This window comes from Nicotiana attenuata, unplaced genomic scaffold (genome assembly GCF_001879085.1).
Source record: "Nicotiana attenuata strain UT unplaced genomic scaffold, NIATTr2, whole genome shotgun sequence".
NCBI lineage: Eukaryota > Viridiplantae > Streptophyta > Magnoliopsida > Solanales > Solanaceae > Nicotiana > Nicotiana attenuata.
In genome coordinates, this window is record NW_017670365.1 from 512,082 (window position 1) to 564,608 (window position 52,527).

General features: G+C 37.8%; 2 protein-coding genes across 2 annotated transcripts; both read left to right on the plus strand.

Moving 5' to 3' along the window:
- The first annotated feature begins 25,969 nt into the window (after positions 1-25,969).
- LOC109238425 (receptor-like cytosolic serine/threonine-protein kinase RBK1) lies at positions 25,970-33,518 on the plus strand. Its single transcript, XM_019404891.1, has 8 exons — positions 25,970-26,229; positions 26,535-27,122; positions 30,989-31,246; positions 31,758-31,912; positions 32,000-32,079; positions 32,171-32,306; positions 32,541-32,690; positions 33,002-33,518. Exons 1-8 carry the CDS (start codon positions 26,223-26,225, stop codon positions 33,158-33,160), a joined length of 1,533 nt encoding a protein of 510 aa, XP_019260436.1. The 5' UTR covers positions 25,970-26,222; the 3' UTR covers positions 33,161-33,518.
- An 841-nt stretch (positions 33,519-34,359) lies between these two features.
- On the plus strand, positions 34,360-35,199 carry LOC109238426. Its single transcript, XM_019404892.1, has one exon. The coding sequence runs from the start codon at positions 34,452-34,454 to the stop codon at positions 35,049-35,051; it is 600 nt and encodes a 199-aa protein (XP_019260437.1). The 5' UTR covers positions 34,360-34,451; the 3' UTR covers positions 35,052-35,199.
- Positions 35,200-52,527: the final 17,328 nt, after the last annotated feature.

Genomic DNA, 52,527 nt, shown 5'->3' on the forward strand with positions numbered 1-52,527 from the left:
AAAAAAAAAAATCAAACCATAATTATTTTTTCGTTTTTGTTTTGAGCTACTACACTAAAAAAAACCTGCAACGTCACATTGGTTTTGTTCAGTTAACCATCATCACCATAATATAGAGTTACAAGCTTGTCTCTGCTTGTAAGCCACAGTCGAATCACTCTATAACAGTATCGTTTGTCTTGATATTTTGTTATGTTGCTATAACGCGAAATACTGTTATAGAAAATATATAATATAAGATAACATGAAAAATCGGTTCCAAAAAAAACTTGATTATTATAATAAAATATTGGTATAAATGATGGATGTTAGAACGATTTAACTGTATATAGTCATTCCACTCAAACTAATTGTCATGTTTCGCTTTTTGAGAGTTAATTTAAGTAATAATCAAATCTAAATTAGAATAGATCAATTCAATATTTTAAAATTGTGATATGCCTTGTACAGCTTTGTTTACATGACAAAAAATTTAAAAAATTTCAAACCATAATAATTTCTTAGATTTTGTTTTGAGCTACTACACTAAAAAAACTTGCAACGTCACATTGGTTTTGTTCAGTTAACCATCATCACCATAACATAGATTTACAATTTTCATCTAAAGCACCATATAAATCTCTTGTAAAGAAAGACTGCATCACATTTTCAACTAATCTTCAAATAAGTACTAATACTATTTTTTTTTTTTACTAATACCCAATTTGTTTATTACCCCTGAGCTCAAATGGGAGGTCATCAAACAGGGGCGGAGCCAGAGTGTTGATTGCGGGTTTGGCCGAATCCAGTAACTTTTGTTCAAATCTTGTATTTGTATGAAGAAATCCAATAAATATGTACAAAATTATTAATTTAGACTTCAGTAACTTAAAATAATTTTAATCTCGAATCCATAAAGTTCAAATCCTAGCTGAACCGCCTCAGTCATCTATTGAAATATAGTTTTTGTCATCAGCTTATATCATTTAATTGTAGCTTTCATATATATAGATATATACTATAGTGATAGCAGCAGCTCCAAGTTTGGTGTCCCACCTTGAATATTGGACTACCAAATTCAACTAGGAACTTGAATTAGCTGAGGATGTCATGCCACTAAAAGTGTGTAATAGTTGAAATTAAAGGGACCCTTTAAAAAGAGGCAAATGTTGCCCTAAGCAGTTGATCAGTCAAAGGTATATCAAACCCATCTACTTTCACTTAGAAAAAAAATTTCTTTAAGAATTGACACATGAAGCATTAAGAAATGTAGTACAATAACAACTACACATTAGTTCCAAACTCAAGTTGAGATCGGCTATATGAATTAATATTATTTACCATATGGTTTTAAATACACTATTCAATTTTTTTTATATTAAAAAAAAATTAGTTCGTTCAATCACAAAAATTCTTATTTCAAAAAGCATAAGGAAAATCATGCAAGTCTTTTCTGGGTTCATACTTCAAACTAGCATTGGACAACAACAATAATATACCCAGTATATTCTCATATGTTGGGCTTGGATAAGGTAGTGTGTACGCAGACTTTAACCCAACCTTATGCACAGTGGCGTAGCGAGAAACCCCGCCAAGGGTGTTAAAACTTTAAACAAGACAATAAATTCTTTTGTCGATGAATGGTATAAATATTTGAAAAAGAGTCAAATAGACCACACACAGTGGTCTGCGCTTAGTTTTGGTTAACAAAATAGGCAGATAACTTTGAACCCGGGAACAACACATTACTTTGAACACCCTAGACCGTTGAACTGAACACCCTAGACCTGTTGAACTGCCTCACTCAATTATATTAAGGGTGTTCATAACCATAAAAAATAGAAATTTTTACCTCCTATAGCAAAGGTTAACACCTTATTTATTTTAAATAAATACCATTTATATTCATTAGATACCTTTTAATGTTTATAGCAAAATATCTAATTTTGGTTACCTTCTATTCCTAAGCCACTAAATGCGCTATTCAGTTACAATATTTTCTTTCTCTCTCTACTTTGATACAACTTTTACCTCAGATTTCTCATAAAGAGCTCTCCAATTCCTTCACCCACCATCGCCATTCTTCTTCCTCCATATGGAATATTAAATCCTAAACCCTTCAGTTGCAAAGCTGAAAGCCGATGGTTCTCCAGAAAGCCTTTCCCTCGAGAGATAGAAAGCTGAAACGGGGAGCTAATGTCTTGGTATTCCTGCAAAGACAGTCTTTGATTTCCTGTGTGTAATCATAAGAATCTTGGATGTCATACATCCAAACTCAAACTCACAAACAAAATCTCAATCTTTTATGTGCCAAAGGAAGCTAAAGAACGGATTAAGCTATGCCTCCGATCGACGGCGGCGTGTGAACAGTGAGATTCAGAGTTTTTGCTCGATGGCGGATTCACCGGAAATTAGGGTTTGTTCTTGAACAAAGACGACGGAGTTTGGGGCTGAGCAACTTGATTTTCTGTTAATATATTTTAATGTTTTTTCAACGTATCACGCTGTATTTTCATGTATTTCATTGTCTTTTTTTTCATTGTAATTCAATGTATCTCGTTGTATTCCATGTATTTCATTGTATTCAATGTCTTTTTTTCTCATTGTATTTCAATGTATCCCGCTGTATTCTATGTATTTCATTGTATTCACATTCTCGCTATACGTCTTGAATGTATTCATATATTTTTTTTAATTAATATAATTTATGTATTCAGATGTATTATATAATTTCTCTGAAGATTGCTATGTTTTTGGGGTATTTTTCGGTTGAGAATCTTTTTTATTACTGAAAATACAAAATTTGTGTGTATAATTGAGTTTGTTGAGTTATATTAGGAGTCTATTATGTTAATTGATTCACTTTACGTTTTAAAAACAGTGTAATCCCCTATTTCACGCCGTGAATACAGTCGAATACAGTCGAATACAATAATCTGTCCAGTTGTAATTCCCTGTTTCACTCCATGAATACAGTCGAATACACTCGAATACAACAACTGATTAGCTGGACTTCCCTAATTCACGCCTATTTTTGCTACTGTATTCATGAATACAATAGCTTAAATACATCAAATACATCTTATAACCACAGAAAAGGTATCTATAATCCGTAATATAGCAAATAGTATCTATAAATGGCTAATTACTACTAAAAGATAGTGCTCTATGAAAATTTCTCTAAAAAATAATATTTGACTTATATACACAATATCATTTTCTAGTTAACGGTGTTCGCTTGACCACTCTTGGCATAGTGCGGCCAGGGGCTGAGCCACATGCATCCAAGGGGTGTTGACACCCCTTTGTCGGAAAATTATACTGTTTAGCTCGATAATTTTTTTAAAAGTATAGATATATACTATGTATATAATGACCCCCCTTGACTTTTGGTGAGTTTATTTTTCTATATATTGACTCCTCTTAATAAAAATTCTAGCTCCGCCGAGTGTGGCTACGCTACTGTTTATGCATGTAGAGAAATTGTTTTCAAGAATCCCCCGTCAAGCAGAGTGACATCAGTAAAGCAAATTGAAAATCAAACTAGCATTGGAATGTCAATAAAATAAATCTTCTTTTTCCTGATTTTTTTCAAAGCTTTTGACTTTAAAAGGACTTATAGTTCGTGGGGAAGAATTCAGTTAAACGCACTTCCCTAACTGAAGTGACATTGGTGAGGTTGGTGGAGTTGGGGTATTTAATAAAATAATAGATTAGCAAGTTTAGTTTACCAACTAAACGATAAAATCTATTTTCAGCCATTAGGTCTTTCTTTGCGCCTTGAAATTAGATTAGATTTTGTGATCGATAATGCTTATGGTACATAACTAATTCATTAACAACGATAACCGATTATTACTCTATTCAGAAAGTATGATACTCTCTCCAGACCTATGTGGAATTACACTAAGTTTGTTTTATTGTTGCTGTTAGAAAGTAGAATATATAATGTTTGACATGAAAATTATCCGTTGTTATAAATCAATTTAACTGAGAGAAAATTCTACCCTCTCAATACATATAATATAATAGATATGTTGTTGGGCAAAACATGGCCTAAACTCTTTTTATTTTTGTTTTTCGATTTTCTAGGAGGGGATTCATAAACTATGGCCTCCATCCATTTCCTTATGCAGAAAGTAAGATGGCGAAAAAAAAAAGATTGAAAAGTTTGAGCTCACTTAGTCCTGTGGTTGACCAAGTCAAACTTTAACAATAACCTAGAATACTGAACCATTTGAGTTAAGAATTTTCTACAATATTCATCAAATAGTTTAATATAAAGATAATTACTGCAAGTACCTATTACTCCCTCCGGTCCAAAATAAGTGATTTTTGGATATTTTCACACAGATTAAGAAATCCATCTTTTAGCATTAATTAGCAATGTAATTAACCATATTAACCTTTACTATCTCACATAAACACTCCTAACACATATTCCAACACTATTTACTCCAAGGACAATGTAGGAAAAAAATAATTAATTCATTCTTGAAATCTGGAAAAATCACTTATTTTGGACCACAAGAAAAAGGCCAAAAAATCACTTATTTTGGACCGGAGAGAGTAATAAATATGCTGTCCATGCCAAGAGAAATAACAATACTTAGATTATTGAATTTTCCTGTATCCAACACTAATACGATTAAGAAAGTTGAATGTAGTCATTTACTAATCATGGATTAGGAAGGTCGAAGCATTCGTTAATCAGCATTCAACATGTGAAAGAACAAGACTGAACTTATCAAGTTAAAACATACATATTAACATATACTCATACAAGATATATGCAGAATTTTATCACAAATAAGTGTGAAAATGATGGTTTACTTATATATAGTTGAACATTAATTATTAAATGAGCTATATCAAACAAGCAGTAATTGGGGTTGCTGAGGTGGGGAACAGAGACGGACCTAGAATTTGAAAGTAAGTGGGGGCACTACTATCGAATAAAAATTTGAGCAAATGCTAGAACGGAGTCGAACCCAGACAGCACAGTAAAATTCAAGTTCTGCCCCTCCCCTTCCCTCCCCCCAAAATCGACCAATGCAGCTGCCTAAGCTTTGTATCTTAGGGTGCCACTCAAAATATATATGTCATTTATAAAATATAAACATATATACATATTTTTTTCCTGAAATTACCGGGAACCGCTGACCTTCCCCACTACCCTGAGGGTAGGTCCGGCTCTTTCGGGGAGGGGCAGTGTGAATTTAGTATTACATTAATAGTGTAAAAATATTTTACAATATTAATACAATTTTATCGATTATACCATATCATTGATTTATTTATCAGGTATTTATTATGTCCGGTTTATATACATAACCGTCTATTGTTATAAGTCAAATTTTATAATCTTATAATATAAGAAGATTTTTACTACTAGTGCACAGAATATAAAGAGCCCGTTTGGATTGGCTTAAAAAAAGTAGCTTTTAAAAAGCACTTTTTATGTGCTGGAGCTGGTTTTATAAATAAGCAGTTACGCATTTGGATAAAAGTGCTGGAGCTGAAAAAAAGTCGTTGAAATGTTTGGTAAACAAGTGCTGGTAAGCACTTTTTCTATTAAAATGACTGAAATATCCTTAAAGCTGTTAACACTATAAAGAACCTTATTACTATAATATTTTATTTCAAACTTATTAATATAAATACGAAATAATTAATATTTGAACTGTTCACCTAAGATAATTTTTATAATATAATTGTTGAACTCTTATTTTTCACTTCTTTCAACCATGTAAATTTTTTATTTATTTCTTGAAATTCCAAGCTTACTGGGAAAACATATGAAATGACTATCACATTTTATTATTCTATTCCTTATTTGAACTATGTAAAAATTGCTAATATTTAGGAAATCAAAATAAAATAAACTTGTACTTTTTAAAGTTATTTGAAAATTGTACGTATAGTTAATAAGAAATTACAATGATGTCGTATTCACCTTTCAAAGCAAAGCTAAACTTCAAATGAAGTTCACGTTCTAACAAATTTTAAAAGTTTGAGTTGGATATTATAATTATTTCAAAAGTTTGTGAAGGACATTTTTGGAATAATAAATATTATTAGGGACAAGAGGGTAAAATACTTGGTCAAAGATAGTTGGCTTTTAAGCTGGAAAAAAAAGTTGGGATCAGCCAACTTGTGGCTTTTGGCTTTTTTTAAGCCAGTTTTAACTTTTTTTAAGCTGTTTTCTTTTTTGCCAAACACTCCCAACATCTAAAAATGGCTTAAAAGCCGGTCAAACCAGCTTTTAAGCCAATCCAAACGAGCTCAAATTCATGAAAATTTGAAAGACAAGTCAAAGCATTAGGGTCTCAATTGATGACTCAATATAAGGAGTCAAAACATAAACCGATCAAGAGAGAGTGTTCATAATTAGCGGGCACAATTGAACATCAATTTCACAATTTCCAAACGTTTGTGCTGATTCATCATAAATATTAAGAGCAATTAAAGGTCTTTTGGCAAACATCCTTTTCTTCTACCAAACTAAGAAAACAAAAATTCTTTGGAACTGCTATAGATATAACTAATTTTCAGTTTGAAACAACTTTTCTCAAATGAAAATCCAAGATCTCAAAAAATCTTCAAGAAATATTTATTCTTAGATTGGAAGTCGAATAACAAGAGAATAGTCAACATACATCATATAGTCGAATAAAGAGAAAATATATATAATTGAACTTGTTCGTTCGTACATCAGCAAAGTTAACATAGGCCTCGTTTAAATTATTATTGTATATATTTTTCAAAAATTCAAAAAACTTTACATATTGGGAATTTCTAAATATGACCTCTTTTAAGAAAGGGCCTTACACACGGGGACACTCAGTTGGATACTAGTTCATCCGGTGGATAGGAAAAATAAAGGGCATTTTTTGTATATGTGAATTTAATATGAAGAAAAGACTCGTTTAAAAAGGTCGGATTGATAACTTTTACCTTATTTCAGGTGGATTAGTGCATATCTATTTGAAACGTAAATGAGCAAATGATGCAAAATTAATTTAATGTAATGTCTCTTCATTGGCTAACTTTTTAAAGATATTTTAATTTCCTCTCAGGTGATACTAACATCTTAAATTTTGTGTTGGGTTGAATTTAGGCTATTTAAATGACGCGGAGGGAATACATTTCACTTAGAGTTACTTTCAGTACTTATATGGTAATTATCTAATTTGTTGGATACACAAAACAGTTCACTCAAATTTCTTTCACAATTCACACATAAATTCAAAGTATTATTATTATTATATTGTTTTTTTTTTTTTTTTTTTGTAGATTTTCGAAGTAAAGGGTTGACTCTGGTTTCTAAAGGAAGCAAATAAAGAACCAGCTAAGCATACGGGCATCATGCGCCATTATCATCGGTTAATGCACATGTTTTAAAGTTGATTTATCAAAGTGAAACAAAATCATGAATTTGAATTCTAAAACACTCAATTTGTTTTTCACTTTAATTAATGCATTGCAGTTTTCTAATAAATGCCTTGTTTACATACGTTATGCTAATAAAATAATCATGTGCTTCCGCTCGATGCCTAAATTCCATTTTCAAGAGTTAAATCTATCGGGAATACTCTAAATTCCTCCGGTCCTATTTCATTGTCATGTTCGACAAAAAAAGAAAAAATTGTCCAGAATATCTGTCGTTTTAGAAAATCAAGAAAAAGATAATGATATTTATCAAATAGAAGCTTATGACTGATTGCAAGATTATACTGAGCGAGTGGCTTTCGACCTAATATAGGCTCTTGGTAATGGAGTCGGAGATTAAGAGAGAAAGGCAGAAGAAAGCAGTGTATGGTCAACCTAAGATCAAGTGGGAAACTTTGACTAAGGACACAACTCAAATATTAGGGGAGAAGTTGTTGGTCATGGGAGCCTGGAGGAGCAGTGGGGCGAGATATATGTGGACAACGACTGCGGACTGCATTAGGGAAGCTGCTAGAGAGGTGTTAGGGGTCACGAAGGGCTACCCTGGGGGTTACAAAGGGGACTGGTGGTGGAATGAAAAGGTCCAAGGAAAAGTGGAAGCCAAAAAGCGACGTATGTGAAACTAATGGAGAGCGTTGATGAGGAGGAGATGAGGACGAATAGGAGTTTTATAAGAAGGCCAAGAAAAAGGCAAAGTTAGCGGCCACGACTGCCAAGACTGCAGCATTTCAACGCTTGTATGAGGAGCTGAGGGCAGAGGCAGTGACAAAAAAACTGTTCCGGTTAGCCAATGCTTGAGAGAGAAAAGCTCGGGACCTGGACCAAGTGAGGTGCATCAAAGACAAGGAAGGTAAGGTCTTGGTAGAGGAGGCATGTATTAGGCGCATGTGGCAGACTTACTTTCATAAACTCTTGAACGAGGATAAAGATAGCATCATTGAGCTTGGGGAGTTGAAAACTCAGAAAGCTGGCAAGATTTCGGGTTTTGTAGATGTATTAAGGTTGAGGAGGTAATGCGGATGATGAGTAGGGGTAGGGCGACCGGACCAGATGAGATTCCAGTGGAATTTTAGAAGAACGCGGGCCGGACATGCTTGGAGTGGCTTTCTAGTTTGTTTAATATTATTTTTAGGACGAAGAAGATGCCCGAAAAGTGGAGGCGAGGCTTGATGGTCCCGTACAAGAACAAGGGTGATATCAAGAATTGCAATAACTATAGGGGTACCAAGCTGCTGAGTCACACCATGAAAGTTCGGGAAAGGATGGTGGAAAGGAGGGTGAGGATGAGTGTATCTGTTTTGGAGCCAGTTCGGTTTCATGCCAGGACGGTCGACTACAGAAGTCATTCACCTGGTAAGGAGGTTGATGGAGCAGTATAAGGAGAGGAAGAATGATTTGCATATTTGACTTAGAAAAAGCCTACGATAAAGTCCCTAGGGAGGTTCTTTGGAGATATTTGAAGATTAACGGTGCTCCGATATCGTACATTAGAATGATTAAGGACATTTACGATGGAGCTTACACTTGGGTAAGGACTGTGGAAATAGACTCGGATTATTTTCTAGTGGTGAGGGGGTTGCATCAAGGATCAACTCTTAGCCCATTTTTGTTTGCCCTGGCAATGGATGTGTTGATGCGTCACAATTCAAGAAAACGTGTCATGGTGTTTGTTATTTGCAGATGACATAATGCTGATTGACGAGGCGCGTTGTGGGGTTAACTCTAGGCTAGAGGTGTGGAGACAGACCATGGAGTCTAAAGGTTTCAAGTTGAGCAGGACGAAGACAGAATACTTGGAGTTCAAGTTTAGTGTTGGGGCACATGAAGCAGAAGTGGACGTGAAGTTGGATATACTAGTCATCCCCAGGAGAGATTGTTTCAAATATCTTGGGTCTGTGATACAGGGTAATGGGGAGATCGACGAGGATGCCGAACATCTTATTGGAGGGGGATGAATGAAATGGAGTCTCGCTTCTGGTGTTTTGTGTGACAAGAATGTGCCACCTAAACTTAAGGGCAAGTTCTATAAAGCGGTAGTTAGGCCGGCCATGTTGTATGGAGCCGAGTGTTTGCCAATCAAAAAATCTCATGTCCAGAAGTTGAAAGTAGCGGAAATGAGGATGGTGAGATGGATGTGCGGTCATACCAAGAAAGATAAGATTAGGAACGAGTATATTAGGGACAAGGTGGGCGTGGTTCCTGTAGAAGATAAGTTGTGAGAGTCAAGGCTGAGATGGTTCAGATATGTAAAAAGGAGAGACCCTGATGCCTCGGTTAGGAGGTGTGAGAGGGTGACCATGGCGGGTCAGAGGAGGGGTAGAGGGAGGCCTAAGAAATACTGAGGTGAGGTGATTAGGAAGGACATGGAGCTACTTCAGCTCACCGAGTACATGACTCTCGATAGGAGGGTGTGGAGGTCGAGAATTAGGGTTGTAGGTTGACAGGCGGTCTAGAGTTTCGTCTAGTCTTCCTAGTAGTATTAGTAATAGTCTTGTATTTTCCTATTCCTAGCCCCTTTCTATTTCACATTATGTCATTATTTCTAGCGAGATTGACTCTGTTGTTATAGTGCCGTATTCTTAAATCACTGTTATTGCACGTATCTCCATTTGCGCCCATGTCTAATTACCTTGTTGTTGGTACTGTCTGTTTATTGCTTCATTTACACTTCTCTTGGGCCGAGGGTTTTCCGAAAACAACCTCTCTACCGTCATAAGGTAGGGGTAAGGTTTGCATACACTTTACCCTCCCCAGACCCACCTGTGAAATTTTACTGAGTTTGTTGTTGTTGTTGTTGTTGTTGTTATTGTTGTTGTTGTTTACCTTTAGCATTAATAGAGTGAAATTTATTGGAGAAAGATTAATATGGCGAACAACCAAGTAGTTAATAACGTTTTCTTTAAAGGTGAGTAAAAGACTAATATGACAAATAAATAGGACCAGAGGGAGTATATGTCCAAATATACAAGTAAATTTCTGTTCGACTTGAGAATTGTCACGACCCTAGTTCTCCCTATGAACCTATCGTGACGGCACCTAGTCTCTACGACTAGGTAAGCCTAACATTTACGCATAAAGTAAATAAAACATGAAAACTAACAACTAAAAGTAAATTTTAGACAAGAAAATATGATGTCGCTCGGCATATAGAATAATCACTCTCGAACTGCACAATGAACGCTCCTAAAACCCGGAATATCATGAGTCACTAAGGCTCCTAAACTCCAGAAACTATCAACGAAAAAAATACAAGATAAGTCTTTAACTTCAGGAAGAGTAGATAGGAACTCCTATGTCTGCGGACGCGGCAGATATACCTCGAAGTCTCTACAGTCGTCCCGCCTCACTGGAAATGTGGCTGGGAAGAGATACCTGGATCTGCACACGAAAAACATGTGCAGGAAAGGGCATGAGTACACCATAGCGGTACCCAGTAAGTGCCAAGCCTAACCTCGGCCCAGTAGTGGCGAGATCAAGTTAGGACCTTACTGGTATATATGTATAATACGATAATACAGTATGAAATATCGCAGTAAAGATAAATATTAACAGTCAATGAGAATGAAATCACAGAAAAGCAACAACTCAGTACACAGAGATATCAACAGGGGATCTTCCGGGATACCGTCCCGTAGTCCCAAACGTAAATGTACAGAGGATCTCCCGGGATACGGTCCCGTAGTCCCAACCGTAAATGTGCAGGGCGATCTTCCGGAATACCCTTCCGTAGTCCCAAAGTAAATATCCAGTACAGGGGGATCTCCTGGGATACCATCCCGTAGTCCCAAACATAACGTGTAGGGGGATCTCCCGGAAAACCATTTCGTAGTATCAAAGTAAATATACTGTGAGCACGTGATTTTTGCCACGCTTAAATTACTCCTATAAATTCATTAGACTTAGAATTTTTCTTTTATTGTTTGAATTTTTAGGAATTAATTGCATGATTTTGTGTCTTGTTTGCATTTTTGTGTGCATCTTTAGTTGCTATAATTCATAAAAAGGTACAAAAAATATTGCATTTGCATTTAGAATTCGATTTTATATTTTTACTAGTTAATTAATATTGCTAAAATAAGAAAAAAATAATAATAATAACATTTTTACATTTTTGGTTTAAGAATTAGTTAACGATGGAAATTGTTAATATAATCTTAATATTGGGTCTTTAGTTTTTGATTTTAATAAAATCAGAAAATTCAGAAAATATAAATAAATAAAGTACAAAAAGAAAATAAGGAAACAAATGAAAGAAAATGAAACAAGAAGCAAGGGTTGGCAAAATGTTTGGGCCAATTTCGTGCAGCCCAAACCAAAATCACCAAAAATCAATCCATAACCCAGTCCCCACCCGTCCAGTCCAAAACCCCAACCCAGTCCAGAGACGCCCAAAAAACGACGTCGTTTTGGCGTCAATTAATCTTGACCGTCCATTTCTCATCATCCAACGGTCCTCACTCGTTCAAGACTTTTAAATAAAAATGTCCGAAAATTCCTCATTAAACCTAAACATTTCCCATCCTCCTCGTACCCCTATCTCCCACCGCCAGCTACCACCGCCCTCTGCCCTAGCTCCACCGCCCCTCCGCCGTCCGCCGCTGCCGGCGGCAATGTTCCGATGACCACCAAATTTACACCCCAAATTCCCCTTTTCTTCCTCTACTCAAATCCACTACCCGTTGCCTCCAAATCTTACCAGAACCCGTCGAATCTCCATTCGAAATTTTCCGGCCAAGTCGCAAGTTATGCCAAACGGTCCCAAATTAACACCATGGGACCGCCTTGATCTTCTCTATCCAACCCCCATAGCCACATATCTCAAATATGGCCAGAATTGCCCAAATATCCGATCAAAATCCGGCAGAACCCTAAATTAGAAAATCTTGGGGATTTTCGACCATAACTTCCCTAATCATGTGTGTTCTTTTGGAAAACACACGATTAGGGATGTTACGCGTCAAGAATCCCGGAGGATTCAAACAAATGACCAGTCGGAGCTCACCCCATAGTCAGTCAAGTGCTCAAGCTAAGTAAGTTTTCCGCGTCCTCCTTCGTTAATCTTTTCCTTCTGACTGATACTTCCTCTTGAGCAATCAATTTAGGGATTGAGTTTATTTTTCCTCATCTTCGCTTGGGCCAGTGGTCAAATAGATTAGCATTTGTTGTCTTTTAATTAATAATTGGGTCGTTTGTCAATTTACTTGTGACTGAGTTCTCTAGGATTAGGATTAATCATGCTTAGGGTTAGTTTAGGTTTTTAGTTGTTTAAATCTTCTCCATGCTTCATGAATAATTTGTTCTATTAACTGTGTGTGTGTCGAATTTGCTTGCTACAGTTTTAATCAATACTCTGTGGGCACTATTTTACTCTGATGCGTTATTAGTAGTTGTTAATCCAAAAGCAGTAGTCATTTGAATTTAGGATTCACAATTGGATTGGTGGTTGGTTAATTTGCAGAAATAGTTATTTGAACCAGGGTCAATTAGAAAGTTTAGTGTAGTTAATGGAGGCTAGTAATTTCAGAATAAATAAAAGGGTAATTTAGGCATAGAAAAGGGTAGTTCTATTAGGAATAGTAATTTTAAAAGTAGGAAAGGGATAGTATAGGAATTGTAATGGGTATAGGACTTTCTAGAATAGACTTTAGTATAGTTTTCAATAAAATAGGTGTTGTTACTTGGGTAGCAAGTTTAAAAATAAGGGACTAAAAGCTGAAAAGGGGTAAGGACTAAAAAGAAAACTAAAATTTGAAGGTAGCCTTAGGCTTTGCCTATAAAAGGCATACCCATTGCCTTGTTTAGGAAGTTTTTGGAAGATCTGAAAATTTTCCCAAAAAATATGTTCTGCAAGTTTGTGCAAATTTGAAAGTTGAATTCCAAAATTCCAAAACCAAATCTGAAATCTAGAATTAGAAAGCTCCTTTCAGATCAACAAAAGAAATACAGCAGAAAAACTCAAAAAAAATACTGCTACATTGAAGCTCCTATTTAGGTTGATTTAAGGTTCAGCTGTTATTTTGAGTTCCTAGTTGTTCCTAGTTTCATTTCACCAGCTCTTTTGGTTTTATTCCAGTGATTTTGATCAGTTCATTGACTGATTTGGTGTCAAAATATTCCCTGGGTTAATTTCAAGCTCAAATGGGACTTCAGTCAAGTTATTTTAACCATCCGGTGGTTTGTTATCATTTGTAATTTGGTCCTGGGTGTCTTGACATTATCTTGGGTTGAAATTGATTTGTTGCTGCTGGCTTACGTCTGCTGCTTTGCTATTTACTACTGATTCTCCTTCTTCTGTCATATTTGTCATAATTCCAGGTATTAACTCCTATCCTATTGTATTGGTGCTGATTCGAAGTGCATATGCAATAAGAATGCTCCTTCATTTGCCTCTGAAGACCGTGCCTGTTTGGACTGTGATGATAGACTTACTCATTAGTGTAGGCTTAAATTCTGATGATATGTACATAAATTTGAATTGTGTGATTAGGACTGTTGAGATTATTAAATTGAAGTATTCATTCAGTGGTGTTGTAGGTTAGTTCAGTATCATGTTCAATTAGATTTCATTTTTGCTACTGAGATTGGAATTGTTCTGGACGGCTTTAGCCTGTTCTAGACTGCTTTGAATTTTAAAACGTATCTAGTGATGATAGGCTCAATTTGTTTAAGAATGATTGTTAAGTTCCATTTGTTCAATAAGGTCAGTAGGTTCAATGGTAAATTATTCAATAAACTGTTAATTCAGGTCAAAGAACTAAAATCAGAAATTTCCGGTAATACTTGTTTTGCGTTAAAATCAGAATTCAGTCCATTGGCCCATTATTTGTTGAATTGGTATCCTTTAATTATAATTTGAGTTCTTGTGGGTGAGACGCACGCTGAGGCCCAAAATTGTTATAAGCCCAAAAATCCCTTAAACTATATTAGGAATATGGGGATTAATTTGCAAATATAAATTTAGGTTTTCGAGTTAAGTAGCGGGTTCAAATTAAGAGGGTCCTCCCTTTTGTTTGAATTCGGACTTGAACTTGAGGCCCGAATTTATAAATGCGAATTAATTAAGGCCCTTTTAGAGACAACTGTGTAATAGAAAATCATAGTTTCTTTTAGGATGGCCTTTAAATAAAACATGAGACGAGCCTCGCCGCATAAAACATATAAATTGCGGGGCCCTCATTAAATACTATGTTAAAATATTTTAGAAATCGGGTAAGCCATTTAGCAAATTTCCATGGCTTCCCGCAAAGATATCAACACGCTAGTTGCTTTAGGCGTGTTATTTAATAATTTCACTTTCCTAAACTCGGGTGTGCATCTCATGTAACCCAAATCCAAATCCCAAAACGTTGAATAAGAGGTGTTGAGGATCCGGGTGCATTTCATGTGACGTGATCCAAAAGCACGCTCTTAAACGGCGTTCACTTTCATAAAAAAAAAAATAATTAAAGCGGTAAATAATCTCAAAAATTGCATTATAGGTAGGAATGTGTATAAAACCAGACGTTTAGCCATTTATAATAATTTAAGCGACCGTGCTAGAACCACGGGATCCGAGGGTGCCTAACACCTTCCCTCGGGTCAACAGAATTCCTTACACAGAATTTCTGGTTCGCAGACTCCAATTGGGAAGTCGAAATTTTCCTCGATTTGGGATTCAAGTTAAACCGGTGACTTGGGACACCAAAAGCTAATCCTATCCCAAGTGGCGACTCTAAAAAATAAATAAATAATTCCATTTCGAATAATGTCACTTTAAATGGAAAAACTCCCTTATACATCTATCCTTCGGGGTAGATGTGTAAAAAAGGAGGTGTGACATATACAAATCAATCAACATAAACAACAGTTTCAACAAGGAATTCTACAGTTTAGATTAAGTTCATATCAAAGAAGACAGGTAATTTTGCACTAAACATGTTGCACGGAGTTCAGTTAGGCAGTTAAGGCAATTAAGACAGTTAAGGCACGCAGGCATGCTTTCCTAAGCTAAACAGGATAGTTACATATACTAGTATTGCTCAATTAAAGGAAAAACAGATATTTGCTTAATAAAAATGGGGTTTTTCAATAAATAGCCCGTGTACGCACTGGTCACCTCACGTACACGACATTCATATATCAAACAATACCAAATCCTAAGGGGAGTTTCCCCCACACAAGGTTAGGCAAGCCACTTACCTCGAACCAAGCTCAAATCAATCCGAAATCACGCTCTTGCCACGAGTATCCAACTCTGAGTGGCCCAAATCTAATCAAATCAATTACATAACGTAAATATAGCTACAAGCAACTAATTTAGCTAATGAATTCAAAGCTAAGGCAGGAAATAGGAAAATGCCCAAAAATTCTCCCCAGGACCACGTCTCGGAATCGGGTAGAAGTCATAAATTATGAAAACCCATTAACTCACGAGTTCACTCATACAAAAATCATCCAAAACCGACGCCTAATTCCCACTCAAACCTCAGATTTTTGATTGGGGAACTTTCCCCCCATTTTCCAAACTTCCACCCTCAAATTCCTTAATTAGATGAAGAATACAACCATAGATTAATGTAATATGATCAAAATCGAGTTAGGAATAGTTACCCAATAGCTCTCCTTCAATCCCTCAAAAAATCACCTTCCACCGAGCTCCAAATTGAATTTTGTGATACGAATTCAAACCCTCGAAATCCCCTTTTTTGCCCAGCGATTCCCGCTTCTGCGCTCCCAGGACCGCACCTCCGATCCCACACCTACGGAAGAACCATCGCAAGTGCGAAATCCACTTAACTGGGCTAGGGCCACATCTGCGAGCCCGCTCCTTCGGTCCCAAACTGCACCTGCGATCCCAGCTGACAAGTCCCAAAATCCGCATCTGCGACTCCGCACCTGCAGTCCAAAATGCTCAGGTGCGAAAATACCAGGTGTAGCAACTTCAGCCATTTGCACAAGTCTCAAACCAATCCGTTAAGCACCAGAAACTCACCCGAGCCCCCTCTGGACCTTAACCAAACATACCAACCAATCCTAAAACGCCATACGAACTTAGTCGAGCCCTCAAATCACATCAAACAACACTAAAATCACGAATCGCCCTCCAATCCAAACTTTAAAAACTTGAAACTTCAAATTCTACAACCGATGCCGAAACCAACCAAACCATATTCGATTGACCCCAAATTTTCCACACAAGTCATATTCAACATTACAGACCTACTCCAACTGTCGGAATCGGATTTCGACCCGAATATCAAAAGTTCCACAATTGGCCCGAAACTCCGAAAATTCAACTTTCGCCATTTCAAGCCTAAATGAGCTACGGACCTCAAAAAACACAATTCGGACACGCCTTTAAGCCCAAAATCAGCCAACAGAGTTAACAGAATCGAGGAATTCTATTCCGGAGCCGTCTTCACATTATTCCGACTACGGTCCAAATTCTAAGACTTAAGCTCTCATTTAGGGATTAAGTGTCCCAAAACACTCCGAAACTCAAAATGAATCATCCCGGCAAATCACAATAGCAGAAAATAGATACGGGGAAGCAGTTAATAGGGGATCGGGGCATAAATTCTCAAAACGACTGGCTGGATCGTTACATCCTCCCCCTCTTAAAATATTCGTTCATCCTCGAACGAGCATAGAGACTTACCTGAAGTGGTGAAAAGATGAGGATAACGGTTGTGCATATCCTACTCGGTCTCCCAAGTTGCCTCCTTGACCGGCTGACCCCGCCACAGAACCTTTACTGATGTAATGCTCTTTGACCTCAGCTTTCGAACCTACCTGTCCAATATAGCCATTGGCTTCTCAACATAAGATAGATCCTTATCCAACTGGACTGAGCTGAAATCCGACACGTGAGACGGATTACCGTGATACCTCCGGAGCATCGAAACATGAAATACCGGATGAACTCCTGCCAAGCTGGGAGGTAAGGCAAGCTCATAAGCAACCTCCCCAATACGTCGCAACACCTCAAAAGGACCAATAAACCTTGGGCTCAATTTTCCCCTCTTTCCGAATCTCATAAAGCCCTTCATAGGCGAAACCCGAAGCAAGACCCGCTCTCTAACCGTAAATGAAACATCGCGAACCTTCCAGTTCGCATAACTCTTTTATCTGGACTGGGCTGTGCAAAGTATATCCTGAATCACCTTAACCTTCTCCAATGCATCCTAAACCAAGTTTTTGCCTAATAATCTAGCGTCGCCCGGTTCGAACCAACCCACTGGGGACCTACACCACCTACCATACAGGGCCTCATACGGTGCCATCTGAATGTTGGACTGATAATTGTTGTTGTAGGCAAACTCCGCAAGTGGCAAGAACTGATCCCAAGAACCTCCAAACTCCATCACACACGCACGGAGCATATCCTCAAGAATCTGAACAGTGCGCTCGGACTGTCCGTCCGTCTGGGGGTGAAATGCTGTGCTAAACTCCACCCGAGTACCCAACTCATGCTGTACGGCTCTCCAGAACCGTGATGTAAACTGCGTGCCCCGGTCAGAGATGATGGATACCGGCATGCCATAAAGTCTGACAATCTCACGGATATAAACTCGAGCTAGCTGCTCGGAAGAATAGGTGGTCATCACAGGAAGGAAATGAGCCGACTTGGTCAGTCTATCTACAATCACCCAAACTGCATCAAACTTCCGTTGAGCCCGTATGAGCCCAACAACGAAGTCCATAGTGATCCGCTCCCATTTCCACTCCGGAATCTCTAACTTCTGAAGCAATCCACCCGGTCGCTAATGCTCATAGTTCACCTGCTGGCAATTTAAACACCGAGCAACATACTGCACTATGTCCTTCTTCATTCTACGCCACCAATAATGCTGTCTCAATTCTTGATACATCTTCGCAGCACCCGGATGAATAGAGTACCGCGAGCTGTGAGCCTCCTGAAGAATCAACTCACGCAAACCATCTACATTAGGCACACATAGTGTGCCTTGCATCCTCAAAGCACCATAATCCCCAATAGTAACCTCCTTAGCATCACCGTGCTGAACCATGTCCTTAAGGACAAGCAGATGGGGGTCATCATACTGACGCTCCCTGATACGATCGTAAAGAGAAGACCGAGAGACCATACAAGCCAATACTCGACTAGGCTCAGAAATATCCAATCTCACAAACTGGCTGGCTAAGGCCTGAACATCCAACGCCATGGGCCTTTCTGCTGCAGGTAGATACCAAGCTCTCTGCCCGGCGACTCAAAGCATCGGCCACCACATTGGCCTTCCTCGGGTGGTACAAAATAGTGATATCGTAATCCTTAAGCAACTCTAACCACCTCTTATGGAGGCAAATTAAGATCCTTTTGCTTGAACAAATTCTGCAAACTCCGGTAGTTAGTATAGATCTCACAAGGGACACCGTACAAATAGTGCCTCCAAATCTTCATGGCATGAATAATAGCAGCTAACTCAAGGTCGTGGACAGGATAATTCTTTTCATGCACCTTCAGCTGTCTGGACGCGTAGGCAATCGCCATACGGTCCTGCATCAATACCGCACCGAGGCCAACTCATCACAATAGACTGTATAAGACCCCAAACCTGTAGGCAATATCAATATTGGGGTTGTAGCCAAAGTTGTCTTGAGCCCTAGAAAGCTCTCCTCACACTCTTCCGTCCACCTGAACGGAGCACCTTTCTGGGTCAGCCTGGTCAAAGGTGCTGCAATAGATGAGAACCCCTCAACAAATCGACGGTAATAACCCGCCAAACCAAGAAAACTATGGATCTCTGTAGCTAAGGATGGTCTGGGCCAACTCTCCACTACTTCCACCTTCTTCGGATCCACCCTGATCCCTTCACTCGATACTATGTGACCCAAGAATTCCACGAAATCCAACCAGAACTCACATTTTGAGAACCTTGCATATAATTTATTTTCTCTCTAGGTCTGAAGCACTGTCCTCAGGTGTTGCTCATGATCTTCCCGACTCCGGGAGTACACCAGAATGTCAGACAAAAACGAGCGAGTCAAGATATGGCCGGAACACACTGTGCAACAAATGCATAAATGTTGCTGGGGCATTGGTTAGCCCAAATGACATAACAAGGAACTCGTAATGACCATACCAAGTCCTGAAAGCAGTCTTCGGGATATCTGGCTCCCGAATCTTCAACTGATGATAAACTGAACGCAAATCAATCTTGGAAAACACTCGAGCACCCTGTAACTAATCAAATAGGTCATCAATACGAGGCAAAGGATACCAGTTCTTCACTGTAACTGTTCCTTCAACTACTTCAACTCAGGAGGAGCCATACAATAAGGAGGAATAGAGATGGGCTGAGTGTCCGGCAACAAATCAATGCCAAAATCGATATCTCTATTGGGCGGCATGCCCGGAAGATCAGCTAGAAACACATCAAGGAAATCCCGCACTATTGGGACTGAATCAACTGTAGGGGTATCAATAATGACATCTCTCACATAAGTTAGATACGCATCACCTTTTCTCAACCATTCGCTGAGCTTTAAGAAATGAAATAACTCTACTAGGAGTGTAATCTAAAGTACCCTTAATCGCGGTAAACCTAGCATAGCTAGCGTCACGGTCTTGGCGTGACAATCAAGAATAGCATAAGTCACAAGCTACAGAAGTAAATAAGGCTCCTAAACTCCAGAAACTATCAACGAAGAAAATACAAGATAAGTCTTTAACTTCAGGAAGAGTAGATAGGGACTCCTAGGTCTGCGAACGCGACAGATATACCTCGAAGTCTCTACAGTCGTCCCGCCTCACTGGAAATGTTGCTGGAAAGAGGTACCTGGATCTGCACATGAAAAACATGTGCAGGAAAGAGCATGAGTACACCACGGCGGTACCCAGTAAGTGTCAAGCCTAACCTCGGTCGAGTAGTAGCGAGATCAGGTCGGGGCCCTACTGGTATATAAGTATAATAAGATAATACAATATGAAATATCGCAGTAAAAATAAATACTAACAGTCAATGAGAATGAAATCACAGAAAAATAACAACTCAGTACACAGAGATAACAACAGGGCATCTCCCGGGATACCGTCCCGTAGTCCCAAACGTAAATGTACAGAGGATCTCCCGGAATACCGTCTCGTAGTCCCAAACGTAAATGTGCAGGGGGATCTCCCGAAATACCGTTCCGTAATCCCAAAGTAAATATCTAGTACAACGGGATCTCCCGGGAAACCGCCCATAGTCCCAAACATAACGTGTAGGGGGATCTCCCGAAATACCGTTCCATAGTCCCAAAGTGAATATACAAATCAATCAACATAAACAACAGTTTTAACAAGGAATTCTACAGTATAGATTAAGTTCATATCAAAGAAGACAGGTAATTTTGCACTAAACATGCTGCACAGAGTTCAGTTAGGCAATTAAGACAGTTAAGGCATGTAGGCATGCTTTTCTAAGCTAAATAGAAAAGTCACATATACTAGTATTGCTTAATTAAAGGAAAAACAGATATTTGCTTAATGAAAATGGAGTTTTTCAACAAATAGCCCGTGTACGCATTCATCACCTCACTACACGGCATTCATATATCAAACATTACCAAATCCTAAGGGGAGTTTCCCCCACACAAGGTTAAGCAAGCCACTTACCTCGAACCAAGCTCAAATCAATCCGAAATCACGCTCTTGCCACGAGTATCCAACTCCGAGTAGCCCAAATCTAATCAAATCAATTACATAACGTAAATTTAGCTATAAGCAACTAATTTAGCTAATGAATTCAAAGCTAAGGCAGAAAAATAGGAAAACACCCAAAAATCCTCCCCGGGCCCACGCCTCGGAATCGGGTAAAAGTCATAAATTATGAACAACCATTCACTCACGAGTTCACTCATACAAAAATCATCCAAAACCAACGCCTAATTCCCACTCAAACCTTAGAGTTTTGATTGGGGAACTTTTTCCCCATTTTCCAAACTTCCACCCTCAAATTCCTTAATTAGATGAAGAATACAACGAGAGATTAATGTAATATGATCAAAAGCGAGTTACGATTAGTTACCCAATAGCTCTCCTTCAAAATCCCTCGAAAAATCGCCTTCCACCGAGCTCCAAATTGAATTTTGTGATATGAAATTTCAAACCCTCGAAATCCCCTTTTCTGCCCAGCGATTCACGCTTCTGCGGTCCCGCACCTGCGGAAGAACCATCGCAGGTGCGAAATTCACTTAACTGGGCTAGAGCCGAATCTGCGAACACTGGGCCGCATCTTCGAGCCCGCTCCTGCGGTCCCCAACCGCACCTGCGATCCCAGCTGACAAGGCCTAAATCTGCATCTGCGGCTCCGCACCTGCGGTCCAAGCAGGTGCAAAAATACCAGGTGCAACAACTTCAGCCATTTGCATAAGTCTCAAACCAATTCGTTAAGCACCCGAAACTCACCCGAGGCCTCCGAGACCTCAACCAAAGATACCAACCAATCCTAAAATGCCATACGAACTTAGTCGAGCCCTCATATCGCATCAAACAACGCTAAAATCACGAATCCCCCTCCAAACCAAACTTTAAAATTCTACAACCAATGCCGAAACTAACCAAACCATGTCCGATTGACCCCAAATTTTGCACACAAGTCATATTCAACACTATGGACCTACTCCAATTTTCGGAATCGGATTCCGACCCCGATATCAAAAATTCCACTATCAGCCCGAAACTCAAAAAATTTAACTTTCGCCATTTCAAACCTAAATGAGCTACGGACCTCAAAAACACAATCCGGACACACCCCTGAGCCCAAAATCACCCAACGGAGCTAACGGAATCGATAGAATTCTATTCCGGAGTCGTCTTCACATAGTTCCGACTACGATCCAAAATCTAAGACTTAAGCTCTCATTTAGGGATTAAGTGTCCCAAAATACTCCGAAACTCAAAACGAATCATCCCGGCAAATCACAATAGCAGAAAATAGATACGGAAAAGCAGTTAATAGGGGATCGGGGTGTAAATTCTCAAAACGACCGGCCGGGTTGTTACAGAAATACATTAGTAAAATAAGAAAATTTTAATTTCTTTTAAATGGTGTTACCTCTTAAAGACTAATGGGCATCGTAGTGGCACATTTTTATTTCTACTTGCACGAGGAATTGGGCTGCTGCATTTCCACATCAAAAAGGATTTTTTTTCCCCATAAAATCATAGATGACACTTACTAAAATGTACAATCTACTTTTGTTTTCTTTTGACTTAATCCAAACAGAATGTAGAAATAGGAATAGTTGAACGGAAAGGCACTTAAACTAGAAGGAAAAAAAATCAACAAAAAAGTTAAAAACGTCAGTGTTCGAAACAAAATTATACACAATAAGGTTGACTTGGTTACGTTTTGTTTTCAAGAATCCAAACAAGAGTATGTTCAAGATTAGGGTCTTAATTACCAAATAAGTACGCAGTCAAGAACATCCAATTATATTGATTATGACTGTATCTGTGTATCATTGAGTCAATTCCGTTAATGATTAATATTTAGATAAACTCTAGATAGATTAAGTCATATACACTGACTATAAAAATATTCTTTTACACTATCAAAATATTTAAATTAGGTAATTAACTACTAACTTAATTAACACTCCTCATCCCTTCACTTTGAGATTGTCTATGTGAAAAATTATTATTTATGCATAGTTGCTTTAAACGAGATCTTAGCTTGGAAGAGATTGTTAAATTAATGCTAGTTCACAGTATGAGTGGTTTTATCATTAATGTGGTACAACTACCAGAATGAACATATAAAATTTGTTTATAACATGAATTATTCTTCTTCTTTTTCCCTTTTTACAGATAGCTTCTATTTTACTTTAAATTGCTTCTATTTACAAATTTTGCATCTTTAAAAGTAAGCACATGAAATAGCCAATGGAATTCAACATCATTATATACATATAAAAAGTAATGTTGTGTCTTAGACCACTAGCGGTTGATATTGGGTCCACATTATTTTTCCGTTTTTTATAGTACCAGCCTTATTTACTTGTTATTGTTATTATTTTTCATCTATTTTCTGGTCCTTATGATGTTGTTATTATTTTTATGGTTTCTGTTGATAATACTGATATATTATCTCTTTTCGTCTTCTAGAGCCGAGGGTCTATCAGAATCAACTTCTCTATCCTCGGGGTAGAGGTAAAGTCTGTGTATACTCTACCATTTTCAGACTCCACTTGTAGAATTTTACTGGATTGTTGTTGTTATTGTATATACATTTAAAAATTAATTTTAATCTTGTATATATATATATATATATATCGAGGAAAGAGGTTCTACACCTAGGGGTGTACAAATGAAATCGAGAAATCGCACCAACCCGATAATCCGAGTCAAACCGAGAAAAAAAAAAATCCTGACTATGGTTTGGTGTTGGAAAAAAAAATCCGACCATATTTGGTTTGGTTTGGTTTGGTTTTAACTAAAAAAAGTCAAACCGAAACCAACCCAACCCAACATTATATGTATAGAAGTTTTAAATATATTTAATACATAAAAACATTTATTGTAGTGTAGTTTATAAGTATTTCTTAAACTTTTTCATAGTTTTATCTTTTCACGTATTATTTCAAGCTTGGACTTATAATTTTTGGATGCTCCAATAAATTTTATAGTTCATAAATGTTAGTAACTCAAATAATTCCTAAACCAATATCAAATCAATACTAATGTTAATAAAAGACATTCAATTCAATTGTTCTATGAATGAAAATAGTATTGAATATCCATTTTTTAGTTTTTCCGTGGTTTAGATAAAATGTATAACTTATTTTTCTTTTAGTATTTAATCATGTAAATAATGGTACTTATTAGTCGTACTTATTTTAGCAACTTATTAGTAATTTAAATTATGTTTGTTTTCATTATGGCTTATTAATAATACTTATTTTATGCGATTTTATCATCTTTATTGTTGAATATTTTAGTACAGTGCCACGACTCATCCCATATTTATGTTATTTTATTGAAAAATACCTTATACAGTTCTATCTTACTAGGATTAAAGAAATATTTGGAGCACAAATTCTATACTTTGTGCTATGAAGACTTTATGGAAAAAAAAACCCGAAAAATAAGAAAACCCGAGAAAAATCGAGATTGAAAAACCCAACTTTTATTGATTTGATTTGGTCTTTAGATTTTAATAACCCATAGAATTGATTTGATTTGATAATTAGAAAATCCGAACCAATCCGACCTATGTACACCACAATTACTATACCCTTCGGCTCCGCCCATGTATCTATATTATGTATAAACACATTTGTTTCATGTTCTAAACTGCTGAATTGTTATGTAGTTAAGTTAGAAGCGTATCACATTTAGTTTCATATGAATGTGCATGGTCTTAATTAATCCTACGAGCTAAATGCAATGTACACGAGATTCATAGTTTTAGAAATCCCATTAAGAAACGAAAACTTTTTATCTTAATTAATCTCGTTCATGTACCAATACTTTGCTCAATTTTATTACTAGAAAATTAGCAATTCATTGGAAATATTCACAAGGAGACAATATCTCTTTGATATCCCTATGATGTTGTCCCAACATACCTATGGAGATACAAAAGTAAGATTACTACTACCGAAGATGTTGACTTATTTTGACATTTCTCGAGATTTGTTTTCAAAGTTGTAAGACCTAATTTTAAATTTGGTTTAAATTTACACATTTAAACAATATAAAATTTGTTACACTATCAATATAGTTTAATCTGTTATATTAAATAATTTATCTATCTTAAGTAATGAGATCAAGTTTGTTATAAATAATTTAGTATGAGTGACCTATTCAGAATTTGAACTTCACGTGTGCGAATTTGAGATTCTACCACAACTCCTTTGATTTACGGCGTTCGAAAGTCGACACCAATAATTTATACTTATTTGGTGAACTTTTTAATACACATAACCTAAAACTATTAGATTCAGATGACATGCACTGCACATTCACCTAGGGGCGGAGCTAGAGTGTCAGAAACGGATTCGGCTGAACAAAGTAGTTTTGGTCCGAACTCTGTATTTGCCTTAAAAAATTATTAAATATATACTGTAAATTATTAATTTTAGAATCTAGTAGATTAAAACGATTAGGATCTCATACCCATAAACTTAAAATCCTAACTCCGTCTCTGCATCCACCTTTGTTTAAGCAACTTAACCTGATATAAATATAATTATACAGTACACAAACACATAATCTTTTAAAAATTTAACAAAGAATAATATACGTACTCCACCATTCAAAAACATTTCTACCTAAAATACCCTTCAAACTCTCTAAAATTTACATCAAAGTTAGTTGGGTTCGTTATTTGATTTTTTCCCCGACAATACACATAGCGTTAGTTGCGCCAAAAATCAAGAATGTCCAACTCCAACGGCTAAGATTTCATCAAACACAAAACAAACCAATTATGTCGAAATCGAACGGCTAAGATTTCATGCCCCACAAATTTTATAATTATACATTAATTATAGTATTTGCATTTCATTAGCGTATAAATAAATGTAAGCACACATAATATTATTCCAAGTACAACATAGCCGGTTTTCTCTCCTCTGTTTCTTCTTCTACCTCTCTTTTCTTCAAATAAGAATAACAACTTCTTTAAGATATACCATTTTCTCTTCTTCTTCTTAGGGGAGAAGAATTATGAATTATGATTGAACCTCAAATGTAAACCTTCATAGAATATGTTCTAATTCTTCTAAATTCCTTTTCATTTGCTTCATAGCAAATTCTTCAAATTTATTCATTTTGTGTTTAACACAACATCTCCAAATATACCATGGAAGGTTCTTTCCTTTCCCTTTTTTTCTTTTTTTTTCCTCCTTTTTATGAGTATTTATATTAAACCCTTTTCTAAATTTTGAGCCTTTTGCGCATATAAACAAAGGTCGATTCAGAATTTAAACATTATGGGTTCTGCCTTTCTGTTTTTATGTTTACGTCGCTCAACTCATTATACGTTTACAATTATAGGTTCAGAATATAATATTTGTTGAAATTTTAGTAGTTTTTCACGTATACTAGCATCCGTCATGTAGAGCAAAAAAATGGGAGGAAAATTGATTTTTTTCTATAATATGAATTTTTGTAGGTGAAAGTGTTGTACAAGTTCAAGAAAATGGAGAAAAAGAAGAAATGAAGAGACAAGAAGCAGAAAAGGAACAAGAAGAAGTAGAAGTAAAAGTAGAAATAGAAATCTTGGAGGGTAAAGAAGAAAATGGAGAAAAGGACAAAAAAACCAAAGACGATCAGTCATCACCAAGGGCAGTTTTGGAAATTCATATTTCAGGTACATCGGATTCCGACAACAGCAGCATTAGCAGCGGGGAAAGGAGCAGTAGTTTCGGGTCATCTCCGTCTCCCGGCGGCGAGAAAACGGCAGTTTCCGGCGGCGGAGATGGCGGAGGTGGAGGCGGAGAGGAGGCGGAGCAAGGATTGAGTTTTAAGAATTTTTTTGATCAAATGAAGAAAAAGTCTATAAGAAGATTATCGACTATACAATTATTTGGAGGATATGAAAATTTACTACCAAAGAAAAATATTAAGAGGAAATTACTGGCTAGAATTCGAAGTGCAGAAGAAGATAGAATTGATTGTCATGATTTTGTTGTGCCTAAGCCTTCTTGGAGGAATTTTAGCTTTGATGAACTTGCTAAAGCTACTGATAATTTCACTCCAGGTAAATCTACAACTATTTTAGTCATTTTTTAAAAATAATTTTGATATCTATGTCAATTTGTACGCGCATTACCCATTTTATTAGATATTTATGTTTCTCTTAGGGAAGTAGAGTCTTGGTGTACTCGTAAAGTTGTTGTCATGTGACCTAGTGACTAGGAGGTCACATGTTTGAGCCGTAAAAACAACCTTGCAGAAATGCAGGGTAATGCTGCATACAGTAGACCCTTATGTTCCGACCCTTCCTCGAAACTTCCGTATAGTGGGAGTTTAGTGCACCGGACTTCTCTTTTATTTACCGTCTCCCAGCATAACTCGTCTACGTAAGATTTAGATAGATGAGAAAAAACACATTACTTCTTTTTATAAAGGGCGATTCCGGTGCACAAATCATCTCGCACTGATGCAGGATCCGAAAATAAGTCGCAACTCGAAGGTATGATATAGAGAACCTACGATAATATAAGCATTATTAGGGGCTTCTACGGCTCGACCCGCAACAGAAGCCACACGGACGGAGACAACTTTACCTTTGTTCCAATGTCCCTTTCAAATTACTTTATTTATATGTGTAATAATTTGGATCATGATTTTTCATAGTTTTTCTTTTATTGACTTAGACCATACACTTTAGTGTTACATAATTTTAAGTTTTTAAGTATATTTTGTTGGTTTATTCAAATTTATTTATGCTTTTTGGTAGTACCTTTTGCTGAAAATTTGCCTTATGTTCCCACTTATTCTTGGGATGCTAAAACAATTGGGAGTTATAAAAATCTGGACCTTTTTCTACTTTTTTAAAAGAAAGAACTATACTAGTATTTTTTTTTTTACTAAGACATTTTTGTTTGAGTTATTGAAATTGAAAATTTGCAGATTTTTATCTTTTTACTTATTTTACTTGTTTCGAATACTCATTCATGTTCTTGCAAAGAAACACACTGGTTATTGCCCAAAATAAATACATACTAGTAGTAATTTTTATTTGAAATTTGAAAAGATTGAGGTCTATTTTGGGAAGGAATGTAGAACTGTTGAAGTGTTGTACGGCAGAAAATGCTAATTGAGTCAAAGAAATTTTAATTAATACAGAAGTTTTTAGTTGTGGGGTTACTAGAAACCTAAAAAGCTCCCTGCTATTTATAACATGGGACAGTTAGATTAGGGGTATGACTCTTTCTTGACAGAGACAAGACTTTACTACTACTCCACCCAAAACTTTATCTACAATTATAAATGTTAAAGATTTAAATACATTATAAAGAAAATTTTACAATACTTCTCTCGTTAAGAGATTGGTCAAGGATTAAAACTTTGTTTATTTGTCATTAGAGGCAGACTCCGAATTTTTACGCGACGGGCACATTATTCTCGTCAACAAATGCCCCCTACCCTAAAGGCTTTTAGTGTTTAGGGTGCCAACTGCTTTAAATCAACTATTTTTAAAGTATATATATAGAGAATTTCGGCCGAAGTTTACGGGATTCGTGACCCTTCACCCATGCACATGGGTCCCCTCTCATGACCCGTAATAGTGTCATTCGTTTTGATCTTACGGATCTCACAAATTTATCCTTTGAGTTACTTCACACCAAATTCATAAAGAAGGCGAATTATGTGAACTTGTGTCTTATTTTATATAGCACTTTTCTTTTCTATTTTTTTCCTTTTTAATGCGGAATTTGCTTAAGGTATCATGTTTACCTTTTTTGCGAAACCTTATTGAAGCATATCAGCCTTTTTTATCTTGATTCATTTTTATCCTCCCGTTTTCCATCATAGGTATCACATACATCACGTGTAAAAACGCATAGCGTTTCTCTGTTGTTCCAATGCTCCCCTTAAAACTTTAAAATACTGATTTATACATAAAAGACAATATTGGCACTGTTTTTGTATAATGACTTTAGATGCAGGAGCCTAATAGCCTGTTTGGCCAAGCTTTTTTTTTTGGCCAAAAGTGCTTTTTTTTGGCCAAAAGCACTTTTAGCCAAAAATTAAGGTGTTTGGCCAAGCTTTTGGAAGGAAAAAAAGTGCTTTTGAGGAGAAGCAGAAGCAGTTTTTGAGAAGCAGAAAAAAGTAGCTTCTCTCCAAAAGCACTTTTCTGAAAAGTACTTTTGAGAAAAATACACTTAGAAGCAGTTTTCAAAAGCTTGGTCAAACACTAATTACTGCTCAAAAGTGTTTTTCAAATTAATTAGCCAAACACAAACTGCTTCTCACCAAAAGCACTTTTTTTAAAAGTACTTTTGACAAAAACACTTTTCAAAATAAATAGATTTTAGAAGCTAAAATCTTGGCCAAACAGGCTATAAGACAGGTATGGGACATATACAGAGTACTTTTTGTGCATTTTAAGGCCGCATGCTATTGCCTGCTTTTTAATAATTTCACATTTAAGTTTTAGATTTTTTAATAATGTTGGGTTCAGGGAATTCAACTACCCCACATCTCACTAGTCAAAGCAGCCTTGTACTTGATCTTCTACTTTTCTTTAGCCATACCAGAAAAGTAAACATTGACTGCTCAAGATTTTTATTACAATAATCAAAGTGATAGTGACTTGTGGGGATCTGCTTATTTACACCATCTAACCTCTAGCTTTACTACCAACAGAAAAATTATTAAATGTCTTTTCTTATTTTAGGAGTATTCTTTTTATAACCATAGTATCCGATTAGTTTGTATACACCTCGATTAATTCCATGTACGACTTCCCATTTGCACAAGATTCGAGTAACACTATCCACCAAAGTTTGAACAGATAAGAAGAAACCACCTAATGTTTTTGCTACCACTGAAATTTAGACCCGAAACCTCATTGTACTCAACAGTTTAGGAATATTATATATCAGGAAGGTGGCAAATTAGTAAAGACTTAACTAATTTTATTGTACATTAGGAAGGTGGAAAATTGGTAATCTTGGTTGGAAATTCCGAATTTGAATCCTTAAAAGCTTAAGGGGTAAAAGCTTTGTGGGGCCATGACATTTGTGTGGTTAGAAAAGCTTCTCATTAAGGATAAAATAGAAAAAATAAAGAATTTAAAATTAAACTAGTTTCAATTGTAGAAATGTATCATTCTTTATCGAATGGACTAATAATGGAAGTATATCGTCTAAATTGAAACAGAGGGAGTATTTAATTTTTCTATACTGTCCATGGGCCTTGATGTTTCAATTTGTCCCCTCAAGTTTGAAATTTCTGCTCCAAGGCCATGTTGATGCAGCTGAGCAGCTGCAAGTGTACTCATCTGCACATGCCTGCAGTTTCTTGCATTATTATTTATTTAAAAAGAGAAGGAGTAAATGAATGGTCCAATTGTCCAAGAATTCCACAAGCTCCTTGGGGATGAAAATATAGAAAACTTGATTCAAATTCCAACAAAGATAAAAAATGCTTGGTGATTTCTATCTATCTGTGAGAATCTTCGTAGTCATTTTAAAGAAAAATGATACTGTATAGCCGCTCTCAAAATAATTTACGAAAAATGTACAATTATTTGTATATTTTTTGGATATGTATATATTTCTGTATGTTATATACAAAAAATATATATATATTTTATACACTTTTACAGCTATCAGATGTAAATAGTTTCGCCCACGGGCTAAAATTAATCTTTAACCTCATTTTTACCCAATAATGTTGTGAAATAATTAAGTTGGTCCGGATACCAAAAGAAAGTTTTTTCAAGAATCTCACAATTTTACCTAAAATATGTTGCTTTCAAGGAAATGTATTAGTCTTATAATTAGATTGCATAATGTGCACGCTTACTTGAAAATAGAAGTGCTAACATCAACTAACTTTGCACGTAGTTTATGCTAAATATTCTACTGATTTTATACCTTGGAAACATGACAGATAACTTGATTGGCAAAGGAGGACATGCAGAAGTGTACAAAGGACATTTACCTGATGGTCAAGTTGTAGCAGTCAAGAAAATAACAAAGAAAGAAAAGAATGATGAGGACAGAGTTGGAGACTTCTTATCCGAGTTAGGAATCATTGCTCATATCAACAATCCTAATGCTGTTAAGTTAATTGGTTTCAGTGTTGATGGTGGTCTGCATCTTGTTCTTCAATACTTGCAACATGGCAGCCTTGCTTCTGTACTACACGGTGCTGTATTTCTTTCTCTTGACTTGGTTACTGAATAATTCTCTCGGAATAGTTAGAAAATACACGAGTCCCTAATCAGATTTTGCCACTTCAACCACCTTATAGTTTTGGATTGGATGATATCACTCGTAAAAGCTTAAACTTTTAAATGAGGTGGTCAAACAATTAAAGATGGTATCAGAGCAGGGTAAAGGTCCTCAGTTCAAATCATCGCTACCAAAAAATAAGATATATTTTATAATATTTGGCTCATGAAAAAGAATCAAGGACAGCATGTCGAAACATACCATAATTAGGCAATTAAAAGTATATTCTTTCAAAATATTTTTAGGTTTTTGATGAGGTGGTCACACAGTTCACGGGAGTAACAAACTATGCTTGTTTGATCTTGATCTCTAGTCTAATGGTTTATTACTTGGACATGTATCATTTAATGAAATATCAAATGTAATGAGGTGAATTGGGATTTTGGTGTTGTTTTGACTGATAAAAGAAGAACTCAGCATTTCAGGTAGAGAAGAGTGCCTTGAATGGAAAATAAGATATAAAGTGGCAGTTGGGGTAGCTGAAGGATTGCGTTATCTTCATTCTGATTGCCAAAGGCGCATAATTCATAGAGATATTACAGCCTCTAACATTCTACTTACTGAAGATTACGAACCTCAGGTTTTCAATCTTGTTTTTTCTTTAAAAACCTTGTAATGAATAATTTCATGTCACTCACTTGTAATGTAAAATTTCTTGTTGTTGCAGATATCTGATTTTGGACTTGCAAAGTGGTTGCCAGAAAAATGGGCTCATCATATTGTTTCCCCAATTGAAGGAACTTTTGGGTATGTAAAGTTCAGCTCCATTACATTTTAAATGAGTTCATTCATTACAAATTGTTGATTTGATGAAAATATGACATAAATTTGTTCTCAGATATATGGCACCAGAGTACTTTATGCATGGAATTGTTCATGAGAAGACCGATGTTTTTGCCTTTGGAGTTCTGCTGTTGGAGCTTATTACTGGCCGTCGTGCTGTTGATTCATCCAGACAGAGTCTTGTGATGTGGGTATGGTCTTGTTAAATCGACACTTTCTTTGGACGAACTTGTTTGATGCAGGGGGGTTTCAACTAGACTCATTGCTTTTGACTCGAAAAATAAATACATATGCCAAAAAATGTTTAAAGTGTATACATATAAGAAGATTACCTCATTTTGAACTCAGAGATTCTGAATCTTGGATTTGCCTCTAATTTTTGTCTTTCTGGAAGAAATATTCATATCTGCTGCTATTTTGCGTAGGCAAAACCAATGCTGGAAAAGAACAATATCAAGGAATTAGCAGATCCTCGACTAGGTGATGCCTATGATGTTGTTGAGATGAAACGAGCTATGTTTGCAGCTTCTACATGCATTCACCACTTACCAAACATGCGTCCTAATATGAAACGGGTACGTCTTTATCTTTTACACTCTGTTTGCAAGTTGAAAAAACCTATCCTATTGTCCTAAGACAACCAGTTTGGAAATCCTTAGACAACTAGAATTACTTATCCTATTGTCCAGACTTGAAATGACTAGAAATACTATCGAGGATGTGAAACGAAAACTCACTTGAATTGATTTCAACTTCATATCTAGAAACTTTAGCATTATGCAAACAATAAGATTTGGTACATGATGTTACTGAATGCATGCAAAACAACCATCCATGAGTACAAGATGAGGTTTACCCGAATGCTTGAAAATCTTGGACCATGCAGGCTGTTCAGCTGTTGAAAGGCGAGAACGAACCAATAGACATGAAGCAGAAATCAACGGGAGGAAGATCATTGATGCTGGATGCTTGTGATTTAGACGATTACAGTAACACAACTTATCTCAAAGATCTCAATCGTCATATGCAGCTCGTTATGGAGTAATCTTTTGATCTTATCATCAAGTCTCACTGATCCTTGTTCTGCATCTGCTACTGTTAGTTATTCGTACTTGTTCTCAATTTGTACATAAATCTTGTAAAACCAAGAGGTCAATCCAGTCACATATTCCACTAGCTGTTTTTTGGGTTGAAAGTTTTCGATATGCTGTCCATCTTAACACTGAGAAGCAGCGTCGCAAACATCTAAGTTTATCTTCTAATGTGTCTCCATATTTAGATGTAAACTGATGCAGCAAAAAGCAAGTAATTATACTGCATTAAGTCAGTTTTCACTCATCAAAATGATTGAAAGAGCTTATTTCATTTTGGTTTTGTATTATTATTGGATTTGGTTGCACTGATCCAACTTATAATGTAAATTATGCAGTTGTCTGAGAAATTTATACATACTAGCAATTATTAAGTGTATGCAAAAGATGTTTCCCAAAGGCACACAGACACCAAATGAAAAGGCATAAGATAAAAATAAAAAAATAAAGGGGGGGGGGGGGGGGATGATTCATTTTGATATTTACTCAAATCAACTTGCACATATACTTCTCCCAAAGCTTAGACTTCAAAATTGAATTTGAAGCAAAAATTGAGCTTCAAATAATAATCACGTAGTGACTGAAGAAATATATGAAAAATACTACAAAATCATAATTTTTTACATTAAAAAGTAATTTGCAACATAAACTTAAAAACTCAAACAAAACAAAAATAAGAAAAACTGATTAGCTCCCCAGCAAAATGAAGTCACTTAAAGTATAAGACGAGTCACAAAAATTGTGGAAATGACATCAGATAGCCACTTTTAAACATGTTGTTTAAAATATATCTACAATTCAGAATGTATTTAAGGATTAGCCAATTTCACCCAAAATTCAAGACATCATGTACTAAAGTTCGAAAATTGTGTCCACGAGTTCAAATCTTAGGTCCTGAATTTTAAATTAGTAGTTCAGACACTTAGTCCTAAATTTCAAATTACCAGCTCAAAAATTGAGAATACTTAGTCCTAAAGTTTGGGTGAATTGGCTAATTTTTAAATACATTGTAAATTGTGGTTATTGATGCATTTCGCCCATATAGCCCATAATGGGCCTTCCGTTAACCCTTCACTATTGGGCTTTCAATAGCCATGGGCCTTCAGAAAAATAACGATCCAGAACGAAGTAAACTCGAAAAAAGGACAATTACCATTGGATTCACAGTCCTCCGTCAGGCGTCAGCACATAGTACAAGTGTTAGTGGAGCTCGAAGCTTAATCCCTGTTTGGCTGAGACTGCAAAATGGAGACAGACATAGTGATTCAACTCATTATCCTCCTTTTCACACTCGGAATTTTCTACGCCATGTACAACTTCCCCAAACAAGCTCTAACCCGACTCCGATCAAAAAACCGATCCACAAACCAAGCCCATATCCATTTCATCAAAGGAGCACAACTCCTCTCCCGAGCAAAATCCAATCGGAACAAATCAACTTCCTTCAACCTCGCAAAATCCGCCGCCGCCGAAGCTGATAAGGCTTTAGCTCTTGAGCCCAAAGATCCAGCGGCCCATATTCTTAAAGCCCTATCACTCGATCTCATGGGCCATAAAATTGCTGCTTTGAGGTATTTGGATTTGGCCCTATTGCCGCCGGCGGTGAAGGCATTGTCCGATGGAGAGAGAGGCGATGCTTTATTGAAACGGGCCGAGTTGCAGGTGGCGTTAAATCGGAAGAGACGAGTTGACTCGGCTGTAATGGACCTTTTAGAGGCTGTGAAATTGGGCTGTTCGGATCAAGCTAAGGCCTTTTGTTTGTTGGGCCAGTGTTATGAAATGAAGGGATTGAAAATTGAGGCCCAAAATGCTTTTCAAGAAGCTTTAAAGTTGAGCCTGATTTAGTTGCGGCCCATGAGGGTTTGGGCCACTTAAGCTAGTGAACCATTTTATTGTTGATTGGGCCTTGTTGTTGGTCGGCCCGATGTTGTATAGTTTTGTTTTCATCTCAACTCTTTGTTTGTTCCTTTAACAATTGACCATAGTAATTACAGGGATTTGACAATTTTAAAATACAGTTCTAAAATTATTTTACTTGTTATCTTATTGTTGTTGGTATTACTTCGTGTTACTATTTTTTTTTCTGGTTTATCTTTTATTATATTTTTTTTCCGATAATGTTGTGATGCAGATGGTTTATCATAAACAGACAATCTATTTTTAAAAGGTAGGAGTAAAGCCGTGTACATACTACAATTTCAGACTCCAAAAGTAAAATTACACTGGATCTATTTTTTTTGAAAGAATTGCAAGTAAGATTGCATGAGATAGAAGATGGAACACAATGAATGGCTTGTTTTTGAATAATAAAAACTCGGGTATGGAAAAGTTTCATTGAGTATCATACACTAAAGTGTAAAGAATTTTCATACTACTTTAAACCTACTAAAACTAATTATTTGCAGGAAATGTAGATTGTTAATTGTTGAAAATTATGTGTTCAAGCTAATTAGTTAGAAATGCAATATAAATATTTTATGTGACACACTTTTTTTTTTAATCATTGTTACACCCTATGCGTCCCAAGGTGACGTATAATAAATATGAGACTTGTTAATCATGATTTAAATGAATTTAAAGTCATAATATGACTATATATGATATTTAGATATCCAATTCATTTCGTGTGTTAGAGGTATTTTTGGGACATATTATATACCAAATTGAAGGTCTTGGAATGTAGTTTTCAACGCTTTTAATCGTTTGTTCATACCACATCCGAATAAAAAGATATAAGTGTTGGAAGAAGGGCCAATGCTAGGGTGCCAAGCTAGCACCTTTTTGACTTTTCAAAAGTGGATATTTATATCCCCAATGTCATCTCTTTCTTCGGTTTTTCATAGACCACGATCAAAATAAGACCATAAACTTACCCTTAAGCTCTCTACAAGGGTTTCAAAGAAGATTAATATCCCGAATATGAAATCAAAAGGCGATAACATTAGAACGATCCCTACGATGTAAGTATCGCTGTAACACCTCTTTTTTTCTTTGTTGTTTGAGTTTTGGAAGGTACTTCATAGTTAAGAAAACGCCCACTTTTTGTATTTAAGCTTTTAAATACAAGGAAGGTTGATAAATTCGTTTCCTAATAGTTAGAACTCACGGGACGGTGATCGAAAGCCGTGAATTCGAGTTATTCAACTTGTAGTGGACTGTTTTGTGGGCTGTTTCGTGTTATTTTTGGGCTGTCTATTTTGCTACCGTTTAATGAAATTTGGGAGGATAAAGGGTGTAGAGAAACACCACATAATGGCGAAATGGTGGGTTAGTCGTTCTTTGTAACATTTTTGGGTTGTTTGACACAACTATAGTTGTCGTTTTGTGTGTGAAGTGATTGGGGTGTGTTGGGCTGTTTTGTTATATTTTGTGATGGATATAAGTTGGAAAATATTGTATATATGTTGTTATTGCCGTGTTCTCATGTTGTTTGTGTTATCTCGGATTGGGAGGAAGTAAAGATTATAGGGGAGATGCAGCCCATTTTAATATAAAATAAGTTTTTCGTTCGTTGTGAGATAGTTGTACCTTTCGTAACTTAATGATTGTATTATTATCGTTGTTCTAGATTAAGGTGCGACGAGACGAGTTCAACGTGGTTATTGGACAGACTGTGATAAGGTATGTTAAGGCTATCCCTTCTTTCATTTTGGTATGATCCATATGATACAACGAAACGAGCAACCACGCAACTTTCACAAATGATTCTATTCTTAGAAGTACTAGGGTTGCCTATGTTCTTGATTCCCCATATGTCCTACTATCATATCGTCTGTTCATGGGTCTCATGATATTCCGAGAAATCTTATTGACTTACTTCATTATGCATTGCATTTATTTAAACATGTATATTAACCCATGACCAGATAGCATTATATACACGTATAGTTATATGTATATGGGGTATGAGGAAAGGTTATGGCGTTATATACGCACCACCACCTGATCAGCTAGCATACATTAATGATTTCACCCACTGAGGCCGAGATGATATGATGGGTTGCCTTCAGAGGCTTGATGATGTTATGTACGCATGTACCTATGCATGATATGACATTTATACGTGTATGCATGATATTATAAATGTTTCATGATTCACAGAGCTATTCAGACTTACAGGTTGAGTCCTTTTCTCCAAGTTTCTTTCATGTCTTTTTGTATACTGATTTTTATGCCTTACATACTCGTTACATTATTCATATTGACGCTCTTATTGCCTGGGGGCCTGTGTTTTATGTCCGCAAGTGTAGGTAGACAAGCTGACGGTGCCCCTTCTTAGGATCCTTGTTCAGGGATAATTGGTGTACTCTTTGATCCGGAGCTGCTATTAGGTTTTGGTACTATACTTTTGTATACATGTATGGATATGACGGAGCCCAGTCCCGTCCTTTATACAGTTGTACACTCTATTAGAGGTTTGTAGATAGTCATGTATAGTTGGATATTACGTGGCCTTATCGGCTCGCCCAATCGTATTCCGTATATATATGTGCATATGTCTTTTGGGCATGTTTTCCCACGTATTTTATTTACATGAATCAGTAGTTTGTTGCCGGACATTATGCATGACCTACACTTATTTCATGTTTATATATTAGACGTATGCTTCAGGGTGTTTGGTAGGTAGAACTTCGGCACTCATCATGGCCCATCAGTTTGGGTCATGACAAAAGTGGAATCAGAGCAGTTGCGTCCTAGGGTTGTCTTCAAACCGTGTCCAATAGAGTCTTGTTTATGAGTGTGTTGTGCACCACACTTATAAACAGGAGGCTGCAGGACATATAGGATGTTATCCTCCCTTCTTATCTTAGATCGTGCGATATAAGGATTCATTTCCCTAACGATATGTTATGTTTACAGCGATGCCCAAGAAGGTTATAGTTGCCGAGAAGGGCAAGTCCGTGGATGATAAGACTACAAGTTGAGCGCCACGAGTTACCAGGGCTCGGGGATAGTCGCATAGTGAGACTCTATCTCAGACTTCAACATACCCTGCCCTCTCCAGAGGAGATCCGGGGGGCACTAACTCCAGTGCCCGCCCCAGTACCCCCAATCCTCAGCCTGATGCACCGGGTCGGGAGATGAGAGATGCTATTCAGCTATTGACTTGATTAGTGGCCGCACAGGCTCGGCGCCAGGAGGTAGGCATTGGTCATGCAGATAGGGCCATCAGTGCGAGGGTTCATGATTTCATTAATTTAGACCCTCCCGTATTCACTGGAGCAGATCCAAACGAGGACCCTCGGGTATTTATTGATAGGATGCAGAGAACTTTGATGGTAATGAAGACCACTTCGGCTGAGTCAGTTGAGCTAGCTTCCTATAGACTTCGGGATGTTGAAGTTAATTGGTACCAGTCTTGCGAGTTGTCCAGAGGTGAGGATGCCCTTCAAGCAGTATGGCAGGAGTTTACAGAGGCTTTTCTTCGTTATTATTTTCCACCAGAGCTTAGACGGGCTAGAGTTGATAGGTTCTTGACCCTTCGGCAGGGTAATATCAGTGTTCGAGAGTACAACCTTCAATTAGATTCTTTGGTTAGGTATGCTCTCATTATTGTAGCTAAGATGGAGGATCGGGTTCACTGCTTCGTGATGGGTTTGGCGTCACACCTGCTTAATTACTGTGTGTCGATCTCACTTCAACCAGGCATTGATATTTCTCACATTCAGGCATACACTCAGGGTGTAGAGGAGTGTAAGCAGAAGTAGAGGGCCGATCGTGAGCATAATAGGGGCCAGAGTAAGAGAGCGAGTTCTTCAGGTCATTCTAATGAGTTTCGAGGTGGTCAGAGACAGCAGTACACGAGGTATCCAGCCTAGCCATCGGCTAGTGCACCCTCTCAGTTTGTCGGTAGGAGATTTGATCGTTCCATATATTCAAGGCCTAGTCAGAGTTCCAGGGTCTCTAGTTCTCAATATAGGGGTGAGTCAAGTAAGATGAGGTCGCCCTTGCCACGATGTGCTTAGTGTGGTAAGCAGCATACCGGTAGTGCCTTGCAGGGTTGGGTGTTTGTTATACTTGTGGTTATCCAGGCCATGTTATGAGAGATTGTCCGACGAGAGGTGGTGCAGGTATAGCTCAGCCAGCGAGATCTGTAGTTGGTTCGTCATCATCAGTAAGCCCCCTAAGCAAGGTTCACAGGGACCAGTCGGTCGTGGTAGAGGGAGAAGTGGAGCATCTAGCTCGAGCGATCCTCAGAACCACATTTATGCATTAGCGGGTCGACGGGATCAGGAGTCTTCACCTGATGTTGTTACAAGTATATTATCAGTCTCCTCATATGATGTATATGCATTGATGATCCAGGTTCCACCTTATCGTACGTCACTCCGTTAGTTGCTTGTAAGTTTGGGATAGAACCTGAGTTGATTGAACCTTTCGAGGCGTCTACACCTGTTGGGGATCCAGTGATAGCTAGACGGCTATATAAAGATTGTATAATAGTAGTTCATAGTCGTTCTACAGTAGCAGACCTGATTGAGTTAGATATGGTAGAATTTGATGTTATAATGGGTATGGATTGGTTGGCTTCTTGTTACGCTAACGTTGATTGTAGATCAAAGATGGTTCACTTTCAATTTCCAGGGGAGCCAGTTCTAGAGTGGAAAGGTAATACTGCATCGTCGAGAAGTAGGTTTATTTCCTATCTCAAGGCAAGGAAGATGATCAGAAAGGTCTATATTTATCACTTAGTTCGGGTACATGATGTGAAAGCAGATTCACCGACCCTACAGTCTATCCCGGTGGTTAATGAGTTTCCCTATATTTTTTTCGATGAGCTTTCAGGCCTTCTGCAAGAGCGGGAGATTGAGTTTGCTATTGACATATTACCAGATACTCAACCGATAACTATTCCTCCATATAGAATGGCATCTACAGAGCTGAGAGAGTTGAAAAACAACTGAGGGATTTTCTTGAAAAAGGCTTTATCAAACCCAGTACATCACCGTGGGAAGCATCTATGTTATTTGTGAAAAAGAAATATGGTTCCTTGCAGATGTGTATTGATTACAGGCTGTTGAATAAGGCGACGATCAAGAATAAGTACCCTCTCCCAAGGATTGATGATTTATTTGATCAATTGCAGGGTGCCAGGTGTTTCTCGAAGATAGACTTAAGGTTTGGGTACCATCAGGTAAGGTTAAAGAGAAAGATATTCCGAAGACAGGATTCAGGACCAGATACGGGCACTTTGAGTTTCGAGTTATGTAGTTCGGGTTGACCAATGCCCCAACAGTATTCATGGACTTGATGAACCGTGTGTTCAGAACCTTTCTAGATCAGTTCATGATTGTATTTATAGATGATATTTTGGTTTATTCCCATTCAGAGGCTGAGAATGAAGATCATTTGTGTATTATGCTCAGAGTTCTACAAGAAAGGAAATTGTACGCAAAATTCTCTAAATGTGCACTCTAGTTGTATTCTGTAGCTTTCCTTGGACATATTATTTCTGGTGAGGGTATCCGGGTTGATACACAGAAGATTGAGGCAGTGAAGACTTGTCCTAGACCCACGACACCGACGGAGGTTCATAGCTTCCTGGGCTTGGCAGGTTATTACAGGAGATTTGTAGAGGGCTTTTCTTTTCTTTCAGCACCATTGACAAAGTTGACTCAGAAGGCAACTAAGTTTCAGTGGATTGAGGCTTGTGTCCGGAGTTTCCAAGCATTGACGGACAAATTGACTTCAGCACCGGCTCTGACACTCCCAGAGGGGACCGATGGTTATGCTATCTATTGTGACGCTTTAGGCGGTGGATTGGGTTGTATATTGATGCAGCATAAGGTTGTAGCTTATGCTTCTAGACAACTAAGAAAGCACGAGAAGAATTACCCGAACCATGATTTAGAGTTAGCCGCGGTGATTCATGCACTAAAGATGTGGAGGCACTAATTGTGTGGCATTCATGTTGATATCTATACGGATCATAAGAGCCTTCAATATGTCTTCAAGCAAAAGGAATTGGATTTACGTCAGAGGCGATGGTTGGAGCTATTGAAAGACTATGATGTTGATATTTTATACCATCCAGGGAAGGCTAAAGTAGTAGCCGATGCCCTAAGCCATATATCTATGGTAGCCTACCATATTTATAGCTAGAGAAGAGTGATATAGCCCGTGAGATTCATCAGCTAGCTAATCTTGGAGTTTGATTACTAGATTCAGGTGATACGGGAGTTACTATTTAGGAAACAACAACATCCTCTTTAATAACTAAAGTGAAGGAACGTAGTATGAGGATCCTCTGCTAGCTCATTACAGAGATACAGAACCACAAAAGGAGAAGACGCCATTTGAGATTACAGGAGATGGTGTCCTCAGATATCAAGGTCGATTATGTGTTCCTAATGTGGCAGGGCTGGGCCAGCAGGTTATGGGAGAAACTCACTATTCTCGTTATTCTGTTCATCCAGGAGCGATGTATCATGATATCAGGTAAATATACTGGTGGGACGAAATGAATAAGGATATAGCGGATTTTGTTGCTTAGTGTCCTAATTGTCAGCAGGTTAAGATTGAGCATCAAAAACCCGACGGATTATTGTAGGCTATAGAGATTTCGACTTGGAAATGGGAAGTAATTAATATGTATTTCATCATAGGCTTACCTCATACACAGCGTAAGTTTGATTCTATATGGGTGATGTTGATAGACTTACAAAATCATCCCATTTTATGCCTGTCAGGACTACGTATTCAGCACAGGATTATGCAAGACTTAACATTAAGGAGATAGTACGACTTCATTGTGTCTCGATATCTATTATCTCAGATAGAGGTGCTCAGTTTACAGCTAATCTCTAGTGGTCCTTCCAAAAAGGATTGGGGACTCACGTAAGTCTTAGTACAATATTACATCCCTAGACAGACGGTCAGGCTAAGAGTACTATTCAGACACTGGAGGATATGCTACGGTCTTGTGTGATAGACTTCAGGGGTAGCTGGGATGATCATCTTTCTCTTATTGAGTTCGCATATAATAATAGCTATCATTCCAACATTCAGATGACTCCATACGAAGGTCTTTACAGACGGAAGTGTAGGTCACCTATCAGATGGTTCGAGGTTGGGGAAACTAAGTTAGTAGGACCAGAGTTGGCACAACAGGCAGTTGAGAAGATTAACCTTATATGGGAAAGGCTATTAGCAGCTCAGAGTCGTCAGAAGTCCTATGCAGATAATCGATGATGAGACTTGGAGTTTCAGGTAGATGACAGGTATTTCTAAAGGTATCACCGATTAAAGGTGTTATGAGATTCCGTAAGAAAGGAAATCTTAGCCCTCGGTACATTGGACCTTATAAGATTATACGCATAGTAGGCCGAGTAGCATATGAGTTAGACTTGGCTTCCAACTTGGAGTCTGTACATCCAGTCTTTCATGTGTCTATTCTTCATAAGTATATTGGAGATCCTTCTTGTAACGACCCGGCCAGCCGTTTTGAGATTTAACGTCCCATTCAACGGCATAAGGTATTGAGCAGCTTCGTATTATGTGTTATGATTTTCATTCGTATTCGAGTTCAGTTATCAGATGTTTCGGAGTCAAATTGGAAGAAGGATTTTAGTTTTGGAAGCTTAAGCGGTAAGAGCTGACCGGAATTCGACTTTTCTATAAACGACTCCGAAATGGGTTCTGGATGATTTCAACAACTTCGTACGGTGATTTTGGACTTAGGCGTGCGTTCGGATTTGGATTTGGAGGTTTGTAGGGTAATTTGAAGCATTTCGGCGAAAGTTGGAAAAAATTAAAGTTTGGAAAGCTGAGTGGTTTAACCAAGAGTTGACTTTTGTGTTATAGGGGTCGAAATGCTATTTCGAGAGTTGGAAAAGCTTCTCTAGGTCATTTGGGACTTGCCTACAAAATTTGACGTCATTCCAGATAGATTTGATAGGTCTCGTGCGCGTTTTAGAAGTTGGAAGATTTGAAAGTTCATGAATTCGATTCATGGTGCGATTCGTAGTTTCGACGTTGCTTGATGTGAGTTGAGGCCTCGAGCGAGTCCGTATTAAGTTATGGAACTTATTGGTATATTCGGATGAGGTCCCGAAAGGCTAGGACGAGTTTTGGACAAGGTCCAGATTGTTAGAGCATTGTTTGGAGCTACTGGAATTTCTGTAATCTGGTGTTTTCGCACCTGCGCGAGAGGGACCGCAGGTGCGTGCACGCAGAAGCGTGAATCGGTCGCAGAAGCGAAATGGGCAGGTGTGGGCAGTTGCCGCAGGTGAGAAGATTATTCTGCACCTGCGTGATCGCAGAAGCGGGGCTTTCTCCACAGGTGTGTTTAGCCCCCTCCAGTGATTGTTCCGTAGAAGCGGTACTTTTGTCGTAGAAGCGGCTAATTATGTCGCAGGTGCGGTCATACCTGGGCAGAGAGTTTATATTCGAGGGTTTTGTTATTTTCTCCATATTTTGAGTATTAGACCTCGGTATTGGGAGATTTTTCGTGGCTTTTTCAAGCCAATCATTGGGGTAAGTGTTCTTCACCTAGAATTTTATTATATTCCATGATTCTATCTTTAATTTCATCTTATAATTTGTGTTTTGAGCTGAGAAAAAATGGGGATTTTGAAGATAACTTTCAGAAATGGAAAACGATGATTTGAGGGACGAAATGGTATCGGAATTCGAAAATTTTAGTATGGTTGAACTCGTATCGGAATGGGTGTTCGGGTTTTGTGAAATTTGTCGGGTTTCGAGGTGCGGGCCCAGGGGTCGACTTTTGGGTTGATTTTTAGTTTTTGATAAAGATTGAGGCTTTATTATCCGGAATAGTTTCTTATGAGTTTTATTTATGCTTTGAAGTTATTTTGGCTAGATTTGAGCCGTCCGTAGCTTATTTCACCCGAGAAGTTCATTTTAGAGTAACGGTATGTCTGCTTTAAGATAGGTATCTTGCTTAACTTCGTGTTGGGGAACTACCCCTTAGGATTTGAGTCTTCTATTCTAATTGTATTATGTAAAGTCCGTGTACATGAGGTGACGAGTACGTGCTCGGGCTTATTTGTGGAAAGTTGACCTTTTAGGGATCTTAGGTCCTTATGTTCACTGAACATGAAGTTGTTTTTGTTCTTATTAGGTTTCCCGTTTACTAGTTTCACCTCTACATGCTTTAATTGGAATCAATTGCTTCATGATCCACTCTTATTGCCTATTTGACTCTTATATGACTTCACTGAAGTTGTTAGCTCTTCTATTACCATGATATCCCTCCCTAATCGCTTCTCCTTAATTGAAAGTATAATTATCTACACTGTATTTGTTCATCCTTAATTGAGGTTATGATTATCTTTCCGCTGCTTACCTTTAATTTAATTTGTTGTATCTCTTTCGTAATTGCTCGACCTTAAAAGAAGTTTAGATATCCTATATCTTAGTTGACTTATCCTTATTTGGAATTATTGACTCGTGTTATCTCCCTTGTTGTTGAACTGTACTTTGTGGGATCGTTGTTACATATTATTTTCTCCCTTGTTGAGCTATTCTTATTATGACTAGTATTCTCTATTCTAGTTATTCTTTATGAACTAGTTCTACCATTTCTTTGTGATCGAAAGCTCTTGAATTGATTTACTAGCCGTACGCTTGTGTTATTGCCATTGTGGCTGTTGTACTCAGTGTTGTGATTCACAAAGTTTCTGTCGTGCGGTTAGGGTTGTGTTGCACGAGGTTTCTGTCGTGCTATTGTTACTGTTGATCATGCACATGCGGCGTGACAAGGGGTTATATCTGTGTATTTGCGCATGTGGCGAGACAAGGTGGGAGTATTGCTATGCACATGTGGCGAGATAAGGTAGGCTATGTCGGGGGTCGTTTGTGATGACTTGTGATGGCCTGGGGGCATTGTTGTTGTTCATATTTGTGTAGTGGCGTACTTACCCTGTGCGAGTTATACCGTGTACATTCCGTGGTGATTGTTTCTTATTTGTCATTCCTTGTCTTTATATTTATTAGTTGGCCTGAACTATGATAGCACTGGCACAAGCATACACGTAGTTAATCACTCGTAAGGGTTATAGAAGATGGATCCTGATGTTATTGATCATTTCTACATACCCATATCTACTTGCCTTCTATGTGAAAATGGCTCGATTGACACGTGAGTCGTCCGTGCGGTTATAAATTTGTAATAAGGGTACAGGATGCCAAGTGTTTAGGGTTCCGGAATTGGGACCCATGAATTGCAAATATTCTGAGGTTTCAGCACCTCATGGAGATTATTGGCTAAGACCTTGGTGTGAAAGCGGTCGTTTTTTGTTGAGTTGCTACTTGCCTTTCCTTTATCTATGATCATTGGATTTAAACTGTGTTCCACTTACTCTACTATGTCATTATTGTGGTGTTCCGCTGCTTATTGCTGCTTTCCTTTTCTTACTGCAATTACCGTGTTATTGTTGTCATTATGCGTAGTCTTTATATAGATATCGTACTCTGTTGTTTCTACACTTATACTTGTCAGGTTATCTAGTCCAGTAGGGTCTTGACTTTCCCTCATCACTACTGCACTAAGCTTAGTCTTGATACTTACTGGGTACCGCTGTGGTGTACTCATACTACGCTTCTGCACAATTTTGTGCAGGTCCAGGTATTTCGAAGTCAGTCGATCATTAGCTAGTTGTGCGGATTTTTGCTGAGGAGACTCAAAGTAAACCTGCTTCTGCGTTCGCAGGCTTCGGAGTCGCCTTCTGATGTTGTTTTTACACTACAGAGTTTACACTATTTATCCTAGTAAACTCTGTAGAGCTTATGAATTGTACTACCGTTTTGGGATTGTAAGTCTTGTATAGAGATTCCTAATTTGAAATTCTAAATCTTTATTTATTTTCTTATTATTTTCAGTAATTGTTAGGCTTACCTAGTCCCTAAGACTAGGTGCCATCATGACCTCCTACGGAGAGAGATTTGGGTCGTGATAGTTGGTATCAGAACTCTAGGTTCATAAGTGCTACGAGTCATAAGCGAGTTTGGTAGAGTCTTCGGATCGGTATGGAGATGTCTGTACTTATCTTCGAGAGGCTGTGGAACTATTAGGACAGTTTCACTTCTTTCATTCCTATCGTACGAGTTTATTGATCTCGGGGTTTGAGCTTTTATCATTCTATTCTCTCACAGATGGTGAGGAGACGAGCTATAATTATCAATAACGCTGCTCCTGGAGCAGGTGTCTATAGAGGCAGAGGCCGAAGAGGAGCACGTGTCGAAGCTAGAGCACCTACCAGAGCAGCAATTGAGGAGCCGTTAGTAGCTCCAGTTGGGGGGCAGGTACCGGAGGCGCCTGCTGTTACCTGTCATACCTCCTTTTTACCTACACCCGCAAGGGTGTAAAGGGAGTTATTTCCACCTTGAAGTGACAATCGGAACGGGATTTATTATTAAGATTTCAGAGTCGCCACTTGGGAAATCAATGGTGTCCCAAGTCACCGGTTGACTCCCGAACCGAGGAAAAGAATGACTCAGTATAACAGTCCGCGAACCAGAAATCCGAGTAAGGAATTCTGTTAACCCGGGAGAAGGTGTTAGGCATTCCCGGGTTCCGTGGTTCTGGCACGGTCGCTCAACTGTTGTATTTGATTTTATCTGATTTCAAAACATGTCCAGACTCATGTGCTTTTAGTAGTAAACCGCTTTTATTATTTTATTTATTTTTAATAAGAATTGCAACATTGTGAAAATGCATCTCGAACCACGTCACACCAGTGCACCCGTGATTGTTAACGCATTTCGACTTCGTTGAGATTTGGATTTGGGTCACATAAATGTGCACCCACTATTAGGAAGGTAATATTATTAAAATTCGCACCTAAAGCAACTACGAGTTTATTATATTTGGGGAAGACCATGAAATTCGCTAAATGGTCCGCCCGAGTTCTAAGCATTTTATATAGCATCTATTGAGGGCCCCGCGATTTATATATTTGCTTAGCGAGGCTCATCTCATTTATTTTAAAGTCAACCTAGAAGAACTATGATTTTTCCATTAAGTAGTGTCTCTACTAATAAGAAAAGGCCCCAATTAATTAGTATTATACCATTTGAACCCCAAATTCAAGCCCGAACTTAAACAGGAGCATGTTATCATTTGAGTCAGAAAAGGGTAACCCCGTGCCAATTCTGATCACTGTTGGGCTGTACTGAAGCGTCTCGCTCTAGCCCAAACAACCCAGGCAATTAAACGGAACAGGCCTTAATAAGGCATCCGTGGCTCAAACTGTCAACTAATACCAGGATTTAGCTTTTGTTGCATATGAAATATTGAACTTAACACTCGAAATCCAGCATCATATAGCAAATGGAATCTGAACATTTTTATTAAAGCTAATAATTAATGTAAACCAATACAGGAGTAGACGAATCAACTAACTTGAAGCGTTAACTTCAACAAGCCTAATAAGCTGAAACGCATGAAGCCAATAGCAATTATCTGGGCCTTTGTGTTCTGGTCTAGCAACAAGTTTTAAACGAGATCCAATGTTGGTCATGGGTCAAAGATTGAATTTATCAACTGATAATGTTACAATCATTTCTAGTTGTTTATTAAAACCTTCATTTTACCAGTTTAACACTCAAATTCTTCTAAGAGTGAACATTCACCTCAAACTTTAAGTCGACAGCTGAATTGCTTAATCTCAAACCTGGGATCCTATTTTATTGAGAAGCGATTTTTCCATTTTTTGTGAATCACCATGCTAAAACTCAGGTTTAACTCCAACTCCAAACTAGCAGGCTTATCTTGTATGAAGTACGGTCAGGTGTGCACATATTAGATTTATACCTAACTAAAACATGAAAAAAAAACTTAAGCTATCAATTTTAAACAATATGAATCCACTATCACTGAGCATTGTACCTCATCGCTATGAGATTCAACACAGTCCAAAACAATTCAGAAGCAGTCCAAGACAGCTAATTATACAGTCCATAATCTGTTGTCCATGTTAATACAAACCAATAAACTAGTGCTAGATAACTACATATCAACTAGCCTCTATTTAATCACAAATCTAGGAGAATCCAAACGAGCACAGATCTGGTGAATACTTTTCATTTCATTCCAATTCAAATCTACATCAGTGCGAATTCAAATGTGTACCTGGAACTATAATGCAATAGAAGAGAAGAAGAGAGTCAGCAGCAGTAGGCAGTAGCTAACCAACAGCAACAAATTCAGTTTCAACCCAAAATGATGTCAACACACCCAGGACTAGATCACAGAATGATAAAATCCACCAGATGACCAAAATAACTTGACTGAATCCCAATCCGTACTTGAACTTAACACAGGAAGTATTTTAACAGCAAATCAAACAGTAAAATGACCAAAGCAACTTGAATAAACCCAAAAGAGCTGGAAATTGAACCCATAATTTCATTCACGCTCAGCAAGTTCGAAAATGATCCAAAGGAAGCAGTGAAACAGTAACCATTTTTGGTGTTTTGTTGTTTTCTATTATTTTTGGCTTTTTGAATTTGTGATTTTCTATCTCAGATCTGAAAGTTGAGAGAAAGGCTCCAACCTATAGCCATTTTTCAGGGATTCCCCAAAAGCCCCCTCAGCAAGGCAAACGAATGCCTATTTATAGGCAAACTCAGGGTCCAATTTCAGGTTTTCACTTTACCCATTAGTCCCTATTGTAATTCTATTTTTTACCCTTTATTTTCTGACTTGTTACACAAGTAACTACCCTAAGTTTACTGAATTTCAGTTTAAAACCCCTTCTAGAAAGTCCTAGGGGGTTCTATTATGATTTTCCTACCCTTGAATCCCTAAATTACCCTTGTATTAATTCTGAAATCACTATTTCTAATGAAACTACCCTTTTCCCATGCCTAAACTACCCTTAAAACCTCCTGAAATTACTGCCCAAACCCAGACAGAACCCCTGAATCGATTTTGCAGCTATTAACCCTCGATCTAGGTCTCAATTCACCAAATTACCATTATCAGCTATAACCAAATCAACTTAACCTAAGCTTAAGGATTATAAAAAAAACAAACACTGACAAAAGAACAATTACTGATTAAATTGAAAGGACTAAACTAACTACTAATAACAAATCAAAGTCAAACAGTGCCCAAATAGTATCGATCAAAACTGTAAGCAAACATATTCGACACACACAACTAATAGAACAAACTTAACCATACATGAAGCCTGGAGAAGATTTAAGCAACTCAAAACTTAAACTAAATCCTAAACATGATCAATCCTAATTCTAAAGAACTCAGTCAATACTAAATTGACAAACGATCCAATTCTCACTATTGATTAAAAGACAATGAAGAATAACAAATAAGAAACAGGCTAACCTATTTGAACACTGGTTCAACCGAAAAAAATGAGGAGAAATAAACTCAAGCCCTAAATTGATTGATCAAGAGGAAATATCAGTCAAGAAGAAGAGACTAACGAAGAAGAACAAGGAAAAACTTACTTATGGAGTCCGAGGGTTCTGCCGCCTCTTAGATTTAAAATTCGAACAACTCCAGTAATATTTGAACACTACTGACGGTGGATTCTTCATGAGGGGAGGGAGGAGATCATGATGTCGATTTGATGAGATTTGGGGTATTTTAGGGTTTTAGGCCGGATTTTGATTTGAAATTCGAGAACATGCACGAGGATTTGAATGAAGCTGGTCAGGGGTTTGGAAAGAGGATCTTGGGGAGAACATATGATGTAAAAATGGAGTTGTTTGGTGGTGGCGCCGCCGTGGGCGGCGGAGGCGGCGTCCCTGCTTTCGGATATTCCAGCAGATTGGCTACCATTCAAAAGAGGATATTTTGGGCGTTGGAAAGAGGGGAACGAGGAGAACCGGTGGTGTAATTTTGGGGTTGATCGGAGCATCGCCGCCGCCGGCGGCGATTTCCGGCCGGCGGCGGACGGCGGAGGGACGGTGGTGGACGGTGGGGACATGGCGGCCGGCGGAGATAAGGTAGGGTTACAGGGGGTACGAGGAAGGAGGGCTTTGGTCTTTAATTTTATGAAGGATTATTACAGTTATATCTAAAATGCTATAACTCATTTTGACCGTCGGATTGGGAAAATGGACGGCTGGGATTAATGGCTACCTAAACGGCGTCGTTTGGTGGGGTGGGGGGGAAACGGACCGGGTTGGAACGCGGGTCGTTTGGGCTGGACGTGGGTGTGTTATGGTTTGGTTCGGAGGGGGGACTACGGTTTGGGCTATGAATTGATTCGGCCCTAATTGTAGTAAAAAGACCTTCTTTTTGTTTTTCATTTGTTTNTACTGGCTGCCTAAACGGCGTCGTTTGGTGGGGTCGGGGGAAACGGACCGAGTTGGGACGCGGTTTGGGCTGGACTGGGTGTGTTATGTTGGGTTTCAGGGGGGACACGTTTTGGCTATGAATTGATTGGCCCAATTGTGTTAAAAAGACCTCTTTTGTTTTTCATTGTTTTCTTTCTTTTTATTTGTTATTATTTCTTTATATTTTGTATTTATTTATTTTTTCTGATTTTATAAAATGCTAAAACAAAGCAAAAACCTAATTAAACTATTGAACTCCCAAAATTATCTAAAACTCTATTTAAAGATAAATGCGATAATTAACGATGCAAAGAACTATTTTCGTGCAATTTTCTTTAAATGTTGTTCTAAAACTAAATAATCCCTAACTAATACTAACCATGAGATTAAAACCTAAGTATAAATGCATATTTTTGTATTTTACATGAATTAAAATGCACAAATAAAATGCAACAATTTACCAAAAATGCCACAAAATTCACAAAATTTTATAAAATACTAGAAAAAATTGTTTTGTTTGAAATTTTGGGAACTATTACTTAGGGCAAAAATCACGTGCTCACAGCTGCCCCTCTTTGCCCGGAAACACGAAGAGTTTTCGTGCAAAGATAAGTGAGCGGAAACGAGCGATTTTTGCCTGTTCGCATATTCCGTGTGAAGCATTTTGGAAAAACTTGACCGCACCCTGCTTCGGAGGTTGCCTACATATCCTGGGCTAAACAGGAATCAGGTCAGTGTAGTTCAGGAAGGTTTGGTAGCTGGGACTACCAGGAGCTGTGATTTCGCTGCTGTTGTTGCTGCTACTACTCGCTGACCGCCTTATTACACCGTGTCAAAAATAAAAAGAAGCTAGCCTAAGCTATGAGTTACAAAAAGGTCCTATCTATGTCTTCTAACTTGCTCTTTGTGTTGCCTTGAACTTGTATTCTTCCACTGGAATTCTTGCGTTGTTGCCTTGCATTGTGATTGTAGATGTTTCACCATTCCTTCGAGTGACGTTTGACTGCTGCAATTTGCAATATGTGCCTCTATTCTCCAGGCGGGCTCCTGATTACTGACGCTTGAAAAATATTCCCTTGTTCTTCAGGTGGGCGCCCGCCTGCTGAAGCTTGAAAAGTATTCCCTTGTTCTTCAGGTGGGCGCCTGATTGCTGAATTTCGAAAAGTATTCCCTTGTTTTCCAGGTGGGCGCCTGATTGCTAAAACTTGAAAGTATTCCCTTGTTTTCCAGGTGGGCGCCTGACTTCTAAACTCGAAAAATATTCCCTTGTTCTCCAGGTGGGCGCCTGACTTCTAAAATTTGAAAAGTATTCCCTTGTTCTTCAGGTGGGCGCCTGATTTCTAAAATTTGAAAAGTATTCCCTTGTTCTTCAGGTGGGCGCCTGATTGCTGAAATTTGAAAAGTATTCCCTTGTTCTCCAGGTGGGCGCCTGATTGCTAAAATTTGAAAAGTATTCCCTTGTTCTTCAGGTGGGCGCCTGATTGCTGAGAAAATAAGTATTCCCTTGTTCTCCAGGTGGGCGCCTGATTTCGACAAAATAACCACAAAGAAAATTTCTGCCCCCGTTTCAATCAAATGGTGATTAGCTGCTGGCATTCTTGTTGGCCATGCTCCCGCTTCCGATTTCACCCTGACTTGCTTCCTGGACTTGCTTTGGCTTGCCACGATTTCCCAATTGACTTTCAACCCTCTGATCTTGATGACCCACGGGTTTTTCCTCGTATTACTGTTCGATGTTCCTGTTCCCTTACTGTTGAACCACTTTCTTGCACTGCTTTGTTTCTGTTTCAAATAACGAAAACTTGTGAGTTTAAAATGTGGTGGTTGGTTTGTGGCCTTGTGATCTTTTAGCATATAAATCGATTAATTATGAAAATAAAAATGACTCTTTTATTTCTAGATTACCCTTTCAAGTAAATAAGAACCTAGAGATTTCTTCTAATTCCAACACGTCCAAACACAACTTTTTTGATATGCTCGGCAATCTTCATATCAATAATTATCTAAGAAAAGGTAATATTCTATATATAGAAAGAAATCTCGATAGAAA

Coding starts and splice junctions, on each gene's coding strand:
- LOC109238425 (XM_019404891.1), top strand. Junction 32,080..32,170: donor CCAATTGAAGGAACTTTTGG/GTATGTAAAGTT, acceptor ATTTGTTCTCAG/ATATATGGCACCAGAGTACT. Junction 32,307..32,540: donor GACAGAGTCTTGTGATGTGG/GTATGGTCTTGT, acceptor TATTTTGCGTAG/GCAAAACCAATGCTGGAAAA.
- LOC109238426 (XM_019404892.1), top strand. CDS start 34,452: ATGGAGACAGACATAGTGATTCAACTCATTATCCTCCTTTTCACACTC.